Below are 60,948 nucleotides of genomic sequence, written 5' to 3'. Positions count from 1 at the left end.
GTCCTGGTGGCTGGTCTCAGATGAACCCACAGTTTCATCAGCTGTCCAGGTGGCTGGTCTCAGATGATCCCACAGTTTCATCAGCTGTCCGGCTGGCTGGTCTCAGATGATCCCACAGTTTCATTAGCTGTCCTGGTGGCTGGTCTCAGGCGATCCCGCAGGTGAAGAAGCAGGATGTGGAGGTTATGGACTGGTGTGGTTACACGTGGTCTGTGGTTGTGAGGCCGGTTGAACATACTGCCAAATTCTCAAAAATTACGGTGGAGGCGACTTGTGGTAGAGAAATGAACATTCAATTATATTGCAACAGCTGTGGTGGACCTTTCTGCGTTCAGCATGCCAATTACACGTTCAAAACATGAGGGCATTGTGTTGTGTGACAAAACTGCACATTTTACAGTGGCCTTTTATTGTCCCAAGCACAAGGTGCACCTGTGTAATAATCATGCTGTTTAATCAGCTTCTTGATATGCCACACTTGTCAGGTGGATGGATAATCTTGGCAAAGGAGAAATGCTCACTAACAGGGACGTAAACACATTTGTGCCCAACATTTGAGAGAAATAAGCTTTTTGCAGCAGCTGCTCACCGACACAGTTCCTCCACCGCCAAAACATCCGCTATGCGGGTGTCTGCTATCGGCGTTAATGCTTGATCTGATTGAATCTAGGCCTGTGTTTTTAATGCCTGATTTGATTGAGTCTAGGCCCGTGTTTTTAACACTTGATTTGATTGAATCTAGGCCCGTGTTTTTAACACTTGATTTGATTGAATCTAGGCCCGTGTTTTTAACACTTGATTTGATTGAATCTAGGCCCGTGTTTTTAACACTTGATTTGATTGAATCTAGGCCCGTGTTTTTAACACTTGATTTGATTGAATCTAGGCCCGTGTTTTTAACACTTGATTTGATTGAATCTAGGCCTGTGTTTTTAACGCTTGATTTGATTGAATCTAGGCCTGTGTTTTCAACGCTTGATTTGATTGAATCTAGGCCCGTGTTTTTAACGCTTGATTTGATTGACTCTGGGCCTGTGTTTTTAACGCTTGATTTGATTGAATCTAGGCCTGACATTTTTAACGCTTGATTTGATTGAATCTAGGCCTGTGTTTTTAACGCTTGATTTGATTGAATCTAGGCCTGTGTTTTTAACGCTTGAATTGATTGAATCTAGGCCTGTGTTTTTAACGCTTGAATTGATTGAATCTAGGCCTGTGTTTTTAACGCTTGATCTGATTGAATCTAGGCCCGTGTTTTTAACACTTGATTTGATTGAATCTAGGCCCGTGTTTTTAACGCTTGATTTGATTGAATCTAGGCCCGTGTTTTTAACGCTTGGATCTTATTGAATCTAGGCCTGTGTTTTTAACGCTTGATTTGATTGAATCTAGGCCTGTGTTTTTGACAACTCCATTGTTGCCATTGTCAAGCCAAACATTTGGCGTGCCAGGGAGTTAGCATGATAACACAAACAGACTGGCACTCAGGCTACCCACCCCCTCCTCCCTGTCTAGCATATCCTCAGTAAGTATTGTCCTGTACAATATTAATTAGCCTGTACTAATATAACAGTGTTCTTCTGTATGATGGCTAAAACCATCGGTCCAGATGTTGCCAAGAACATTCCTTTCTGTCTGTAAGATGTGTTTTGGAAACGAATGTAATAAAGGAACGGAGTTCCGATACTCTAAATGTGTATCAACATGATATCGTGCTGCTTCATTTTCTCCTTTTTGACAGGTTGATATCGTCTTCTTGGTGGATGGTTTAGCTTTGCGGCAGGCTGGTGTGTTTAGGGTTATCTGTTGTTTTACTGGAGTCTGAACTCTAGCTGAATCTCAATCTGCTAAAGTTCAGCTTTACAGCGTGAATTAAATTTTCCCGATTTAGCGGAAGACTGCATTCACGGTAAACGCTGCACATGTCCGAGCAGTAAAAAATGACCTTTAATCTGACTCCGACAACTGTCCTGTCAGAAACAACAAACTCACTCAAAAACATAATAAATATTCTCCAAAAATGTTTTATTGGTGTGGATCCTCATCCTCCTCTTGTTCTGGTAAACTTACAGTCGGTTATCTACAGTATATGGACTGGACTCTGTGGGTTAACTAACCAGTTCTACAGTATATGTGGCCAATTTTCCAAGCTATTTAAAGTCACAGTCACCTTAGTGTATGTAAAATTCTGACCCACTGGAATTGTGATACAGTGAATTATAAGTGAAAAATCTGTCTGTAAACAATTGTTGGAAAGATTACTTGTCTCATGCACAAAGTAGATGTCCTAACCCACTTGCCAAAACTAGTTTGTTAACAAGAAATTTGTGGAGTGGTTGAAAAACTAGTTTTAATGACTCCAACCTAAGTGTATGTAAACTTCCGACTTCAATTGTATGTAATTGATAAATGTGACCCATTTCAGGAAACTAGTCGTATGTCTCAGGTCACGACTTCAACTGTATCCAATTGATAAATGTGACCTGTTTCAGGAGACTAGTCGTATGTCTCAAGTCACGACTTCACAGGAGAGCCATTTGAAAGTGTATTTATTTTGATCAAAATGTATTTTTTCTGGCAGAAATGCCTTCTGGGACATGTCAACTTTCATGTGCCTTAATAACAAACTTGGATGCCGTATGTAAATACAAATACAATTGTTAAATTATGAGCCTTGTTGGTAAAGTCACAGAAAAAGTCAGCAACCTTCCCACTAGCCAAGATTGGTTGAGATAATGAGTGGGCTGGACATGCCGAGAGAGGAGTTCAGATTGGTCTGCCATATAGAAGGCTTCTGTCTATTTGAGCTTGTCAGTCTGTGTTGGTAATCCTGTAGAACGCTGCTTTTTTATGTATTGTGTAGTGGAGCTGGATAAGTGTTGCTCTCCACTTTCTGGAGGATCAAGTTTTGAAATCAGTGGAATTAGAGTATGGTAGCTAAAGAGATGGCGAAAACACCTGTCTCTGGATTACATCTTCAAACTCAGGGCAACGACATAGGGTGAGACCCAGATGCAGACGCAGGAGGCAGATGGTTAGAGTCTCTGATATTTATTAAAATACATGGGGCAGGCAATAGACAGGTCGAGGACAGGCAGAAGTTCATTAACCAGGTCAGAGTCTGAAAGATACAGGGGGGCAGGCAGGCTTGAGGTCAGTGCAGGCAGAACAGGTCAGAAATGGGAGGGCTAGAAATCAGAGACTAGGAAAACAGGACCATGGAAAAACAAGCTTAACAAGACCAAGACGAACTGGCAACAAACAAACAGAGAACACAGGTATAAATACACTTGAGATAATGGGTAAGATGGGCGACACCTGGAGGGGGGTTCAAATTGCACTCTCTTGACATTCTCTCAACCAGCTTCATGAGGTAGTCACCTGGAATGCATTTCAATTAACAGGTGTGCCTTGTTAATTTGTGGAATTTATTTATTTATTAATGCGTTTGAGCAAATCAGTGACAAGGTAGGGTTGGTATACAGATGATAGCCCTATTTGGTAAAATACCAAGTCGATATTATGGCAAGAACCGCTCAAATAAGCAAAGAGAAACGACAGTCCATCATTACTTTAATGCATGGTCAGGCAATCTGGAAAATTTCAAGAACTTTGAAGGTTACTTCAAGTGCAGTCGCAAAATTCATCAAGCGCTATGATGAAACTGTCTCTCATGAGGACCGCCACAGGAAAGGAAGATCCCGAGTTACCTCTGCTGCAGAGGATAAGTTCATTAGAGTTACCAACCTCAGAAATTTCAGCCCAAATAATTGCTTCACAGAGTTCAAGTAACAAACACATCTCAATATCAACTGTTCAGAGGAGACTGCATGAATAAGGCCTTCATGGTGGAATTGCTGCAAAGAAACCACTACTAAAGGACACCAATAAGAAGAAGAGACTTGCTTGGGCCAAGAAACACGAGCAATGGACATTAGACCGGTGGAAATCTGTCCTTTGGTCTGATGAGTTCAAATTTGAGATTTTTGGTTCCAACTGCCGTGTCTTTGTGAGACGCAGAGTAGGTGAACGGATGATCTCCGCAAGTGTGGTTCCCACCGTGAAGCATGGAGGAGGAGGTTTGATGGTGTGGGGGTGCTTTGCTGGTGACACTGTCAGTGATTTATTTAGAATTCAAGGCACACTTAACCAGCATAACTACCACAGCATTCTGCAGCGATAAGCCATCCCATCTGGCTTGCGCTTAGTGGGACTATAATTTGTTTTTCAACAGGACAATGACCCAAACCTCCAGGTTGTGTAAAGGCTATTTGATGACCTGTCCTCCACAATCACCCGACCCCAATTGAGGTGGTTTGGGATGAGTTGGACCGCAGACTGAAGGAAAAGCAGTTAACAAGTGCTCAGCATATGTTGGAACTCCTTCAAGACTGTTGGAAAAACATTCCAGGTGAAGCTGGTTGAGAGAATACCAAGAGTGTGCAAAGCTGTCATCAAGGCAAAGGGTGGCTACTTTGAAGAATCTAAAATATATTTTGATTTCTTTAACACTTTTTTGGTTACTACATGATTCCATATGTGTTATTTCATAGTTTTGATGTCTTCACTATTATTCTACAATGTAGAAAATAGTAAAAATAAAGAAAAACCCTTGAATGAGTAGGTGTGTCCAAACTTTTGATTGGTAATGTACATGGTGAGATATTTTAATAATAAACTAAACAGACACTTCAACTAACATGTTTCATAATAATCTTACAAGCAAAGTGACACGTGATGTGTCTTACACTACGTCTACACGACGTGTACGTGTCATGTAAGATTTGACGCCTTAGAAAAAAAACGTGTCTCCATTGACAGTCCTTGTTAATTCATGGAGGTATTTTATGGAAGACGTTAGGTGACTTGGTGAGAGGTGTCAGTAGCTTCACGAGGCTTAATTCTGGCACTTATCACCACCCATATGCTCTGTCTTCAATTCCTCCTATAACACCATGTGTAACACACACGTCAGGTCATGTTGGAAACTTATGCCGTGTTCAAAACAACTGGGAACTCTGAAAAATACGAGTTCAAATCATGACGTCAGTGATTTTCAGGTCAGAAAGTCGGAGCTCTGGAAAGAGGCCTGAGTTCCTGAGTTAGAATTCCCAGTCGGAGCTCGTTTTTTTCAGAGTACCCAGTTGTTTAGAAAGCACTGAAGTCTGAGATTTACGAGTTCCGAAATCCCAGTTTTGTAAGCGGCAATAGTGGTTTGAAAGTAAGCAGCTAGGCCAGGGTGAGAGTAGAGGCCTGGGGAGGAAGTTACAGAGCAACATTATTCTCATGTTTCCCCACGGGCAGAGGGATCGGGGAGCGACGTTGGAGAAGGAAGGCGGAGAGAACGCTTGTTTGAAATTGAAAAGTGCCGCTGTAGATTTTGATAAAGAATAACATCAAGACGAAGCAGCTGCATTATAATTGGGATGTACTGTTGAGAGTCCTGAGGGGTAGGTGCTGATTGTATGGAGATTGTGACAGAGGGTTAAATGGCGTCCCTTGAGAAGGCAAGAACAAGATGGATGTCAGGAGAAGTGCAGTATTATCACAAGGAGACGTATACTTGGAATACGGAGGAGGAATGGAGGGAAAAAGAGAGGCAGAGGAGGTGTAAGAGAGAGAGGGAGGAAGACGATGAGCTTGAGGCGGTTAAAAATGGTGGAAAAAAGGGAGATGGTTTGTTAAAGAAGAATGGTAGAAAGTGTAAGCAGAGTGAGCTGAAGACAGGAGAAGAAATGGAAGTGAAGGAGGGCAAAGTATCTGAGGTGGTAGGTGTGGTGAAGTTCTCTTGAGCCCGAGGCTTGCACCGAGGGTCAGGATAAAGATGAGTCTGTGACAGAAAAAGTGGACCCTTTTGGCTGATCCATTTGTGGTTTCAGGGTAGGTGAAAACAGAGTTGGGTGCTGTGGAATCGGTGAGGGTAACCAGAAGTGGTCTTGTGATAATTGTTTGTGTTTCTGCTGGTCAGAGGGAGAAGGCGCTCAGCGTTAAATCAAATTAAAGTTTAAACGAATGGGGACAAGAGATGTGAATTGTTTCTCTCTCTAGAAAAGGGCTCCATTGAAAGGAGTGATTACTGGGGGTAGAGGTAAATGTGAAAGGAGTGATTACTGGGGGTAGAGGTAAATGTTAAAGTTGACCAACTGAAGGGGAAGATTCCTGGTGTTTGTGATGCTCGTCGTTTGGTACGACGCAGACAGGGTGACCAGAGACAGACGGTGGAGAGAGACAGACAGGGTGGAGAGAGACAGACAGGGTGGAGAGAGACAGACAGGGTGGGGAGACTCAGACAGGGTGGCGAGACTCAGACAGGGTGGCGAGACTCAGACAGGGTGGTGAGACTCAGACAGGGTGGCGAGACTCAGACAGGGTGGCGAGAGTGGTGAAACTGAAGAGTCATTGTCTGTTCTTTTGAGTTTTGATGTTGAGTTTTTGCCCGACAAAGTGATATTAGGATATATAAGTTATCCTGTACAAGCTTTTGTACCGAATACATTACGTTGTTACAGGTGTCAAGCATATGGGCATGTGGCAGCAGTGTGTAGGAGGGAGGTTCCTAGGTGTGAGAAGTGTGCAGAAGGGTATAAGACAAAGGAATGTTTAGCATTGCGGAAAGTAGTGGTATGTGTTAATTGTAGGGGCTAGGGATCAGAAATGTGCCATGCGAGAGAGGCATGTTGAGGTTTTGGGTATGCGAGACTTGACATCAGAAGAGTTACAGGGTGTGTTAAGTGATGTCCCATCCTTTCAGTTTGTTGGTCATGTCGTAGGACTAAATACTGTAGATTTAAATAGTGCAGTACAGTGGTGTTATTCTTTTTTTTGTATTTCTTTTTCAAGCAAAGTATACGGGAGTTGTACTCCAGTCTAGTAGGTGGCAGTAATGCAACATATTGGATGCCAACCGCCATTAAACCACATCGAAGAAGAAGAAGAAGAAGAGTGAGAGTAGAGGTAATGGGTAGGGTGTAGGGAAAGACTGTCACCAAAGGTTTTTATAACTCATTGTTCTATCTGTGATGTCACCTTCCTGTCCAGGAAATTGGAGTGCATCTGCATGTCCTCATAACATACCAGACACTCAAACACTGGCTTAGCATCCCTCACCACTGACACATGCCCCCAAACATATAAATAGGGGAACACTCCTAATAGTGTGTGTTTCGATGTCGTCTTACCTGTCAGGTAGGAAGTAGCAGTGCCAACACAGGGATGTCTAGTGGGTACATCGATTTGTATGCTGACTCGGTGAGTGAGTTTATAAGGAAGTGCATTGGAGAGGTTGTACCCACTGTGACTATTAAAACATACCCTAACCAGAAACCATGGATGGATGGCGACATTCGCGCAAAACTGAAAGCGTAAACCACCGCATTTAAAGCCGACACATGGAAAGATGACTGGGAATATGGCCGAATATAAACAGTGTAGTTATTCCCTCTGCAAGGCAATCAAACAAGCGGTATACGGACAAAGTGGAGTTTGCAATTCAAAGGTTCAGACACGAGACGTATGTGGCAGCGTCTACAGGCAATTACGGACTACAAAAAGAAAACCAGCCATGTCACGGACACTGACGTCTTGCTTCCAGACAAACTGAACATCTTCTTTGCACGCTTTGAGGATAATACAGTGCCACCGACGCAGCCGCTACCAAAAACTCTCCTTCTCTGTGGCCGACGTGAGTAAGACATTTAAACGTGTTAACCCTCGCAAGGCTGCTGGCCCAGACGGCATCCCTAGCCGCGTCCTCAGAGCATGTGCAGACCAGCTGGCTGGTGTGTTTACGGACATATTCAATCTCTCCCTATCCCAGTCTGCTGTCACCACATGCTTCAAGACGGACACCATTGTTCCTGTATCCAATAAGGCAAAGATAACTGAACTAAATTACTTTTGTCATCATGAAGTGCTTTGAGAGACTAGTCAAGGATCATATCACCTCTACCTTACCTGACACCCTAGACCCACTTCAGTTTGCATACCACCCCAACAGGTCCACAGATGACGCAATCGCCATCACACTGCACACTGCCCTAACCCATCTGGACAAGATGAATACCTATGTAAGAATGCTGTTCATTGACTACAGCTCAGCATTCAACACCATTGTACCCTCCAAGCTCACCATTAAACATGAGTCCCTGGGTCTCAACCCCGCCATGTGCAATTGGGTCCTGGACTTTCTGACGGGCCGCCCCAAGGTGGTAAGGGTAGGCAACAACACGTCTGCCACTCTGATCCTTAACACTGGGGTCCCTCAAGGGTGTACTTAGTCCCCTCCTGTACTCCCTGTTCACCCACGACTGCGTGGCCAAACACGACTCCAACACCATCATTAAGTTTGCTGACAACACAGCAGTGGTAGGCCTGATCACCAACAACTATGAGACAGCCTATAAGGAGAAGGTCAGAGACCTGGCAGTGTGGTGCCAGGACAACAACCACCCTCAATGTGAGCAAAACAAAGGAGATGATTGTGGACTACAGGAAAAGGCGGGCCGAACAGACCCCCATTCTCATCGACGGGGCTGTAGTGAAGCGGGTCGAGCGTTTCAAGTTCCTTGGTGTCCACATCACCAACGATCTATCATGGTCCAAACATACCAAGACAGTCGTGAAGAGGGCACGACAAAACCTTTTCCCCCTCAGGAAACTAAAAAGCTTTGGCATGGGTCCCCAGATCCTCAAAAAGTTCTACAGCTGCACCATTGAGAGCAACCTGACCGGTTCCACCCTACCTACATGTACAAATTACCTCTAACCTGTTCCCCTGCACACTTTCTCTGTACCAGTACCCCCTTTATATAACCTCGTTATTGTTATGTTATTGTGTTACTTTTTATTATTTTTTCCTTTAGTTTATTTGGTAAATATTTTCTTCTTATCTCTTTTTGAACTGCACTGTTGTTAAGGGCTTGTAAGTAAGCATTTCACGGTAAGGTGTACACTTGTTGTATTCGGTGCATGTGACAAATAAAGTTTGATTTGATTTGAAACTACCTGCCCTCCAGGACACCTACTGGTAGTCGGAAAGTCTGAGTCTACCGATGTCACAGGAAGGCCAAAAAGATCATCAAGGACAACAACCACCCGAGCCACTGCCTGTTGACCCCGCTATCATCCAGAAGGCGAGGTCAGTACAGGTGCACCAAAGCTGGGACCGAGAGACTGAAAAACAGCTTCTATCTCAAGGCCATCAGACTCTTAAACAGCCATCAGTAACTCAGAGAGGCTGCTGCCAACATTGAAACCCAATCACTGGCCACTCTAACAAATGGATCACTAGTCTCTTTAATAATGCCACTATAATAATGTTTACGTATCTTACATTACTCATCTAATATTTATATACTGTACTCTATACCATCTACTGCATCTTGCCAATGCCGATCGGCCATCGTTCATCCATATATTTATATGTACATATTCTTATTCATTCCTTTAGATTTGTGTGTATAAGGTAGTTATTGTGGTATTGTTAGATTACTTGTTAGATATTACTGCACTGTCGGAGCTAGAAGCACAAGCATTTCTCTACACTCGCATTAACATCTTCTAACCATGTGTATGTGACCAATAAAATGTGATTTGATTTAACCTGAGCCACGGTACACCGGGCTATAACCGGTCACCCCATACAAAAGCAATCAGTTGATTTAATCGACAACTATTATGGCTGTTCTGTGTTTTTTTTGTGTGTGTGTGTGTCTTTTTCATGTTACTTTTTTCACTGTCTGATTCATATCGCGTGATTTCTGACGATAGTTCTCGATTATATCGACTGATTGGTTGTGTATTGGGTGTTCCGGTGACCGGGCAGTAGTAGTGAGTGAGGAGCGCCCTTCTCAAATCGACCAGGGAGATGAGGACCCAGAATCTCTGGGTCTTTCTGGGCTCGGCGCCAGTTAAACTGCAGTACCGCCAGTCCCCTCTATGTACACGGGATGGCGTGCTTTCCAACCGGAACCCTGGCCCCTTGGGTTTTCACTCATGCTACACAGAAATGGCGGAGAATACTGTGACGGTCACTGTCGCTTACGGTAAAGTCAAACACTTTGCTTTGAATGTTGTCGCTTGTTTAATGTATATTACCCCGTAAAACGAAGACAAATAGATGGTACTGGTAGTCGGAAAGTCTGAGTCTACGGGCTAGCTAGCTAGCTAGCTACACACAGCAGGAGATGCTAGCTAGCTAGCCAGGTAGTTGTCAGATACGTAGCTAGGTGCTTTTGAAATGCTGGTGTATTTATGTACACAGGTATTGCTTTAAATTGTATTGGATTGCACCAAAACAGTGTTTGGGGAGCCAGATGTTAATGCCTCATTCACACGCTAGACGGAACTAGGAAACTCCGAATACACATTCCCGTAGTTCCGACTAGCATCTGAACGCGACATCAATACGATTTCATTTTAATGTACTGAGTCGCTGGGTAGACAGGACTGTTGGTCATTAATAACTGGCGAATTTGAGACAAAATATCTAAAATATCGTGTTATGAAATACGTTCCAAACGTGGGTCTGTTGTAGACCCACTTCCTCTCTGCGTGCGTAACGTTACCCACTAACCCTCTTCCTCTCTGCGTAACGTTACCCACTTCCTCTCTGCGTAACGTTACCCACTTCCTCTCTGCGTAAAGTTACCCACTTGCTCTCTGCGTAACGTTACCCACTTGCTCTCTGCGTAACGTTACCCACTTGCTCTCTGCGTAAAGTTACCCACTTGCTCTCTGCGTAACGTTACCCACTTCTTCTCTGCGTAAAGTTACCCACTTCCTCTCTGCGTAACGTTACCCACTTCCTCTCTGCGTAACGTTACCCACTTCCTCGTAACGTTACCCACTTCCTCTCTGCGTAACGTTACCCATGTCAAAGTCCCCCCACAGGTTATTATTCCCTGTTGGTCCACATATGCCACACGTGCACGACTTTTAATTTGAACGTAAACAGAGAGGAAGTGGGTCTACAACAGACCCACGTTTGGAAATTCAGTTTAGTAATATGATCCTTTAGATATTTTGTCTCAACTGCCCCCGGTCATAATGACAAAACCGTCCTGCCCACTGGCACACTAAATTGAAATGGAATTGTATTTAACATCTGGCTTCCCATGGACTGTTTTTGTGCAAACCAATACAATCGAAAGCAACGCTAGTGTATGTTGCTAAAAGCACCTATCAGTTACTGAGATGGCTAGCTAGCTAATGTCTCTGATGTAGCAACTATATAAAAGTACTCTGCGTCTACTCCATCCCCCCTCATGCAGGTTCTACGAAGCACAGCATCACGGTAACGGGGCTGGACGGGAACGAACCGATACTGAAGGACCTTTCTGATGCTCTCGTTCAGGTCACCGGGGTCCCGATGCCTGCACAGAAACTCATCTTTAAAGGTACAGAAACAAATCAAAATGTTATGTCACATGCTTGGTAAACAATAGGTGTAGACTAACAGTGAAATGCTTACTAACGGGTCCTTCCCAACAATGCAGAGAGAAACAAGAGAAATGATGAGATGAGGAATAAATGCACAATGAGTAACAATAACATGGCTATATACACGGAGTACTAGTACTGAGTCAATGTGCAGGGGTACGAGGTAATAACATGGCTATATACACCGAATACTAGTACTGAGTCAATGTGCAGGGGTACGAGGAAATAACATGGCTATATACACAGAGTACTAGTACTGAGTCAATGTGCAGGGGTACGAGGTAATAACATGGCTAAATACACAGAGTACTAGTACTGAGTCAATGTGCAGGGGTACGAGGTAATAACATGGCTAAATACACAGAGTACTGAGTCAATGTGCAGGGGTACGAGGTAATAACGTGGCTATATACACCGAATACTAGTACTGAGTCAATGTGCAGGGGTACGAAGTAATAACGTGGCTATATACACAGATTACTAGTACTGAGTCAATGTGCAGGGGTACGAGGTAATAACGTGGCTATATACACAGATTACTAGTACTGAGTCAGATTACTAGTACTGAGTCAATGTGCAGGGGTACGAGGTAATAACGTGGCTATATACACAGATTACTAGTACTGAGTCAATGTGCAGGGGTACGAGGTAATCACGTGGCTATATAGACGGAGTACTTGTACTGGGTCAATGTGCAGGGGTATGAGGTAATAACATGGCTATATACACGGGGTACCAGTACAGAGTCAATGTGCAGGGGTACGAGGTAATAACATGGCGCTATACATGGGCTACCAGTACAGAGTCAATGTGCAGGGGTACGAGGTAATAACATGGCGCTATACATGGGCTACCAGTACAGAGTCGATGTGCAAGGTACGAGGTAATTGAGGTAGATATGTACATATAACTAGGGGTAAAGTGACTTAGACAACAGGATATATAATAAACAGTAGCAGCAGCTAACGTTGCAACATCAGGTGAGCTAACGTTAGTAACCTAACCAATTCACTGTAGTATTAACTGGTATACGACTCCTTGTCGTTCGTCAAGTTATAACACGTTAGTTGCTTACTGGACCCTGGCAATATGTGTGAAATGTTAACTAGCTAACGAACTAACTACTATCTGTTGACTAATGTTTTCCCTCTACAGTATGTGGTTAATTTTCAGAATGAGAGAATGAGGTGAAAATGAGGTGTTGCTTGTTAAACAAGTGGATTCAGGGATCAGGTGTAGCTGGAGCTGGGCCTGGCTTAAACTGGATGCCTCTATAGAGGTGAAAGGAACAACACACACTTTCCCTCTGTCTCACTTCTTCAATACAGTGGATCAAAAGGGGTATGCCAGGTCTACTCTCTGCCTGAAAGAGATCAATTATGTCAACAATGGGTATCATGCTCTGCTGGAACATTATAGAACAGATGTCCACAGGCAGAAAGTGTACAATGTAATAATGTGCACTATGTAATAATGTGCAGTGTCGCCCAAAGAGATTGCTTTTGTTGTGTTGACCTTGACAGTAACACAGGGGGATTATGATTTTTTTTTTTTACTCAGTGGACGTTATTTTTGCATACATGTCGCCTTGTGCACTTGATCGATGTCTACTATAGTCGGCAAATATTTTGTCCAAAAATTTGATTAACTCTTCAGCAGTCTTATGGCTTGGGGATGGAAGCTTTTCAGAAGCCTTTTGGTCCCAGACTTGGTACCGCTTGCCATGCGATATAAGAGAGAGCAGTCTATGACTTGGGTGACTGATGTCTTAGACAATTGTTAGGGGCTTCCTCTGACACCGCCTGGTACAGAGTACCTGGATGGCAGTGAGCTCGGCCCCAGTGATGTACTGGCCGTACACACTATCCTCTGTAACGGCTTACGGTTGGATGCCAAGCAGTTGCCGTACCAAGCGATGATGCAGCCAGTCAAGATGTCCTCAATGGTGCAGCTGTAGAACTTCTTGAGGATCTGATGGCCCATGCCACATCTTTTCAGCCTCCTGAGGAGGAAGAGGAGATGTCGTGCCCTCTTCACGGCTGTATTGGTGTGTTTGTACCAGGATGGGTCCTTACTGATGTGGACAATGAGGAACTTGAAGTTCTTGACCCGCTCCACTACAGCCCTGTCTATGTGAATGGGGCCGTGCCGCCCGTCCATTTCCTGTAGTCCACGATCAGCTCCTTTGTCTTGCTGACATTGAGGGAGAGATTGTTGTTCTGGCACCACACTGCCAGGTCTCTGACCTCTTCCCCATAGGCTGTTTTGTCGTCGGTGATCAGACCTACCACTGTCGAGACGTTGGCTAACTTAATGATGGGGTTGGTAGTCACGTGCGCGGCCATGCAGTCATGAGTGAACAGGGAGTACATGATGGCACTAAGCACACACCCATGAGGGGCCCCTGTGTTGAGGGTCAGCGTGGTGGATGTGTTGTTGCCTACCCTCACCACCTGGGTGCGGCCCGTCAGGAAGTCCAGGATCCTGTGGCAGAAGGCAGTGTTTAGTCGCAGGGTCCTGAGCTTAGTGATGAGCTTGGAGGGCACTATGGTGTTGAACGCTGAGCTGTAGTCAACGAACAGCATTCTCACGTAGTTGTTCTTTTTGTCCAGGTGGGTAAGGGCAGTGTGGAGTGCAATCTGTGAATCTGTTGGGGTGGTATGTGAATTCGAATGGGTCCAGAGTGTCTGGCGTGATGTGAGCCATGACCAGGTTACATATGAGTGCCACAGGGCAATAGTCATTTAGACAAGTTACCTTGGCGTTCTTGGGCACAGGGACTATGATGGTCTGCTTGAAACATGTAGGTATTACAGACCAGGTCAGGGAGAGGTTGAAAATTTCAGTGAAGACACTTGCCAGCTGGTCAGCGTATGCTCTGAGTATGTAATCCACCTGGCCTTGTGAATATTAACCTGTTTAACCTCTTACATCTAGATGTTCCGCTAGCGGAACAACCGCTCCAATATCCAATGATAGGGCGTGGCGCGAATTACAAACTCCTCAAAAATCCCAAAACGTCCATTTTTCAAACATATGACTATTTTACACCATTTTAAAGACAAGACTCTCCTTTATCTAACCACACTGTCCGATTTCAAAAAGGCTTTACAACGAAAGCAAAACATTAGATTATGTCAGGAGAGTACCCAGCCAGAAATAATCACACACCCATTTTTCAAGCTAGCATATAATGTCACAAAAACCAAAACCACAGCTAAATGCAGCACTAACCTTTGATGATCTTCATCAGATGACACTCCTAGGACATTATGTTATACAATACATGCATGTTTTGTTCAATCAAGTTCATATTTATATAAAAAAACTGCTTTTTACATTAGCATGTGACGTTCAGAACTAGCATACCCACCAAACACTTCCGGTGAATTTACTAAATTACTCACGATAAACGTTCACAAAAAACATAACAATTATTTTAAGAATTATAGATACAGAACTCCTTTATGCAATCGCTGTGTCAGATTTTAAAATAGCTTTTCGGTGAAAGCACATTTTGCAATATTCTGAGTAGATAGCCCGGCCATCATGGCTAGCTATTTTGACACCCACCAAGTTTGGCACTCACCAAACTCAGATTTACCATAAGAAAAATTGGATTACCTTTGCTGTTCTTCATCAGAATGCACTCCCAGGACTTCTACTTTACACCCAAAGTTGTTTTGTTTCAAAATAATCCATAATTATATCCAAATAGCGGCGTTTTGTTCTTGCGTTCAAGACACTATCCGAAGGGTGACGCGCCGGCGCATATCGTGACAAAAAATGTCAAAATATTCCATTACCGTACTTCGAAGCATGTCAAACGCTGTTTAACATAAATTTTTATGCGATTTTTCTCGTAAAATAGCGATAATATTCCGACCAGGAGACGTTGTTTTCATTCAAAGACTGAAAATGTAAAATGGACTCTTCACGCGCGCGCCCGTTTCATTGTTCTCAGATCGACCACTATCCAAATGCGCTACTGTTTTTCGCCCAGGGACTGCAGAGTCATCATTCCCCGTTCTGGCGCCTTCTGAGAGCCCATGGGAGTCTTAGAAAATGTCACGTTACAGCAGAGATCCTCTATTTTCCACAAAGAGGCTATAGAAGGCCAAGAAATGGTCAGAGAGGGCACTTCCTGTTTAGAATCTTCTCAGGTTTTGGCCTGCCATATGAGTTCTGTTATACTCACAGACACCATTCAAACAGTTTTAGGAACTTTAGGGTGTTTTCTATCCAAATCAAACAATTATATGCATATTCTAGTTTCTGGGCAGGAGTAATAACCAGATTAAATCGGGTACATTTTTTATCCGGCCGTAAAAATACTGCCCCCTATCCTAAACAGGTTTAAGGTCTTTCTCACATCGGCTATGAAGAGCTTGATCACACAGTCACCCGGAACAGCTGGTGTTCTCATGCATGGTTCAGTGTTGCTTACCTCAAAGCTAGCATAGAGGCATTTGGTCTGTCTGGTAGGCTTGAGTCACTTGACAGCTTGCAGCTGGGTTTCCTGTAATCCGTGATAGTTAGCAAGCCCTGTCAATCCAACGAGCGCCAGAGCCGGCGTTGTAGGATTCAATCTTAGTCCTGTATTGACGTTTTGTCTGTTCGATGGCTCGTCGTAGCGGGATTTCTTATAAGCTTCCAGATTTGTGCCCCGCTGCTTGAAAGCGGAAGCTCTAGCATTTAGCTCAGTGCGGATGTTGCCTGTAATCTATGGCTTCTGGTTGGGATATGTACGTACAGTCACTGTGGGGCCGGTGACTGATGTGGTTATCGGATGAATCCTGGAACATTTTCCAGTCTGCGCTAGCGAAACAGTCCTGTATCTTAGCATCTGTTTCATTGTCACTGGTGCTTTCTGTTTGAGTTTTTGTTTGTAAGCAAGAATCAGGAGGGTGGAGTTTTGGTCAGATTTGCCAAATGGAGGGCGAGGGAGAGCTTTTTACACGTCTCTCTGTGTGGAGGAAAGGTGATCTAGAGTTTTTTTCACCTCTAGTCACACAGGTGACATCAAATCAAATTGTGTTGGTCACATACACTTGGTTAGCAGATGTTATTGCGAGTGTAGCGAAGTGCTTGTGCTTCTAGATCCGACAGTGAAGCAGTATCTAACAGGTAATATCTAACAATTCCACAACAAAACCTAATACACACAATCTAGTAAAGGAATGGGATGAGAATATATCAGTATAAAATATATGGATGAGCAGTGACAGAGCGGCTAAGATGCAATAGATAGTAAAGAATAGAGAGTGAAGGATACAGTTGAAGTCAGAAGTTTTACATTCACCTGAGGTATCTGATGTTAAGGTTAGTGTGATGAGGTATCTGATGTTAAGGTTAGTGTGATGAGGTATCTGATAAGTTTAGTGTGATAAGGGATCTGATGTTAGTGTGATAAGGGATCTGATGTTTGGGTTAGTAGTTAGTGGGATAAAGTACAGTTGAAGTCGGAATTTTACATACACCTTAGCCAAATACATTTAAACTCAGTTTTTCATAATTCCTGAAATCTAGTCATAGTAAAAAATCCCTGTCTTAGGTCAGTTAGGATCACCACTTTATTTTAATAATGTGTAATGTCAGAATAATATTAGAGAGAATGATTTATTTCAGATTTTATTTCTTTCATCACATTCCCAGTGGGTCAGAAGTTTACATACACTCAATTAGTATTTGGTAGCATTGCCTTTAACCTCTATGGGCTAGGCGGGACGAATTCGTCCCACCTACGTAACAGCCAGTCTAATCCAGTGGCGCGATTTTTGAATCGTTTGAAATACTATTACTTCAATTTCTCAAACATATGACTATTTTACAGCTATTTAAAGACAAGACTCTCCTTTATCTAACCACACTGTCCGATTTCAAAAAGGCTTTACAACGAAAGCAAAACATTAGATGATGTCAGGAGAGTGCCCAGCCAGAAATAATCAGACACCCATTTTTCAAGCTAGCATATAATGTCACCAAAACCCAAACCACAGCTAAATGCAGCACTAACCTTTTATGATCTTCATCAGATGACACACCTAGGACATTATGTTATACAATACATGCATGTCTGTTCAATCAAGTTCATATTTATATCAAAAAACAGCTTTTTACATTAGCATGTGACGTTCAGCAAACTTCCGGGGAATTTACTAACAGTTTGCGGGGGGTATGCTAGTTCTGAACGTCACATGCTAATGTAAAAAGCTGGTTTTTGATATAAATATGAACTTGATTGAACAACACATGCATGTATTGTATAACATAATGTCCTAGGGTTGTCATCTGATGAAGATCATCAAAGGTGAGTGCTGCATTTAGCTGTCTTCTGGGTTTTGGTGACATTATATGCTGGCTTGAAAAATGGGTGTCTGATTATTTCTGGCTTGGTACTCTGCTGACATAATCTAATGTTTTGCTTTCGTTGTAAAGCCTTTTTGAAATCGGACAGTGTGGTTAGATTAACAAGAGTCTTATCTTTAAATGGCTGTAAAATAGTCATATGTTTGAGAAATTGAAGTAATAGGATTTTTAAGGTTTTGAAAATCGCGCCACAGGATAGCCGTGGCTGTTACGTAGGTGGGACGAATTCGTCCCGCCTAGCCTAGAGAGGTTAACTTGGGTCAAACGTTTCAGGTAGCCTTCCACAAGCTTCCCACAATAAATTGGGTGAATTTTGGCCCATTCCTCCTGACTGAGCTGGTGTAACTGAGTCAGGTTTGTAGGCCTCCTTGCTTGCACACGATTTTTCAGTTCTGCCCACAAATTCTCAATGGGATTGAGGTCAGAGCTTTGTGATGGCCACTCCAATACCTTGACTTTATTGTCCTTAAGCCATTTTGCCACAACTTTGGAAGTATGCTTGGGGTCATTGTCCATTTGGAAGATCCATTTGCGACCAAGCTTTAACTTCCTGACTGATGTCTTGAGATGTTGCTTCAATATATCCACAATTTTCCTACCTCATGATGCCATCTATTTTGTGAAGTGCACCAGTCCCTCCTGCAGCAAAGCACCCCCACAACATGATGCTGCCACCCCCGTGCTTCACGGTTTGGATGGTGTTCTTCGGCTTGCAAGCCTCCCCCTTTTTCCTCCAAACATAACGATGGTCATTATGGCCAAACAGTTCTATTTTTGTTTCATCAGCCCAGAGGACATTTCTCCAAAAAGTATGATCTTTGTCCCCATGTGCAGTTGCAAACCGTAGTCTGGCTTTTTTATGGCGGTTTTGGAGCAGTGGTTTCTTCCTTGCTGAGCGGCCTTTCAGGTTATGTTGATATAGGACTCATTTTACTGTGGATATAGATACTTTTGTACCTGTTTCCTCCAGCATCTTTCACAAGGTCCTTTGCTGCTGTTCTGGGATTGATTTGCACTTTTCGCACCAAAGTACGTTCATCTCTAGGAGACAGAACGCGTCTCCTTCCTGAGCGGTATGACGGCTGCGTGGTCCTAGCAAACTGTGCACTGAGTTTATACTTGTATAATATTGTTTATACAGATGAACGTGGTACCTTCAGGCGTTTGGAAATTGCTCCCAAGGATGAGCCAGACTTGTGGAGGTCTACAATTTTTGGCTGATTTCTTTTGATTTTCCCATGATGTCAAGCAAAGAGGCACTGAGTTTGAAGGTAGGCCTTGAAATAAATCCACAGGTACACCTCCAAATGACTCAAATGATGTCAATTAGCCTATCAGAAGCTTCTAAAGCCATGACATAATTTTTTTGAATTTTCCAAGCTGTTTAAAGGCAGTCAACTTAGTGTATGTAAACTTCTGACCCACTGGAATTGTGATACAGTGAATTATAAGTGAAATAATCTGTCTATAAACAGTTGTTGGAAAAATTACTTGTTATGCACAAAGTAGATGGCCTAACCGACTTGCCAAAACTATAGTTTGTTAACAAGAAATTTGTGGAGTGGTTGAAAAACGAGTTTTAATGACTCCAACCTAAGTGTATGTAAACTTCTGACTTCAACTGTACATATGAGATGAGTAATGCGTGATATGTAAACATTATATAAAGTTGCATTATTAAAGTGACTAGTGTTCCATTTATTAAATTGGAAAATGATATCAAGTCTGTAGGCAGGCAGCCGCCTCTCTGTGCTGTTTAACAATCTAATGGCCTTGAGATAGAATCTGTTTTTCAATCTCTGTCCCAGCTCTGATGCACCTGTACTGACCTCGCCTTCTGGATGGAAGCGGGGTGAACTGGTAGTGGCTCAGGTGGTTATTGTCCTTGATGATCTTTTTTGCCTTCCTGTGACATCGGGTGTTGTAGGTGTATTGGAGGGCAGGTAGTTTTCCCCCAGTGATGTGTTGTGCAGACCTCACTACCCTCTGTGGTTGTGGGCGGTGCAGTTGCCGTACCAGGCGGTGATACAGCCCGACAGGATGCTCTCAATTGTGCATCTGTAAAAGTTAGTCAGGGTTTTCGGTGACAGGCCACATTTCTTCAGCCTGCTGAGGTTGTAGAGGCGTTGTTGCGCCTTCTTCACCTCAGTGTCTGTGTGGGTGGACCATTTCAGTTTGTCCATGATGTGTACGCCGAGGAACTTAACTTTCCACCTTCTCCACTACTGTCCCGTTGATGTTGATAGGGGGGTGCTCCCTTTGCTGTTTCTTGAAGTCCAGTATCATTTGTTTTATTTTGCTGACATTGAGTGAGGGGTTATTTTCCTGACACCACACTCCAAGGGCCCTCACCTCCTCCCTGTCGGCCGTCTCATCGTTGTTAGTATTGTTTGTCATCTGCAAACTTGATGATTGAGTTGGAGGCGTGCATGGCCACGCAGTCATGGGTGAACAGGGAGTACAGGAGAGGGCTGAGAACGCACCCTTGTGGGGCCCCAGTGTTGAGGATCAGCGAAGTAGAGGTGTTGTTTCCTACCTTCACTACCTGGGGGCGGCCTGTCAGGAAGTCCAGGACCCAGTTGCACAGGGTGGGGTGGAGACCCAGGGTCTGGAGCTTAATGATGAGTTTGGAGGGTACTATGGTGTTGAATGCTGAGCTGTAATCAATGAACCGCGTTCTTACATAGGTATTCTTCTTGTCCAGATGGGATTGTTCAGTGTGATGGTGATTGCATCGTCTGTGGACCTATTGGGGCGGAATGCAAATTGGAGTGGGTCTAGTGTAACAGGTAGGGTGGAGGTGATCTGATCCTTGACTAGTCTCTCAAAGCACTTCATGATAACAGAAGTGAGTGCTACCGGGCGATAGTCATTTAGTTCAATTACATTTGCCTTCTTGGGTACAGGAACAATGGTGGCCATCTTGAGGCATGTGGGGACTGAACTAACTAAAGCAGACTGTGATAGGAATTGATTGAATATGTCCGTAAACACACCAGCCAGCTGGTCTGCGCATGCTCTGAGGACTCGGCCGGGGATGCCGTCTGGGCCGCCAGCCTTGCGAGGGTTAACACGTTTAAATGTTTTTCTCACATCGGCCACGGAGAAGGAGAGCCCACAGTCTTTGGTAGCGGGCCGTGTCGGTGGCACTGTATTGTCCAAAAGCGCGCAAAGAAGTTGTTTAATTTGTCTGGCAGCAAGACGTCGATGTCCGCTACGGGGCTGGTTTTCTTTTGATAAGCTGTGATTGACTGTAGACCCTGCCACATATGTCTGAGCCGTTGAATTGCAACTCCACTTTGTCTCTATACTGACGCTTTGCTTGTTTGATTGCCTTATGGAGGGAATACTAAATGCGGTGGTACGTGCTTTCAGTTTTGAGCAAATGCTGCCATCAATCCACGGTTTCTGGTTGGGGAAGGTTTTAATAGTCACAGTGGGTTTAACATCTCCTATACACTTCCTTATAAACTCGCTCACCGAGTCAGCTTATACATCAATGTTATTGTCTGAGGCTACCTGGACAATATCCCAGTCCACGTGATCGAAGCAATCTTGAAGCGTGGAATCCGATTGGTCAGATCAGCGTTGGTACGGGCACTTCCTGGTTTAGTTTCTGCCTATCGGAGTGGAGCAACAAGATGGAGTCATGGTCAGATTTGCCAAAAGGAGGGCGGTGAAGGGCCTTGAATGCGTTGCGGAAGAAGTTAGAGTAGTAGTGGTCAAGTGTGTTACTCACTCGTGTACTGCAATCGATATGCTGATAGAATTTAGGTAGCCTTGTTCTCAGATTTAGCTTTGTTAAAATCCCCATTTACAATAAATGCAGCCTCAGGATATATGGTTTCCAGTTTGCATGAAGTTTCCAGTGAAGTTCCTTGATGGCCGTCTTGGTATCTGCTTGCGGGGGGATATACACGGCTGTGACGATAACCGAGGAGAGTTCTCTTGGGAGATAATACCGTCGGCATTTGATTGTGAGGAATTCTAGGTCAGGTGAACAAAAGGACTTGAGTTATTGTATGTTGTTACAATTACACCATGAGTCGTTAATCATGAAATCTACACCCTCGCCCTTCTTCTTACCAAAGAGATGTTTGTATCTGTCGGCGCGATGCAGTGAAAATCACGTTGGCTGTACGGACTCTGGCAGCATCTCCCCGGCTAGCCACGTCCCCGGCTAGCCACGTCCCCGGCTAGCCACGTCCCCGGCTAGCCATGTCTCCGTGAAACAGAGTATGTTACAATCCCGGATATCTCTTTGGAAAGTAACTCTTGCCCTAAATTCGGCGACTTTGTTAACTAGGGACTGGACATTAGTGAGTAATATACTGGGAAGCGGTGGGTGGTGTGCTGTAGTGATCGCTGTTCTGATGCCCAGAAGCTGTTTTCAGTCATAAGAAACGATGATGGAAATATTATGTACAAAAAAAAAAAGTTAAGATCAGCATAAAAACAACCACAGAAAATAGCGGAATCCACTGCAGCGACTTCTTCACCTGTTCTCATTAAAGGTGTAATAAGTCAAGTCCATTGTTCGGCTTGACAGTTTTCTAAGGAGTTAGCAACAGACAGACTGGCAGCCAGACTATTACTACAGCCTCTGCCAAAAGGACTGGACTGTATGGCACAGGGTTTCATAAGGAGTTGGCCGCACCGATTATTACTACAGCTTCTGCCAAGAGGACTGGACTGTATGGCACAGGTTGTACTATATTGCACTCACCTCTAACCACAGGGTAGCTGGTTCAAGCCCCAGCATGATGCCTCTGCTGTCCTGTTGTTTCAGGGAAGTCACTGAAGGAGATGGAGGAGAGTCTGTCTAGCTTTGGAATCAAACAGGGATGTAAACTCATGATGATTGGGAAGAGGGTAAGACCTTCCTAGTTCTGCTGACTGGCACTCACTCATTTGTTTTTTTTATCATTCGGTCAATCATTGGTTCCTGAAAATGGTTTGAATACAGACCTCTGTGTGTCGTCTCCTCTCAGAACAGCCCAGAGGAGGAGTCCGAGCTGAAGAAGTTGAAGGACATTGAGAAGTCAGTAGAACAGACGGCTAAGAAACTGGAGAAGGTGGACGGAGAGCTGACAGGGCTAAAGAATGTATGATACTTTATGTCTACATATTATATACATTTCCTTCACCGTTTCCACGTTTTTGTTGTTACAGACTGAAGTTAAAATTAATTTACTTAAGATTTAGTGTCACTGATCTACATGTAATACCCCATGGCAAAGTGACATTTAGTTTGTGGAATATTTTTCTAATTGATAAAACATTTTAAAGCTGAAATGTCTTGAGTCAATAAGTATTCAAACCCTTTTGTTATGGCTAGCCTAAATAAGTTCAGGAGTTTTGAATGACTACCCCATCTCTGTACCCCACACATCTGTAGACCGTCATTGTAAATAAGAATTTGTTCTTAACTGACTTGCCTAGTTAAATAATGAAAATAAATAAAAGTTCCCTCAATCGAGTAGTGAATTTCAAGCACAAATTCAACCACAATGACCAGGTAGGTTTTTCAGTGCCTTGCAAAGAAGGACACCTATTGGTAGACAGGTAAACATGTTTAAAAAAAGCAGATATTGAATATCCCTTAGAACATGGTGAAGTTATTAACTACACTTTGGATGGTGTATCAATACACCCAGTCACTACTCTTAGGTTCTAATTCACAGAGTAAATAACTCAAACGACACTGTGAAAGCTTAACCAAGTTGATTTCTTCCCTGAGGATCAATACAGCTGCATTAGACATGTTTCCACCACCACAAGTATATATACTCCAATTTAGGCACTCCTCCTCTCCAATCTGTACATCTATTATGGTTTGACAGGAAGAGGAAGTGATGGGGTAATAAACCATTGTTTCTCCCTTAAGGGGATCTGACCTGACCTACATTTACATTTAAGTCATTTAGCAGACGCTCTTATCCAGAGCGACCTCAACCCCCTTGATGCCTAATCCAAAGATCTCCACCTGTATCCCCTCTAGCAATCCTAATCCAAAGACCTCCACCCGTATCCCCTCTAGCACTCCTAATCCAGACCTCCACCCGTATCCCCTCTAGCACTCCTAATCCAGACCTCCACCCGTATCCCCTCTAGCACTCCTAATCCAAAGATCTCCACCCGTATCCCCTCTAGCACTCCTAATCCAGACCTCCACCCGTATCCCCTCTAGCACTCCTAATCCAGACCTCCACCCGTATCCCCTCTAGCACTCCTAATCCAAAGATCTCCACCCGTATCCCCTCTAGCACTCCTAATCAGAAGATCTCCACCCATATCCCCTCTAGCACTCCTAATCCAAAGACCTCCACCCGTATCCCCTCTAGCACTCCTAATCCACAGACCTCCACCCGTATCCCCTCTAGCACTCCTAATCCACAGACCTCCACCCGTATCCCCTCTAGCACTCCTAATCCACAGACCTCCACCCGTATCCCCTCTAGCACTCCTAATCCACAGATCTCCACCCGTATCCCCTCTAGCACTCCTAATCCACAGATCTCCACCCGTATCCCCTCTAGCACTCCTAATCCACAGATCTCCACCCGTATCCCCTCTAGCAATCCTAATCCAAAGACCTCCACCCGTATCCCCTCTAGCACTCCTAATCCAGACCTCCACCCGTATCCCCTCTAGCACTCCTAATCCAAAGATCTCCACCCGTATCCCCTCTAGCACTCCTAATCCAAAAACCTCCACCCGTATCCCCTCTAGCACTCCTAATCCAAAGACCTCCACCCGTATCCCCTCTAGCACTCCTAATCCAAAGATCTCCACCCGTATCCCCTCTAGCACTCCTAATCCAAAGATCTCCACCCGTATCCCCTCTAGCACTCCTAATCCAAAGATCTCCACCCGTATCCCCTTTAGCACTCCTAATCCACAGATCTCCACCCGTATCCCCTCTAGCACTCCTAATCCACAGACCTCCACCCGTATCCCCTCTAGCACTCCTAATCCACAGATCTCCACCCGTATCCCCTCTAGCACTCCTAATCCAATGACCTCCACCCGTATCCCCTCTAGCAGTCCTAATCCAAAGATCTCCACCCGTATCCCCTCTAGCACTCCTAATCCACAGATCTCCACCCGTATCCTCTCTAGCACTCCTAATCCAAAGACCTCCACCCGTATCCCCTCTAGCACTCCTAATCCAAAGACCTCCACCCGTATCCCCTCTAGCACTCCTAATCCAAAGACCTCCACCCGTATCCCCTCTAGCACTCCTAATCCAAAGATCTCCACCCGTATCCCCTCTAGCACTCCTAATCCAAAGATCTCCACCCGTATCCCCTCTAGCACTCCTAATCCACAGACCTCCACCCGTATCCCCTCTAGCACTCCTAATCCACAGACCTCCACCCGTATCCCCTCTAGCACTCCTAATCCACAGACCTCCACCCGGAGCCCCTCTAGCACTCCTATAGCTTAGAAAATAAATATGATGTTTGTTTCCTAAACAAGTTAAATCCGCTTCGTGTTTTGTGTCCTTGCCACAATACTAAGGAGTATTGCGTTGCTGGTATGGTCCTGGTTCTACCTTGGCATCCTTCCCAAACTAGGACCCAGCAGTAGTGTTAGATAATGCCCAGAGAGAGTGAAGCAAGAGGCTGCACTTGTCAGCACCCACACAGTATCTACACATTGCATGTACACAGGAGTTAGCTTTTCTTTGCTCTTTCCTGTTCCTGTTGTTCTATAGGGGTTCCTAGCTAAGGACCTGCAGGCTGAGGCGCTGGGGAGACTGGACCAAAGAGTGAAGGTGGCTTCTGAACAGTTCATGAAGATTCTAGAGCAGGTGGACTCTATGGTAACACAACCCTAACCCTCCTACACTTAGTACTGGTCCCCCTAACCCTCCTACACTTAGTACTGGTCCCCCTAACCCTCCTACACTTAGTACTGGTCCCCCTAACCCCCCTACACTTAGTACCGATCCCCCTAACCCTCCTACACTTAGTACTGGTCCCACTAACTCTCCTACACTTAGTACTGGTCCCACTAAGCCTTCTACACTTAGTACTGGTCCCCCTAACCCTCCTACACTTAGTACTGGTCCCCCTAACCCTCCTACACTTAGTACTGGTCCCCCTAACCCTCCTACACTTAGTACTGGTCCCCCTAACCCTTCTACACTTAGTACTGGTCCCCCTAACCCTCCTACACTTAGTACTGGTCCCCCTAACCCTCCTACACTTAGTACTGGTCCCCCTAACCCTCCTACACTTAGTACTGGTCCCCCTAACCCTCCTACACTTAATACTGGTCCCCCTAACCCTCCTACACTTAGTACTGGTCCCCCTAACCCCCCTACACTTAGTACTGGCCCCCTAACCCCCCTACACTTAGTACTGGTCCCCCTAACCCTCCTACACTTAGTACTGGCCCCCCTAACCCCCCTACACTTAGTACTGGTCCACTAACCTTCTTACACTTAGTACTGGCCCCCCTAACCCCCCTACACTTAGTACTGGTCCCCCTAACCCCCCTACACTTAGTACTGGTCCCCTAACCCCCTTACACTTTGAAATGGTCCCCATAACCCTTCTACACTTAGTACTGGTCCCCTTAACCCCCCTACACTTAGTACTGGTCACTTAACCCCCCTACACTTAACCCTCCTACACTTAGCAATGGTCCCCCTAACCCCCCCTACACTTAGTACTGGTCCCCTAACCTCCCTACACTTAGTACTGGTCCTTTTAACCACCCTACACTTAGTACCGGTCCCCCTAACCCTCCTACACTTAGTACTGGTCCCCCTAACCCCCCTACACTTAGTACTGGTCCCCCTAACCCCCCTACACTTAGTACCGGTCCCCCTAACCCTCCTACACTTAGTACTGGTCCCCCTAACCCCCCTACACTTAGTACTGGTCCCCCTAACCCCCCTACACTTAGTACTGGTCCCCCTAACCCCCCTACACTTAGTACTGGTCCCCCTAACCCCCCTACACTTAGTACTGGTCCCCCTAACCCCCCTACACTTAATACTGGTCCCCCTAACCCCCCTACACTTAGTACTGGTCCCCCTAACCCCCCTACGCTTAGTACTGGTCCCCCTAACCCCCTACACTTAGTACTGGTCCCCATAACCCTCCTACACTTAGTACTGGTCCCCCTAACCCACCTACACTTAGTACTGGTCCCCCTAACCCCCCTACACTTAGTACTGGTCCCCCTAACCCCCCTACACTTAGTACTGGTCCCCATAACCCTGCTACACTTAGTACTGGTCCCCATAACCCTCCTACACTTAGTACTGGTTCCTTTTAACCCCCCTACACTTAACCCCCCTTCACATAGTACTGGTCTCCCTAACCCTCCTACACTTAGTACTGGTCCCCCTAACCCCCCTACACTTAGTACTGGTCCCCCTAACCCTCCTACACTTAGTACTGGTCCCCATAACCCTTCTACACTTAGTAATGGTCCCCTTAACCCCCCTACACTTAGTACCGGTCCCCCTAACCCTCCTCCATTTAGTACTGGTTCCCCATAACCCCCCTACACTTGGTACTGGTCCCCTTAACCCTCCTACACTTAGTACTGGTCCCCCTAACCACCCTACACTTAGTACTGGTCCCCTTAACCCTCCTACACTTAGTACTGGTCCCCTTAACCCTCCTACACTTAGTACTGGTCCCACTAAGCCTTCTACACTTAGTACTGGTCCCCCTAACCCTCCTACACTTAGTACTGGTCCCCCTAACCCTCCTACACTTAGTACTGGTCCCCCTAACCCTCCTACACTTAGTACTGGTCCCCCTAACCCTTCTACACTTAGTACTGGTCCCCCTAACCCTCCTACACTTAGTACTGGTCCCCCTAACCCTCCTACACTTAGTACTGGTCCCCCTAACCCTCCTACACTTAGTACTGGTCCCCCTAACCCTCCTACACTTAATACTGGTCCCCCTAACCCTCCTACACTTAGTACTGGTCCCCCTAACCCCCCTACACTTAGTACTGGCCCCCTAACCCCCCTACACTTAGTACTGGTCCCCCTAACCCTCCTACACTTAGTACTGGCCCCCCTAACCCCCCTACACTTAGTACTGGTCCACTAACCTTCTTACACTTAGTACTGGCCCCCCTAACCCCCCTACACTTAGTACTGGTCCCCCTAACCCCCCTACACTTAGTACTGGTCCCCTAACCCCCTTACACTTTGAAATGGTCCCCATAACCCTTCTACACTTAGTACTGGTCCCCTTAACCCCCCTACACTTAGTACTGGTCACTTAACCCCCCTACACTTAACCCTCCTACACTTAGCAATGGTCCCCCTAACCCCCCCTACACTTAGTACTGGTCCCCTAACCTCCCTACACTTAGTACTGGTCCTTTTAACCACCCTACACTTAGTACCGGTCCCCCTAACCCTCCTACACTTAGTACTGGTCCCCCTAACCCCCCTACACTTAGTACTGGTCCCCCTAACCCCCCTACACTTAGTACCGGTCCCCCTAACCCTCCTACACTTAGTACTGGTCCCCCTAACCCCCCTACACTTAGTACTGGTCCCCCTAACCCCCCTACACTTAGTACTGGTCCCCCTAACCCCCCTACACTTAGTACTGGTCCCCCTAACCCCCCTACACTTAGTACTGGTCCCCCTAACCCCCCTACACTTAATACTGGTCCCCCTAACCCCCCTACACTTAGTACTGGTCCCCCTAACCCCCCTACGCTTAGTACTGGTCCCCCTAACCCCCTACACTTAGTACTGGTCCCCATAACCCTCCTACACTTAGTACTGGTCCCCCTAACCCACCTACACTTAGTACTGGTCCCCCTAACCCCCCTACACTTAGTACTGGTCCCCCTAACCCCCCTACACTTAGTACTGGTCCCCATAACCCTGCTACACTTAGTACTGGTCCCCATAACCCTCCTACACTTAGTACTGGTTCCTTTTAACCCCCCTACACTTAACCCCCCTTCACATAGTACTGGTCTCCCTAACCCTCCTACACTTAGTACTGGTCCCCCTAACCCCCCTACACTTAGTACTGGTCCCCCTAACCCTCCTACACTTAGTACTGGTCCCCATAACCCTTCTACACTTAGTAATGGTCCCCTTAACCCCCCTACACTTAGTACCGGTCCCCCTAACCCTCCTCCATTTAGTACTGGTTCCCCATAACCCCCCTACACTTGGTACTGGTCCCCTTAACCCTCCTACACTTAGTACTGGTCCCCCTAACCACCCTACACTTAGTACTGGTCCCCTTAACCCTCCTACACTTAGTACTGGTCCCCTTAACCCTCCTACACTTAGTACTGGTCCCCTTAACCCTCCTACACTTAGTACTGTTCAACCCTAACCCTCCTACACTTAGTACTGGTCCCCTTAACCCTCCTTCACTTAGTACTGGTCCCCCCTAACCCCCTACACTTAACCCTCCTACACTTAGTACTGGTCCCCCTAACCCCCCTACACTTTGTACTGGTCCCCCTAACCCTTCTACACTTAGTACTGTTCCCCTAACCCTCCTACACTTAGTTCTTGTACCCCTAACCCCCCTACACTTAGTACTGGTCTCCTAACCCCCCTACACTTAGTACTGGTCCCCCTAACCCCCCTACTCTTAGTACTGGTCCCCATAACCCTCCTACACTTAGTACTGGTCCCCCTAACCTCCCTACACTTAGTACTGGTCCCCCTAACCCTCCTACACTTAGTACTGGTCCCCCTAACCCCCCTACACTTAGTACTGGTCCCCATAACCCTCCTACACTTAGTACTGGTCCCCTTAACCCCCCTACACTTAGTACTGGTCCCCCTAACCCCCTTACACTTTGAACTGGTCCCCATAACCCTTCTACACTTAGTACTGGTCCCCTTAACCCCCCTACACTTAGTACCGGTCCCCCTAACCCCCCGACACTTAGTACTGGTCCACTTAACCCTCCTACACTTAGTACTGGTCCCCCTAACCTCCCTACACTTAGTACTGGTCCCCCTAACCCTCCTACACTTAGTAGTGGTCCCCCTAACCCCCCTACACTTAGTACTGGTCCCCTTAACCCCCCTACACGTAGTCCCGGTCCCCCTAACCTCCCTACACTTAGTACTGGTCCCCCTAACCCCCTTACACTTTGAACTGGTCCCCATAACCCTTCTACACTTAGTACTGGTCCCCTTAACCCCCCTACACTTAGTACCGGTCCCCCTAACCCCCCGACACTTAGTACTGGTCCCCTTAACCCTCCTACACTTAGTACTGGTCCCCCTAACCCTCCTACACTTAGTACTGGTCCCCTTAACCCCCCTACACTTAGTGCTGGTCCCCCTAACCTCCCTACACTTAGTACTGGTCCCCCTAACCCTCCTACACTTAGTACTGGCCCCCCTAACCCCCCTACACTTAGTACTGGTCCACTAACCCTCCTACACTTAGTACTGGCCCCCCTAACCCCCCTACACTTAGAACTGGTCCCCCTAACCCCCCTACCCTTAGTACTGGTCCCCTAACCCCCTTACACTTTGAAATGGTCCCCATAACCCTTCTACACTTAGTACTGGTCCCCTTAACCCCCCTACACTTAGTACTGGTCACTTAACCCCCCTACACTTAACCCTCCTACACTTAGCAATGGTCCCCCTAACCCCCCCCCTACACTTAGTACTGGTCCCCTAACCCCCCTACACTTAGTACTGGTCCCCCTAACCCCCCTACACTTAGTACCGGTCCCCCTAACCCTCCTACACTTAGTACTGGTCCCCCTAACCCCCCTACACTTAGTACTGGTCCCCCTAACCCCCCTACACTTAGTACTGGTCCCCCTAACCCCCCTACACTTAGTACTGGTCCCCCTAACCCCCCTACACTTAGTACTGGTCCCCCTAACCCCCCTACACTTAGTACTGGTCCCCCTAACCCCCCTACACTTAGTACTGGTCCCCCTAACCCCCCTACGCTTAGTACTGGTCCCCCTAACCCCCTACACTTAGTACTGGTCCCCATAACCCTCCTACACTTAGTACTGGTCCCCCTAACCCACCTACACTTAGTACTGGTCCCCCTAACCCCCCTACACTTAGTACTGGTCCCCCTAACCCCCCTACACTTAGTACTGGTCCCCATAACCCTGCTACACTTAGTACTGGTCCCCATAACCCTCCTACACTTAGTACTGGTTCCTTTTAACCCCCCTACACTTAACCCCCCTTCACATAGTACTGGTCTCCCTAACCCTCCTACACTTAGTACTGGTCCCCCTAACCCCCCTACACTTAGTACTGGTCCCCCTAACCCTCCTACACTTAGTACTGGTCCCCATAACCCTTCTACACTTAGTAATGGTCCCCTTAACCCCCCTACACTTAGTACCGGTCCCCCTAACCCTCCTCCATTTATTACTGGTTCCCCATAACCCCCCTACACTTGGTACTGGTCCCCTTAACCCTCCTACACTTAGTACTGGTCCCCCTAACCACCCTACACTTAGTACTGGTCCCCTTAACCCTCCTACACTTAGTACTGGTCCCCTTAACCCTCCTACACTTAGTACTGGTCCCCTTAACCCTCCTACACTTAGTACTGTTCAACCCTAACCCTCCTACACTTAGTACTGGTCCCCTTAACCCTCCTTCACTTAGTACTGGTCCCCCCTAACCCCCTACACTTAACCCTCCTACACTTAGTACTGGTCCCCCTAGCCCCCCTACACTTAGTACTGGTCCCCTTAACCCTCCTACACTTAGTACTGGTCCCCCTAACCCTCCTACACTTAGTACTGGTCCCCTTAACCCCCCTACACTTAGTGCTGGTCCCCCTAACCTCCCTACACTTAGTACTGGTCCCCCTAACCCTCCTACACTTAGTACTTGCCCCCCTAACCCCCCTACACTTAGTACTGGTCCACTAACCCTCCTACACTTAGTACTGGCCCCCCTAACCCCCCTACACTTAGAACTGGTCCCCCTAACCCCCCTACCCTTAGTACTGGTCCCCTAACCCCCTTACACTTTGAAATGGTCCCCATAACCCTTCTACACTTAGTACTGGTCCCCTTAACCCCCCTACACTTAGTACTGGTCACTTAACCCCTCTACACTTAACCCTCCTACACTTAGCAATGGTCCCCCTAACCCCCCCTACACTTAGTACCGGTCCCCTAACCCTCCTACACTTAGTACTGGTCCCCCTAACCCCCCTACACTTAGTACTGGTCCCCCTAACCCCCCTACACTTAGTACCGGTCCCCCTAACCCTCCTACACTTAGTACTGGTCCCCCTAACCCCCCTACACTTAGTACTGGTCCCCCTAACCCCCCTACACTTAGTACTGGTCCCCCTAACCCCCCTACACTTAGTACTGGTCCCCCTAACCCCCCTACACTTAGTACTGGTCCCCCTAACCCCCCTACACTTAGTACTGGTCCCCCTAACCCCCCTACACTTAGTACTGGTCCCCCTAACCCCCCTACGCTTAGTACTGGTCCCCCTAACCCCCTACACTTAGTACTGGTCCCCATAACCCTCCTACACTTAGTACTGGTCCCCCTAACCCACCTACACTTAGTACTGGTCCCCCTAACCCCCCTACACTTAGTACTGGTCCCCCTAACCCCCCTACACTTAGTACTGGTCCCCATAACCCTGCTACACTTAGTACTGGTCCCCATAACCCTCCTACACTTAGTACTGGTTCCTTTTAACCCCCCTACACTTAACCCCCCTTCACATAGTACTGGTCTCCCTAACCCTCCTACACTTAGTACTGGTCCCCCTAACCCCCCTACACTTAGTACTGGTCCCCCTAACCCTCCTACACTTAGTACTGGTCCCCATAACCCTTCTACACTTAGTAATGGTCCCCTTAACCCCCCTACACTTAGTACCGGTCCCCCTAACCCTCCTCCATTTAGTACTGGTTCCCCATAACCCCCCTACACTTGGTACTGGTCCCCTTAACCCTCCTACACTTAGTACTGGTCCCCCTAACCACCCTACACTTAGTACTGGTCCCCTTAACCCTCCTACACTTAGTACTGGTCCCCTTAACCCTCCTACACTTAGTACTGGTCCCCTTAACCCTCCTACACTTAGTACTGTTCAACCCTAACCCTCCTACACTTAGTACTGGTCCCCTTAACCCTCCTTCACTTAGTACTGGTCCCCCCTAACCCCCTACACTTAACCCTCCTACACTTAGTACTGGTCCCCCTAACCCCCCTACACTTTGTACTGGTCCCCCTAACCCTTCTACACTTAGTACTGTTCCCCTAACCCTCCTACACTTAGTTCTTGTACCCCTAACCCCCCTACACTTAGTACTGGTCTCCTAACCCCCCTACACTTAGTACTGGTCCCCATAACCCCCCTACTCTTAGTACTGGTCCCCATAACCCTCCTACACTTAGTACTGGTCCCCCTAACCTCCCTACACTTAGTACTGGTCCCCCTAACCCTCCTACACTTAGTAGTGGTCCCCCTAACCCCCCTACACTTAGTACTGGTCCCCATAACCCTCCTACACTTAGTACTGGTCCCCTTAACCCCCCTACACTTAGTACTGGTCCCCCTAACCCCCTTACACTTTGAACTGGTCCCCATAACCCTTCTACACTTAGTACTGGTCCCCTTAACCCCCCTACACTTAGTACCGGTCCCCCTAACCCCCCGACACTTAGTACTGGTCCACTTAACCCTCCTACACTTAGTACTGGTCCCCCTAACCTCCCTACACTTAGTACTGGTCCCCCTAACCCTCCTACACTTAGTAGTGGTCCCCCTAACCCCCCTTCACTTAGTACTGGTCCCCTTAACCCCCCTACACGTAGTCCCGGTCCCCCTAACCTCCCTACACTTAGTACTGGTCCCCCTAACCCCCTTACACTTTGAACTGGTCCCCATAACCCTTCTACACTTAGTACTGGTCCCCTTAACCCCCCTACACTTAGTACCGGTCCCCCTAACCCCCCGACACTTAGTACTGGTCCCCCTAACCTCCCTACACTTAGTACTGGTCCCCCTAACCCCCTTACACTTTGAACTGGTCCCCATAACCCTTCTACACTTAGTACTGGTCCCCTTAACCCCCCTACACTTAGTACCGGTCCCCCTAACCCCCCGACACTTAGTACTGGTCCCCTTAACCCTCCTACACTTAGTACTGGTCCCCCTAACCCTCCAACACTTAGTACTGGTCCCCTTAACCCTCCTACACTTAGTACTGGTCCCCATAACCTCCCTACACTTAGTACTGGTCCCCCTAACCCTCCTACACTTAGTACTGGCCCCCCTAACCCCCCTACACTTAGTACTGGTCCACTAACCCTCCTACACTTAGTACTGGCCCCCCTAACCCCCCTACACTTAGAACTGGTCCCCCTAACCCCCCTACCCTTAGTACTGGTCCCCTAACCCCCTTACACTTTGAAATGGTCCCCATAACCCTTCTACACTTAGTACTGGTCCCCTTAACCCCCCTACACTTAGTACTGGTCACTTAACCCCCCTACACTTAACCCTCCTACACTTAGCAATGGTCCCCCTAACCCCCCCTACACTTAGTACTGGTCCCCTAACCCCCCTACACTTAGTACTTGTCCTTTTAACCACCCTACACTTAGTACCGGTCCCCCTAACCCTCCTACACTTAGTACTGGTCCCCCAACCCCCCTACACTTAGTACTGGTCCCCCTAACCCCCCTACACTTAGTACCGGTCCCCCTAACCCTCCTACACTTAGTACTGGTCCCCCTAACCCCCCTACACTTAGTACTGGTCCCCCTAACCCCCCTACACTTAGTACTGGTCCCCCTAACCCCCCTACACTTAGTACTGGTCCCCCTAACCCCCCTACACTTAGTACTGGTCCCCCTAACCCCCCTACACTTAGTACTGGTCCCCCTAACCCCCCTACACTTAGTACTGGTCCCCCTAACCCCCCTACGCTTAGTACTGGTCCCCCTAACCCCCTACACTTAGTACTGGTCCCCATAACCCTCCTACACTTAGTACTGGTCCCCCTAACCCACCTACACTTAGTACTGGTCCCCCTAACCCCCCTACACTTAGTACTGGTCCCCCTAACCCCCCTACACTTAGTACTGGTCCCCATAACCCTGCTACACTTAGTACTGGTCCCCATAACCCTCCTACACTTAGTACTGGTTCCTTTTAACCCCCCTACACTTAACCCCCCTTCACATAGTACTGGTCTCCCTAACCCTCCTACACTTAGTACTGGTCCCCCTAACCCCCCTACACTTAGTACTGGTCTCCCTAACCCTCCTACACTTAGTACTGGTCCCCCTAACCCTCCTACACTTAGTACTGGTCCCCATAACCCTTCTACACTTAGTAATGGTCCCCTTAACCCCCCTACACTTAGTACCGGTCCCCCTAACCCTCCTCCATTTAGTACTGGTTCCCCGTAACCCCCCTACACTTGGTACTGGTCCCCTTAACCCTCCTACACTTAGTACTGGTCCCCCTAACCACCCTACACTTAGTACTGGTCCCCTTAACCCTCCTACACTTAGTACTGGTCCCCTTAACCCTCCTACACTTAGTACTGGTCCCTTTAACCCTCCTACACTTAGTACTGTTCAACCCTAACCCTCCTACACTTAGTACTGGTCCCTTTAACCCTCCTACACTTAGTACTGTTCAACCCTAACCCTCCTACACTTAGTACTGGTCCCCTTAACCCTCCTTCACTTAGTACTGGTCCCCCCTAACCCCCTACACTTAACCCTCCTACACTTAGTACTGGTCCCCCTAACCCCCCTACACTTTGTACTGGTCCCCCTAACCCTTCTACACTTAGTACTGTTCCCCTAACCCTCCTACACTTAGTTCTTGTACCCCTAACCCCCCTACACTTAGTACTGGTCTCCTAACCCCCCTACACTTAGTACTGGTCCCCCTAACCCCCCTACTCTTAGTACTGGTCCCCATAACCCTCCTACACTTAGTACTGGTCCCCCTAACCCCCCTACACTTAGTACTGGTCCCCATAACCCTGCTACACTTAGTGCTGGTCCCCCTAACCCTCCTACACTTAGTACTGGTTCCTTTTAACCCCCCTACACTTAACCCCCCTTCACATAGTACTGGTCTCCCTAACCCTCCTACACTTAGTACTGGTCCCCCTAACCCCCCTACACTTAGTACTGGTCCCCCTAACCCTCCTACACTTAGTACTGGTCCCCATAACCCTTCTACACTTAGTAATGGTCCCCTTAACCCCCCTACACTTAGTACCGGTCCCCCTAACCCTCCTCCATTTAGTACTGGTTCCCCATAACCCCCCTACACTTGGTACTGGTCCCCTTAACCCTCCTACACTTAGTACTGGTCCCCCTAACCACCCTACACTTAGTACTGGTCCCCTTAACCCTCCTACACTTAGTACTGGTCCCCTTAACCCTCCTACACTTAGTACTGGTCCCCTTAACCCTCCTACACTTAGTACTGTTCAACCCTAACCCTCCTACACTTAGTACTGGTCCCCTTAACCCTCCTTCACTTAGTACTGGTCCCCCCTAACCCCCTACACTTAACCCTCCTACACTTAGTACTGGTCCCCCTAACCCCCCTACACTTTGTACTGGTCCCCCTAACCCTTCTACACTTAGTACTGTTCCCCTAACCCTCCTACACTTTGTTCTTGTACCCCTAACCCCCCTACACTTAGTACTGGTCTCCTAACCCCCCTACACTTAGTACTGGTCCCCCTAACCCCCCTACTCTTAGTACTGGTCCCCATAACCCTCCTACACTTAGTACTGGTCCCCCTAACCTCCCTACACTTAGTACTGGTCCCCCTAACCCTCCTACACTTAGTAGTGGTCCCCCTAACCCCCCTACACTTAGTACTGGTCCCCATAACCCTCCTACACTTAGTACTGGTCCCCTTAACCCCCCTACACTTAGTACTGGTCCCCCTAACCCCCTTACACTTTGAACTGGTCCCCATAACCCTTTTACACTTAGTACTGGTCCCCTTAACCCCCCTACACTTAGTACCGGTCCCCCTAACCCCCCGACACTTAGTACTGGTCCACTTAACCCTCCTACACTTAGTACTGGTCCCCCTAACCTCCCTACACTTAGTACTGGTCCCCCTAACCTTCCTACACTTAGTAGTGGTCCCCCTAACCCCCCTTCACTTAGTACTGGTCCCCTTAACCCCCCTACACGTAGTCCCGGTCCCCCTAACCTCCCTACACTTAGTACTGGTCCCCCTAACCCCCTTACACTTTGAACTGGTCCCCATAACCCTTCTACACTTAGTACTGGTCCCCTTAACCCCCCTACACTTAGTACCGGTCCCCCTAACCCCCCGACACTTAGTACTGGTCCCCCTAACCTCCCTACACTTAGTACTGGTCCCCCTAACCCCCTTACACTTTGAACTGGTCCCCATAACCCTTCTACACTTAGTACTGGTCCCCTTAACCCCCCTACACTTAGTACCGGTCCCCCTAACCCCCCGACACTTAGTACTGGTCCCCTTAACCCTCCTACACTTAGTACTGGTCCCCCTAACCCTCCAACACTTAGTACTGGTCCCCTTAACCCTCCTACACTTAGTACTGGTCCCCATAACCTCCCTACACTTAGTACTGGTCCCCCTAACCCTCCTACACTTAGTACTGGTCCCCCTAACCCCCTACACTTAGTACTGGTCCACTAACCCTCCTACACTTAGTACTGGCCCCCCTAACCCCCCTACACTTAGAACTGGTCCCCCTAACCCCCCTACCCTTAGTACTGGTCCCCTTAACCCTCCTACACTTAGTACTGGTCCCCTTAACCCTCCTACACTTAGTACTGGTCCCCTTAACCCTCCTACACTTAGTACTGGTCCCCTTAACCCTCCTACACTTAGTACTGTTCAACCCTAACCCTCCTACACTTAGTACTGGTCCCCTTAACCCTCCTTCACTTAGTACTGGTCCCCCCTAACCCCCTACACTTAACCCTCCTACACTTAGTACTGGTCCCCCTAACCCCCCTACACTTTGTACTGGTCCCCCTAACCCTTCTACACTTAGTACTGTTCCCCTAACCCTCCTACACTTAGTTCTTGTACCCCTAACCCCCCTACACTTAGTACAAGTCTCCTAACCCCCCTACACTTAGTACTGGTCCCCCTAACCCCCCTACTCTTAGTACTGGTCCCCATAACCCTCCTACACTTAGTACTGGTCCCCCTAACCTCCCTACACTTAGTACTGGTCCCCCTAACCCTCCTACACTTAGTAGTGGTCCCCATAACCCTCCTACACTTAGTACTGGTCCCCTTAACCCCCCTACACTTAGTACTGGTCCCCCTAACCCCCTTACACTTTGAACTGGTCCCCATAACCCTTCTACACTTAGTACTGGTCCCCTTAACCCCCCTACACGTAGTCCCGGTCCCCCTAACCCCCCGACACTTAGTACTGGTCCACTTAACCCCCCTACACTTAGTACTGGTCCCCTTAACCCTCCTACACTTAGTACTGGTCCCCCTAACCCTCCTACACTTAGTACTGGTCCCCTTAACCCTCCTACACTTCGTACTGGTCCCCCTAACCTCCCTACACTTAGTACTGGTCCCCCTAACCCCCCTACACTTAGTACTCTTCCCCCTAACCCCCCTACACTTAGTACTGGTCCACTTAACCCCCCTACACTTAGTACCGGTCCCCCTAACCCTCCTACACTTAGTACTGGTCCCCCTAACCCCCCTACACTTAGTACTGGTCCCCCTAACCCCCCTACACTTAGTACCGGTCCCCCTAACCCTCCTACACTTAGTACTGGTCCCCCTAACCCCCCTACACTTAGTACTGGTCCCCCTAACCCCCCTACACTTAGTACTGGTCCCCCTAACCCCCCTACACTTAGTACTGGTCCCCCTAACCCCCCTACACTTAGTACTGGTCCCCCTAACCCCCCTACACTTAGTACTGGTCCCCCTAACCCCCCTACACTTAGTACTGGTCCCCCTAACCCCCCTACGCTTAGTACTGGTCCCCCTAACCCTCCTACACTTAGTACCGGTCCCCATAACCCTCCTACACTTAGTACTGGTCCCCCTAACCCACCTACACTTAGTACTGGTCCCCCTAACCCCCCTACACTTAGTACTGGTCCCCCTACCCCCCCTACACTTAGTACTGGTCCCCATAACCCTGCTACACTTAGTACTGGTCCCCATAACCCTCCTACACTTAGTACTGGTTCCTTTTAACCCCCCTACACTTAACCCCCCTTCACATAGTACTGGTCTCCCTAACCCTCCTACACTTAGTACTGGTCCCCCTAACCCCCCTACACTTAGTACTGGTCTCCCTAACCCTCCTACACTTAGTAGTGGTCCCCATAACCCTCCTACACTTAGTACTGGTCCCCTTAACCCCCCTACACTTAGTACTGGTCCCCCTAACCCCCTTACACTTTGAACTGGTCCCCATAACCCTTCTACACTTAGTACTGGTCCCCTTAACCCCCCTACACGTAGTCCCGGTCCCCCTAACCCCCCGACACTTAGTACTGGTCCACTTAACCCCCCTACACTTAGTACTGGTCCCCTTAACCCTCCTACACTTAGTACTGGTCCCCCTAACCCTCCTACACTTAGTACTGGTCCCCTTAACCCTCCTACACTTCGTACTGGTCCCCCTAACCTCCCTACACTTAGTACTGGTCCCCCTAACCCTCCTACACTTAGTACTGGTCCCCCTAACCCCCCTACACTTAGTACTCTTCCCCCTAACCCCCCTACACTTAGTACTGGTCCACTTAACCCCCCTACACTTAGTACCGGTCCCCCTAACCCTCCTACACTTAGTACTGGTCCCCCTAACCCCCCTACACTTAGTACTGGTCCCCCTAACCCCCCTACACTTAGTACCGGTCCCCCTAACCCTCCTACACTTAGTACTGGTCCCCCTAACCCCCCTACACTTAGTACTGGTCCCCCTAACCCCCCTACACTTAGTACTGGTCCCCCTAACCCCCCTACACTTAGTACTGGTCCCCCTAACCCCCCTACACTTAGTACTGGTCCCCCTAACCCCCCTACACTTAGTACTGGTCCCCTTAACCCCCCTACGCTTAGTACTGGTCCCCCTAACCCTCCTACACTTAGTACCGGTCCCCATAACCCTCCTACACTTAGTACTGGTCCCCCTAACCCACCTACACTTAGTACTGGTCCCCCTAACCCCCCTACACTTAGTACTGGTCCCCCTACCCCCCCTACACTTAGTACTGGTCCCCATAACCCTGCTACACTTAGTACTGGTCCCCATAACCCTCCTACACTTAGTACTGGTTCCTTTTAACCCCCCTACACTTAACCCCCCTTCACATAGTACTGGTCTCCCTAACCCTCCTACACTTAGTACTGGTCCCCCTAACCCCCCTACACTTAGTACTGGTCTCCCTAACCCTCCTACACTTAGTACTGGTCCCCCTAACCCTCCTACACTTAGTACTGGTCCCCATAACCCTTCTACACTTAGTAATGGTCCCCTTAACCCCCCTACACTTAGTACCGGTCCCCCTAACCCTTCTACACTTAGTACTGGTTCCCCGTAACCCCCCTACACTTGGTACTGGTCCCCTTAACCCTCCTACACTTAGTACTGGTCCCCCTAACCACCCTACACTTAGTACTGGTCCCCTTAACCCTCCTACACTTAGTACTGGTCCCCCTAACCCTCCTACACTTAGTACTGGTCCCCTTAACCCTCCTACACTTAGTACTGGTCCCCTTAACCCTCCTACACTTAGTACTGGTCCCCTTAACCCTCCTACACTTAGTACTGTTCAACCCTAACCCTCCTACACTTAGTACTGGTCCCCTTAACCCTCCTTCACTTAGTACTGGTCCCCCCTAACCCCCTACACTTAACCCTCCTACACTTAGTACTGGTCCCCCTAACCCCCCTACACTTTGTACTGGTCCCCCTAACCCTTCTACACTTAGTACTGTTCCCCTAACCCTCCTACACTTAGTTATTGTACCCCTAACCCCCCTACACTTAGTACTGGTCTCCTAACCCCCCTACACTTAGTACTGGTCCCCCTAACCCCCCTACTCTTAGTACTGGTCCCCATAACCCTCCTACACTTAGTACTGGTCCCCCTAACCTCCCTACACTTAGTACTGGTCCCCCTAACCCTCCTACACTTAGTAGTGGTCCCCCTAACCCCCCTACACTTAGTACTGGTCCCCATAACCCTCCTACACTTAGTACTGGTCCCCTTAACCCCCCTACACTTAGTACTGGTCCCCCTAACCCCCTTACACTTTGAACTGGTCCCCATAACCCTTCTACACTTAGTACTGGTCCCCTTAACCCCCCTACACGTAGTCCCGGTCCCCCTAACCCCCCGACACTTAGTACTGGTCCACTTAACCCCCCTACACTTAGTACTGGTCCCCTTAACCCTCCTACACTTAGTACTGGTCCCCCTAACCCTCCTACACTTAGTACTGGTCCCCTTAACCCTCCTACACTTCGTACTGGTCCCCCTAACCTCCCTACACTTAGTACTGGTCCCCCTAACCCTCCTACACTTAGTACTGGTCCCCCTAACCACCCTACACTTAGTACTGGTCCCCTTAACTCTCCTACACTTAGTAGTGGTCCCCCTAACCCCCCTACACTTAGTACTCTTCCCCCTAACCGCCCTACACTTAGTACTGGTCCACTTAACCCCCCTACACTTAGTACTGGTCCCCTTAACCCTCCTACACTTAGTACTGGTCCCCCTAACCCCCTACACTTAGTACTGGTCCCCTTAACCCTCCTACACTTAATACTGGTCCACTTAACCCCCCTACACTTAGTACTGGTCCCCCTAACCCCCTTACACTTTGAACTGGTCCCCATAACCCTTCTACACTTAGTACTGGTCCCCTTAACCCCCCTACACTTAGTACCGGTCCCCCTAACCCCCCGACACTTAGTACTGGTCCACTTAACCCCCCTACACTTAGTACTGGTCCCCTTAACCCTCCTACACTTAGTACTGGTCCCCATAACCCTCCTACACTTAGTACTGGTCCCCCTAACCCACCTACACTTAGTACTGGTCCCCCTAACCCCCCTACACTTAGTACTGGTCCCCCTAACCCCCCTACATTTAGTACTGGTCCCCATAACCCTGCTACACTTAGTACTGGTCCCCATAACCCTCCTACACTTAGTACTGGTTCCTTTTAACCCCCCTACACTTAACCCCCCTTCACATAGTACTGGTCTCCCTAACCCTCCTACACTTAGTACTGGTCCCCCTAACCCCCCTACACTTAGTACTGGTCTCCCTAACCCTCCTACACTTAGTACTGGTCCCCCTAACCCTCCTACACTTAGTACTGGTCCCCCTAACCCTCCTACCCTTAGTACTGGTCCCCTTAACCCTCCTACACTTAGTACTGGTCCCCTTAACCCTCCTACACTTAGTACTGGTCCCCTTAACCCTCCTACACTTAGTACTGTTCAACCCTAACCCTCCTACACTTTGTACTGGTCCCCTTAACCCTCCTTCACTTAGTACTGGTCCCCCCTAACCCCCTACACTTAACCCTCCTACACTTAGTACTGGTCCCCCTAACCCCCCTACACTTTGTACTGGTCCCCCTAACCCTTCTACACTTAGTACTGTTCCCCTAACCCTCCTACACTTAGTTCTTGTACCCCTAACCCCCCTACACTTAGTACTGGTCTCCTAACCCCCCTACACTTAGTACTGGTCCCCCTAACCCCCCTACTCTTAGTACTGGTCCCCATAACCCTCGTACACTTAGTACTGGTCCCCCTAACCTCCCTACACTTAGTACTGGTCCCCCTAACCCTCCTACACTTAGTAGTGGTCCCCCTAACCCCCCTACACTTAGTACTGGTCCCCATAACCCTCCTACACTTAGTACTAGTCCCCTTAACCCCCCTACACTTAGTACTGGTCCCCCTAACCCCCTTACACTTTGAACTGGTCCCCATAACCCTTCTACACTTAGTACTGGTCCCCTTAACCCCCCTACACTTAGTACCGGTCCCCCTAACCCCCCGACACTTAGTACTGGTCCACTTAACCCCCCTACACTTAGTACTGGTCCCCTTAACCCTCCTACACTTAGTACTGGTCCCCCTAACCCTCCTACACTTAGTACTGGTCCCCTTAACCCTCCTACACTTAGTACTGGTCCCCCTAACCTCCCTACACTTAGTACTGGTCCCCTTAACCCTCCTACACTTAGTACTGGTCCCCCTAACCACCCTACACTTAGTACTGGTCCCCTTAACTCTCCTACACTTAGTACTGGTCCCCCTAACCCCCCTACACTTAGTACTCTTCCCCCTAACCCCCCTACACTTAGTACTGGTCCACTTAACCCCCCTACACTTAGTACTGGTCCCCTTAACCCTCCTACACTTAGTACTGGTCCCCCTAACCTCCCTACACTTAGTACTGGTCCCCCTAACCCTCCTACACTTAGTACTGGTCCCCTTAACCCTCCTACACTTAGTACTGGTCCCCCTAACCCCCTACACTTAGTACTGGTCCCCTTAACCCTCCTACACTTAGTACTGGTCCACTTAACCCCCCTACACTTAGTACTGGTCCCCGTAACCCCCTTACACTTTGAACTGGTCCCCATAACCCTTCTACACTTAGTACTGGTCCCCTTAACCCCCCTACACTTAGTACCGGTCCCCCTAACCCCCCGACACTTAGTACTGGTCCACTTAACCCCCCTACACTTAGTACTGGTCCCCTTAACCCTCCTACACTTAGTACTGGTCCCCCTAACCCTCCTACACTTAGTACTGGTCCCCTTAACCCTCCTACACTTAGTACTGGTCCCCCTAACCTCCCTACACCTAGTACTGGTCCCCCTAACCCTCCTACACTTAGTACTGGTCCCCCTAACCACCCTACACTTAGTACTGGTCCACTTAACCCCCCTACACTTAGTACTGGTCCCCTTAACCCTCCTACACTTAGTACCCCTTAACCCCCCTACACTTGGTACTGGTCCCCGTAACCGTCCTACACTTAGTACTGGTCCCCCTAACCACCCTACACTTAGTACTGGTCCCCTTAACCCTCCTACACTTAGTACTGGTCCCCCTAACCCCCCTACACTTAGTACTGGTCCCCCTAACTCCCCTACACTTAGTACTGGTCCCCTTAACCCCCCAACACTTAGTACTGGTCCCCTTAACCCCCCTACACTTAGTACTAATTCCCCTAACCCCCCTGCACTTAGTACTGGTCCCCTAACCCCCCTACACTTAGTACTGGCCCCCTTAACCCCCCTACACTTAGTACTGGTCCCCTTAACCCCCTTACACTTAGTACTTGTCCCCCTAACCCCCATACACTTAGTACTGGTCAACCCTAACCCTCCTACACTTTGTACTGGTCCCCCTAACCCCCCTACACTTAGTACTGGTCCCCTTAACCCTCCTACACTTAGTACTGGTTCCCCTAACCCCCCTACACTTAGTACTGGTCCACTTAACCCCCCTACACTTAGTACTGGTCCCCTTAACCCTCCTACACTTAGTACTGGTCCCCCTAACCTCCCTACACTTAGTACTTGTCCCCCTAACCCTCCTACACTTAGTACTGGTCCCCTTAACCCTCCTACACTTAGTACTGGTCCCCCTAACCCCCCTACACTTAGTACTGGTCCCCCCTAACCCTCCTACACTTAGTACTGGTCCTTTTAACCTCCCTACACTTAGTACTGGTCCCCTAACCCTCCTGCACTTAGTACTTGTCCCCCTAACCCTCCTACACTTAGTACTGGTCCCCTTAACCCTCCTACACTTAGTACTGGTCCCCCTAGCCCCCCTACACTTAGTACTGGTCCCCCCTAACCCTCCTACAGTTAGTACTGGTCAACCCTAAGCCTCCTACACTTAGTACTGGTCAACCCTAAGCCTCCTACACTTAGTACTGGTCCCCTTAACCCCCCTACACTTAGTACTGGTTCCCCTAACCCCCCTGCACTTAGTACTGGTCCCCTAACCCCCCCTACACTTAGTACTGGCCCCCTTAACCCCCCTATACTTAGTACTGGTTCCCCTAACCCCCCTACACTTTGTACTGGTCCCCCTAACCCTCTTACACTTAGTACTGGTCCCGTTAACCCTAATACACTTAGTACTGGTCCCCTTAACCCTCCTACACTTAGTACTGGTCCCCTTAACCCCCCTACACTTAGTACTGGTCCCCCTAACCCCCTTACACTTTGAACTGGTCCCCATAACCCTTCTACACTTAGTACTGGTCCCCTTAACCCCCCTACACTTAGTACCGGTCCGCCTAACCCCCCGACACTTAGTACCGGTCCGCCTAACCCCCCGACACTTAGTACTGGTCCACTTAACCCCCCTACACTTAGTACTGGTCCCCTTAACCCTCCTACACTTAGTACTGGTCCCCCTAACCCTCCTACACTTTGAACTGGTCCCCATAACCCTTCTACACTTAGTACTGGTCCCCTTAACCCCCCTACACTTAGTACCGGTCCGCCTAACCCCCCGACACTTAGTACTGGTCCACTTAACCCCCCTACACTTAGTACTGGTCCCCTTAACCCTCCTACACTTAGTACTGGTCCCCCTAACCTCCCTACACTTAGTACTGGTCCCCCTAACCCTCCTACACTTAGTACTGGTCCCCCTAACCACCCTACACTTAGTACTGGTCCCCTTAACTCTCCTACACTTAGTACTGGTCCCCCTAACCCCCTTACACTTTGAACTGGTCCCCATAACCCTTCTACACTTAGTACTGGTCCCCTTAACCCTCCTACACTTAGTACTGGTCCCCCTAGCCCCCCTACACTTAGTACTGGTCCCCCCTAACCCTCCTACAGTTAGTACTGGTCAACCCTAAGCCTCCTACACTTAGTACTGGTCAACCCTAAGCCTCCTACACTTAGTACTGGTCCCCTTAACCCCCCTACACTTAGTACTGGTTCCCCTAACCCCCCTGCACTTAGTACTGGTCCCCTAACCCCCCCTGCACTTAGTACTGGTCCCCTAACCCCCCCTACACTTAGAACTGGTCCCCATAACCCTTCTACACTTAGTACTGGTCCCCTTAACCCCCCTACACTTAGTACCGGTCCGCCTAACCCCCCCGACACTTAGTACTGGTCCACTTAACCCCCCTACACTTAGTACTGGTCCCCTTAACCCTCCTACACTTAGTACTGGTCCCCCTAACCCTCCTACACTTTGAACTGGTCCCCATAACCCTTCTACACTTAGTACTGGTCCCCTTAACCCCCCTACACTTAGTACCGGTCCGCCTAACCCCCCGACACTTAGTACTGGTCCACTTAACCCCCCTACACTTAGTACTGGTCCCCTTAACCCTCCTACACTTAGTACTGGTCCCCCTAACCTCCCTACACTTAGTACTGGTCCCCCTAACCCTCCTACACTTAGTACTGGTCCCCCTAACCACCCTACACTTAGTACTGGTCCCCTTAACTCTCCTACACTTAGTACTGGTCCCCCTAACCCCCTTACACTTTGAACTGGTCCCCATAACCCTTCTACACTTAGTACTGGTCCCCTTAACCCTCCTACACTTAGTACTGGTCCCCCTAGCCCCCCTACACTTAGTACTGGTCCCCCCTAACCCTCCTACAGTTAGTACTGGTCAACCCTAAGCCTCCTACACTTAGTACTGGTCAACCCTAAGCCTCCTACACTTAGTACTGGTCCCCTTAACCCCCCTACACTTAGTACTGGTTCCCCTAACCCCCCTGCACTTAGTACTGGTCCCCTAACCCCCCCTACACTTAGTACTGGCCCCCTTAACCCCCCTATACTTAGTACTGGTTCCCCTAACCCCCCTACACTTTGTACTGGTCCCCCTAACCCTCTTACACTTAGTACTGGTCCCGTTAACCCTAATACACTTAGTACTGGTCCCCTTAACCCTCCTACACTTAGTACTGGTCCCCTTAACCCCCCTACACTTAGTACTGGTCCCCCTAACCCCCTTACACTTTGAACTGGTCCCCATAACCCTTCTACACTTAGTACTGGTCCCCTTAACCCCCCTACACTTAGTACCGGTCCGCCTAACCCCCCGACACTTAGTACTGGTCCACTTAACCCCCCTACACTTAGTACTGGTCCCCTTAACCCTCCTACACTTAGTACTGGTCCCCCTAACCCTCCTACACTTAGTACTGGTCCCCTTAACCCTCCTACACTTAGTACTGGTCCCCCTAACCTCCCTACACTTAGTACTGGTCCCCCTAACCCTCCTACACTTAGTACTGGTCCCCCTAACCACCCTACACTTAGTACTGGTCCCCTTAACTCTCCTACACTTAGTACTGGTCCCCCTAACCCCCTTACACTTTGAACTGGTCCCCATAACCCTTCTACACTTAGTACTGGTCCCCTTAACCCCCCTACACTTAGTACCGGTCCCCCTAACCCCCCGACACTTAGTACTGGTCCACTTAACCCCCCTACACTTAGTACTGGTCCCCTTAACCCTCCTACACTTAGTACTGGTCCCCCTAACCCTCCTACACTTAGTACTGGTCCCCTTAACCCTCCTACACTTAGTACTGGTCCCCCTAACCTCCCTACACTTAGTACTGGTCCCCCTAACCCTCCTACACTTAGTACTGGTCCCCCTAACCACCCTACACTTAGTACTGGTCCCCTTAACTCTCCTACACTTAGTACTGGTCCCCCTAACCCCCCTACACTTAGTACTCTTCCCCCTAACCCCCCTACACTTAGTACTGGTCCACTTAACCCCCCTACACTTAGTACTGGTCCCCTTAACCCTCCTACACTTAGTACTGGTCCCCCTAACCTCCCTACACTTAGTACTGGTCCCCCTAACCCTCCTACACTTAGTACTGGTCCCCTTAACCCTCCTACACTTAGTACTGGTCCCCCTAACCCCCTACACTTAGTACTGGTCCCCTTAACCCTCCTACACTTAGTACTGGTCCACTTAACCCCCCTACACTTAGTACTGGTCCCCCTAACCCCCTTACACTTTGAACTGGTCCCCATAACCCTTCTACACTTAGTACTGGTCCCCTTAACCCCCCTACACTTAGTACCGGTCCCCCTAACCCCCCGACGCTTAGTACTGGTCCACTTAACCCCCCTACACTTAGTACTGGTCCCCTTAACCCTCCTACACTTAGTACTGGTCCCCCTAACCCTACTACACTTAGTACTGGTCCCCTTAACCCTCCTACACTTAGTACTGGTCCCCCTAACCTCCCTACACTTAGTACTTGTCCCCCTAACCCTCCTACACTTAGTACTGGTCCCCCTAACCAGTACTAAGTGGTCCCCCTAACTGGTCCAGTACTGGTCCCCCTAACCCCCCTAACCCTTCTACACTTAGTACTGTTCCCCTAAGCCCCCTAACCCTTCTACACTTAGTACTGTTCCCCTAACCCTCCTACACTTAGTTCTTGTACTCCTAACCCCCCTACACTTAGTACTGGTCTCCTAACCCCCCTACACTTAGTACTGGTCCTTTTAACCTCCCTACACTTAGTACTGGTCCTTTTAACCTCCCTACACTTAGTACTGGTCCCCCTAACCCTCCTACACTCAGTACTGGTCCCCCTAACCCTCCTACACTTAGTACTGGTCCCCCTAACCCTCCTGCACTTACTACTGGTCCCCCTAACCTCCCTACACTTAGTACTGGTCCCCTTAACCCTCCTACACTTAGTACTGGTCCTCCTTACCCCCCCTATGCTTAGTACTGTTTCCCCTAACCCCCCTACACTTAGTACTGGTCCCCTTAACCCCCCAACACTTAGTACTGGTCCCCCTAACCCTCCTACACTTAGTACTGGTCCCCCTAACCCCTCTACACTTAACCCTCCTACACTTAGTACTGGTCCCCCTAAACCCCCTACACTTAGTACTGGTCCCCCTAACCACCCTACACTTAGTACTGGTCCCCATAACCCTGCTACACTTAGTACTGGTCCCCATAACCCTCCTACACTTAGTACTGGTTCCTTTTAACCCCCCTACACTTAACCCCCCTTCACTTAGTACTGGTCTCCCTAACCCTCCTACACTTAGTACTTGTCCCCCTTAACCCCCCTACACTTAGTACCAGTCCCCCTAACCCCCCGACACTTAGTACTGGTCCACTTAACCCCCCTACACTTAGTACTGGTCCCCTTAACCCTCCTACACTTAGTACTGGTCCCCCTAACCCTCCTACACTTAGTACTGGTCCCCTTAACCCTCCTACACTTAGTACTGGTCCCCCTAACCTCCCTACACTTAGTACTGGTCCCCCTAACCAGTACTAAGTGGTCCCCCTAACTGGTCCAGTACTGGTCCCCCTACCCCCCCTAACCCTCCTAACCCTTCTACACTTAGTACTCTTCCCCTAACCCCCCTAACCCTTCTACACTTAGTACTGTTCCCCTAACCCTCCTACACTTAGTTCTTGTACCCCTAACCCCCCTACACTTAGTACTGGTCCCCCTAACCCCCCTACACTTAGTACTGGTCCTCCTTAACCCCCCTATGCTTAGTACTGTTTCCCCTAACCCCCCTACACTTAGTACTGGTCCCCTTAACCCCCCAACACTTAGTACTGGTCCCCTTAACCCTCCTACACTTAGTACTGGTCCCCCTAACCCCTCTACACTTAACCCTCCTACACTTAGTACTGGTCCCCCTAAACCCCCTACACTTAGTACTGGTCCCCATAACCCTCCTACACTTAGTACTGGTTCCTTTTAACCCCCCTACACTTACCCCCCCTTCACTTAGTACTGGTCTCCCTAACCCTCCTACACTTAGTACTGGTCCCCCTAACCCCCCTACACTTAGTACTGGTCTCCCTAACCCTCCTACACTTAGTACTGGTCCCCCTAACCCTCCTACACTTAGTACTGGTCCCCATAACCCTTCTACACTTAGTAATGGTCCCCTTAACCCCCCTACACTTAGTACCGGTCCCCCTAACCCTCCTCCATTTAGTACTGGTTCCCCATAACCCCCCTACACTTGGTACTGGTCCCCTTAACCCTCCTACACTTAGTACTGGTCCCCCTAACCACCCTACACTTAGTACTGGTCCCCTTAACCCTCCTACACTTAGTACTGGTCCCCCTAACCCTCCTACACTTAGTACTGGTCCCCCTAACCCTCCTACACTTAGTACTGGTCCCCTAACCCTCCTACACTTAGTACTGGTCCCCTAACCCCCCTACACTTAGTACTGGTCCTTTTAACCTCCCTACACTTAGTACTGGTCCTTTTAACCTCCCTACACTTAGTACTGGTCCTTTTAACCTCCCTACACTTAGTACTGGTCCCCCTAACCCTCCTACACTCAGTACTGGTCCCCCTAACCCTCCTACACTTAGTACATTTTACATTTTTTACATTTTAGTCATTTCGCAGACGCTCTTATCCAGAGCGACTTACAGTAGTGAATACATACATTTCATAAAAACATTTTTTTGTACTGGCCCCCGTGTGAATCGAACCCACAACCCTGGCATTGCAAACATCATGCTCTACCAACTGAGCCACAGGGAAGGCTGTGGTGCAGGTTATGGTGCATTACCACCAACTACTACTGGAGTGGGGGCCAGAGACAGGGAGAAACTAAATCCTACTTGCCAGCCCTGTTGCTCTTAAAAAATATAAAATATTTGAGACTATATCTAATGACGTTCTACTCAATATACTCTAAACTAACTTCCTGTCCCCCTCCTCCCTCATATTAGTACTGGTCCCGCTAACCCTCCTGCACTTACTACTGGTCCCCCTAACCTCCCTACACTTAGTACTGGTCCCCTTAACCCTCCTACACTTAGTACTGGTCCCCTCCTACACTTAGTACTGGTCCCCCTAACCCCCCTACACTTAGTACTGGTCCTCCTTAACCCCCCTATGCTTAGTACTGGTCCCTCTAACCTCCCTACACTTAGTACTGGTCCCCTAACCCTCCTACACTTTGTACTGGTCCCCCTAACCCACCTACACTTAGTACTTTTCCACTTAACCCTCCTACACTTAGTACTGGTCCCTCTAACCTCCCTACACTTAGTACTGGTCCCCTAACCCTCCTACACTTTGTACTGGTCTCCCTAACCCCCCTACACTTAGTATTGGTCCTCCTTAGCCCCCTTATGCTTAGTACTGGTTCCCCTAACCCCCCTACACTTAGTTCTGGTCCCCTTAACCCCCCTACACTTAGTACTGGTCCCCTAACCCCCCTACACTTAGAACTGGTCCCCCTAACCCTCCTACACTTAGCACTGGTCCCCCTAACCCTCCTACAATTAGTACTGGTCCTTTTAACCTCCCTACACTTAGTACTGGTCCCCCTAACCCCCCTACACTCAGTACTGGTCCCCCTAACCCTCCTACACTTAGTACTGGTCCCCCTAACCATCCTGCACTTAGTACTGGTCCCCCTAACCTCCCTACACTTAGTACTGGTCCCCCTAACCCTCCTACACTTAGTACTGGTCCCCCTAACCCCCCTACACTTAGTACTGGTCCTCCTTAACCCCCCTATGCTTAGTACTGTTTCCCCTAACCCCCCTACACTTAGTACTGGTCCCCCTAACCCCCCTACACTTAGTACTGGTCCCCCTAACCCTCCTACACTTAGTACTTTTCCCCTTAACCCTCCTACACTTGGTACTGGTCCCCCTATACCTCCTACACTTAGTACTGGTCCCCCTAACCCACCTACACTTACTACTTTTCCCCTTAACCCTCCTACACTTAGTACTGGTCCCTCTAACCTCCCTACACTTAGTACTGGTCCCCTAACCCTCCTACACTTTGTACTGGTCCCCTTAACCCCCCTACACTTAGTACTGGTCCCCCTAACCTCCCTACACTTGGTACTGGCCCCCTATACCTCTAACACTTAGTACTGGTCCCCCTAACCCACCTACACTTACTACTTTTCCCCTTAACCCCCCTATGCTTAGTACTGTTTCCCCTAACCCCCCTATGCTTAGTACTGTTTCCCTTAACCCCCCTACACTTAGTACTGGTCCCCATAACCCTCCTACACTTAGTACTGGTCCCCATAACCCCCCTACACTTAGTACTGGTCCCCCTAACCCCCCTACACTTAGTACTGGTCCCCCTAACCCTCCTACACTTAGTACTGGTCCCCCTAACCCTCCTGCACTTAGCACTGGTCCCCTAACCCTCCTACACTTAGTACTGGTCCCCTAACCCCCCTACACTTAGTACTGGTCCTTTTAACCTCCCTACACTTAGTACTGGTCCTTTTAACCTCCCTACACTTAGTACTGGTCCTTTTAACCTCCCTACACTTAGTACTGGTCCCCTAACCCTCCTACACTTTGTACTGGTCCCCCTAACCCACCTACACTTAGTACTTTTCCACTTAACCCTCCTACACTTAGTACTGGTCCCTCTAACCTCCCTACACTTAGTACTGGTCCCCTAACCCTCCTACACTTTGTACTGGTCTCCCTAACCCCCCTACACTTAGTATTGGTCCTCCTTAGCCCCCTTATGCTTAGTACTGGTTCCCCTAACCCCCCTACACTTAGTTCTGGTCCCCTTAACCCCCCTACACTTAGTACTGGTCCCCTAACCCCCCTACACTTAGAACTGGTCCCCCTAACCCTCCTACACTTAGCACTGGTCCCCCTAACCCTCCTACAATTAGTACTGGTCCTTTTAACCTCCCTACACTTAGTACTGGTCCCCCTAACCCCCCTACACTCAGTACTGGTCCCCCTAACCCTCCTACACTTAGTACTGGTCCCCCTAACCATCCTGCACTTAGTACTGGTCCCCCTAACCTCCCTACACTTAGTACTGGTCCCCCTAACCCTCCTACACTTAGTACTGGTCCCCCTAACCCCCCTACACTTAGTACTGGTCCTCCTTAACCCCCCTATGCTTAGTACTGTTTCCCCTAACCCCCCTACACTTAGTACTGGTCCCCCTAACCCCCCTACACTTAGTACTGGTCCCCCTAACCCTCCTACACTTAGTACTTTTCCCCTTAACCCTCCTACACTTGGTACTGGTCCCCCTATACCTCCTACACTTAGTACTGGTCCCCCTAACCCACCTACACTTACTACTTTTCCCCTTAACCCTCCTACACTTAGTACTGGTCCCTCTAACCTCCCTACACTTAGTACTGGTCCCCTAACCCTCCTACACTTTGTACTGGTCCCCTTAACCCCCCTACACTTAGTACTGGTCCCCCTAACCTCCCTACACTTGGTACTGGCCCCCTATACCTCTAACACTTAGTACTGGTCCCCCTAACCCACCTACACTTACTACTTTTCCCCTTAACCCCCCTATGCTTAGTACTGTTTCCCCTAACCCCCCTATGCTTAGTACTGTTTCCCTTAACCCCCCTACACTTAGTACTGGTCCCCATAACCCTCCTACACTTAGTACTGGTCCCCATAACCCCCCTACACTTAGTACTGGTCCCCCTAACCCCCCTACACTTAGTACTGGTCCCCCTAACCCTCCTACACTTAGTACTGGTCCCCCTAACCCTCCTGCACTTAGCACTGGTCCCCTAACCCTCCTACACTTAGTACTGGTCCCCTAACCCCCCTACACTTAGTACTGGTCCTTTTAACCTCCCTACACTTAGTACTGGTCCTTTTAACCTCCCTACACTTAGTACTGGTCCTTTTAACCTCCCTACACTTAGTACTGGTCCCCCTAACCCTCCTACACTCAGTACTGGTCCCCCTAACCCTCCTACACTTAGTACTGGTCCCCCTAACCCTCCTGCACTTACTACTGGTCCCCCTAACCTCCCTACACTTAGTACTGGTCCCCTTAACCCTCCTACACTTAGTACTGGTCCCCCTAACCCCCCTACACTTAGTACTGGTCCTCCTTAACCCCCCTATGCTTAGTACTGGTCCCTCTAACCTCCCTACACTTAGTACTGGTCCCCTAACCCTCCTACACTTTGTACTGGTCCCCCTAACCCACCTACACTTAGTACTTTTCCCCTTAACCCTCCTACACTTAGTACTGGTCCCTCTAACCTCCCTACACTTAGTACTGGTCCCCTAACCCTCCTACACTTTGTACTGGTCTCCCTAACCCCCCTACACTTAGTATTGGTCCTCCTTAGCCCCCTTATGCTTAGTACTGGTTCCCCTAACCCCCCTACACTTAGTTCTGGTCCCCTTAACCCCCCTACACTTAGTACTGGTCCCCTAACCCCCCTACACTTAGAACTGGTCCCCCTAACCCTCCTACACTTAGCACTGGTCCCCCTAACCCTCCTACACTTAGTACTGGTCCTTTTAACCTCCCTACACTTAGTACTGGTCCCCCTAACCCCCCTACACTCAGTACTGGTCCCCCTAACCCTCCTACACTTAGTACTGGTCCCCCTAACCATCCTGCACTTAGTACTGGTCCCCCTAACCTCCCTACATTTAGTACTGGTCCCCCTAACCCTCCTACACTTAGTACTGGTCCCCCTAACCCCCCTACACTTAGTACTGGTCCTCCTTAACCCCCTATGCTTAGTACTGTTTCCCCTAACCCCCCTACACTTAGTACTGGTCCCCCTAACCCCCCTACACTTAGTACTGGTCCCCCTAACCCTCCTACACTTAGTACTTTTCCCCTTAACCCTGCTACACTTGGTACTGGTCCCCCTATACCTCCTACACTTAGTACTGGTCCCCCTAACCCACCTACACTTACTACTTTTCCCCTTAACCCTCCTACACTTAGTACTGGTCCCTCTAACCTCCCTACACTTAGTACTGGTCCCCTAACCCTCCTACACTTTGTACTGGTCCCCTTAACCCCCCTACACTTAGTACTGGTCCCCCTAACCTCCCTACACTTGGTACTGGCCCCCTATACCTCTAACACTTAGTACTGGTCCCCCTAACCAACCTACACTTACTACTTTTCCCCTTAACCCTCCTACACTTAGTACTGGTCCCTCTAACCTCCCTACACTTAGTACTGGTCCCCTAACCCTCCTACACTTTGTACTGGTCCCCTTAACCCCCCTACACTTAGTACTGGTCCCCCTAACCATCCTACACTTAGTACTGGTCCCCCTAACCCCCCTACACTTAGTACTGGTCCCCCTAACCCTCCTACACTTAGTACTTTTCCCCTTAACCCTCCTACTCTTAGTACTGGTCCCCCTATCCCTCCTACACTTAGTACTGGTCCCCCTAACCCCCCTACACTTAGTACTTTTCCCCTTAATCCTTCTACTCTTAGTACTGGTCCCCCTAACCCTCCTACACTTAGTACTGGTCCCCCTAACCCCCCTACACTTAGTACTGGTCCCCCTCACCCCCTTACACTTAGTACTGGTCCCCTTAACCCCCCTACACTTAGTACTGGTCAACCTTAACCCCCCTAAACTTAGTACTGGTCCCCCTAACACTCCTACACGTAGTACTGGTCCCCTTAACCCCCTTACACTTAGTACTGGTCCCCTTAACCCCCTTACACTTAGTATTAGTCCCCCTAACCCCCCTACACTTAGTACTGGTCCCCCCTAACCCTCCTACACTTAGTACTGGTCCCCCTAACCCTCATACACTTAGTACTGGTCCCCTAACCCCCCTACACTTAATACTGGTCCCCTTAACCCTCATACACTTAGTACTGGTCCCCCTAACCCTCCTACACTTAGTACTGGTCCCCTTAACCTCCTTACACTTAGTATTGGTCCCCCTAACCCCCCTACACTTAGTACTGGTCCCCCCTAACCCTCCTACACTTGGTACTGGTCCCCCTAACCCCCCTTCAGTAATTTAGGCCTGCTCCTAAAGCAGGTTAACTCTATGGTAACACAACCTTATTAACAAACACACGTAGTGGACTGGTGTAACAGATTTGTTGAGTAGAGATTCCCTAGCTGCTAGTCTTATCACAGCTTACTCTGTAAACACTAAAACAACTATGTTATTTTAACAGACTTTACCAGAGAACTTTGGTGACTGTCGGATGAAGAAAAAAGGCCTAGTAAAAACAGTTCAGGTGAGTCTGTTTAATTTCTGATGAACTCTCAGTGAGTGATCAATTATGTCCTTTTTCCACTTGAGTAATAAATATAAAACCATGCTGTTAATAAGTTGTTACTAGTTATTACAGGGTTACTACGATGGTCTAAGACTATCCACTGTCACTTCTTCATGTTCCTCCTCCTCCAGGGATTTATCTGCCTCCTCCTCCTCCTCCAAGGAGTTATCTGTATCTTCTTGTTCCTCCTCCTCCAGGGATTTATCTGTCTGTTCTTGTTCCTCCTCCTCCAGGGATTTAACTGTCTCTTCCTGTTCCTCCTCCTCCAGGGATTTAACTGTCTCTTCCTGTTCCTCCTCCTCCAGTGATTTAACTGTCTCTTCTTGTTCCTCCTCCTCCAGGGATTTAACTGTCTCTTCTTGTTCCTCCTCCTCCAGGGATTTAACTGTCTCTTCTTGTTCCTCCTCCTCCAGGGATTTAACTGTCTCTTCTTGTTCCTCCTTCTCCAGGGATTTAACTGTCTCTTCTTGTTCCTCCTCCTCCAGGGATTTAACTGTCTCTTCTTGTTCCTCCTCCAGGGATTTAACTGTCTCTTCCTGTTCCTCCTCCAGGGATTTAACTGTCTCTTCTTGTTCCTCCTCCAGGGATTTAACTGTCTCTTCCTGTTCCTCCTCCAGGGATTTAACTGTCTCTCCTTGTTCCTCTGCCAGGGATTCCTGGCTCAGTGTGACAAGATAGAAGCAGGGATTTTAGACCACTTGGCTAAGATCCAGTCTAAGAACCTGGCCCTGGCAGATTCTTAGATCTACCAGTTCACAGAGATCCACTGGGTCACCGTCTGGGATCTGCCATCATGTCCATCCCTCTGCTGATCCACATCTCTCCATCTGCCCTGGTCTCCACTGGGTCACCATCTGGGATCTGCCATCATGTCCATCCCTCTGCTGTTCCACATCTCTCCATCTGCCCTGGTCTCCACTGGGTCACCGTCTGGGATCTGGGGAAATCCATTTGATTTCAGTGACCTTTTGACAGCATCCCTTTCGATTTGAACAAAACCTTCCATACGTAGTCGCTCATTGTAGAAGTGGTGTGAAAATGACTTTCGGGACCTTAATGTCAAAACATCGAAGACATAAAGGTGTTCAACGTTGACCTATTGGAATGTGTGACACCCATTCTGTATTCAAGAGCATGTTGTGTCTCAACCGATGACGGGCACAACACAACCACCTCAGATGGTGTGAAATAGGTTCTAAGCTACAACATGCAGATATGAAAAACAGTTTACACGTTGTTAGATAATTTATGTTAAAGCTTAAATAATGTCCACATTTTTATTAAAACATATTTTTTTCAATAAATTATTAAATCGTATGACAACCCTGTTTGTAAGCTTTTAAATGATATCAATCTCAACCATAAATCTTTTCCATTGAAATGGATGTCTCGTGGTATGGTGGGATATGCAAAATGGGTAAACTTTGAGGACCTTTGAGGACTCTTCTTCCATGGACAAACATGGATGGAAAGTTGTGTTTAAATCAAAAGGGATGCTGTCAAAAAGTGATTGAATTCAAGTAGATTTCTTAATCTACTAAATCTCTCAACATATCCCTTCCCTCTCTCTCTCTCTCTGCTGTGACTCTGCCCTGGTCCTATGTTGCTCTTTGAGCAACACTTCTGTCTTCAGTCATCATCTCTCTCCAGGCCTGGAGCAGCTCTAGGACACCTCTAGTGGAGTCATCTCTCTCCAGGCCTGGAGCCGCTCTAGGACACCTCTAGTGGAGTCATCATCTCTCTCCAGGCCTGGAGCAGCTCTAGGACACCTCTAGTGGAGTCATCTCTCTCCAGGCCTGGAGCCGCTCTAGGACACCTCTAGTGGAGTCATCATCTCTCTCCAGGCCTGGAGCAGCTCTAGGACACCTCTAGTGGAGTCATCATCTCTCTCCAGGCCTGGAGCAGCTCTAGGACACCTCTAGTGGAGTCATCTCTCTCCAGGCCTGGAGCAGCTCTAGGACACCTCTAGTGGAGTCATCATCTCTCTCCAGGCCTGGAGCAGCTCTAGGACACCTCTAGTGGAGTCATCATCCTCTCTCCAGGCCTGGAGCAGCTCTAGGACACCTCTAGTGGAGTCATCATCCTCTCTCCAGGCCTGGAGCAGCTCTAGGACACCTCTAGTGGAGTCATCATCTCTCTCCAGGCCTGGAGCAGCTCTAGGACACCTCTAGTGGAGTCATCATCTCTCTCCAGGCCTGGAGCAGCTCTAGGACACCTCTAGTGGAGTCATCATCTCTCTCCAGGCCTGGAGCAGCTCTAGGACACCTCTAGTGGAGTCATCATCTCTCTCCAGGCCTGGAGCAGCTCTAGGACACCTCTAGTGGAGTCATCATCTCTCTCCAGGCCTGGAGCAGCTCTCGGACACCTCTAGTGGAGTCATCATCTCTCTCCAGGCCTGGAGCCGCTCTAGGACACCTCTAGTGGAGTCATCATCTCTCTCCAGGCCTGGTGCAGCTCTAGGACACCTAGTGGAAGCCTATTCCAACGTAGTGCTCTAGTTTTGGACAGAGACCTATGTGGTAGCCCTGTCAGGCCAAAGCTAGGACTCTAAATAAGGAAAAGTGACATTTATGAGCTGTTCTAATGTATTTATTTAGCATGGCAACATGCAGCAGAGTACCTTTATAGTGACTGAGCCCTCCGTGTGTGTGCTGGGGTAGAGAAGACAACACTGACTGTTGCAGCCTCTTAACAATGTCCCCTGCCTTTGGTGCTGTGTATGTAGGATATTTTAACAAACAAAGTAAAATAACCAAAATGAAATAATCCTTCAGACTTTGAAAATGTGTGGTGTTTGCTGATATGTGTTGTAATTACGAAGAGACGGCTGATATTGAGCTGGTGACTGATTCTGTACTGCTTTCTAGTGACAGGATGTGATGTCACTAAGGGTCAGTCTGACCAGTGACAGGATGTGATGTCACTAATGGACAGTCTGACCAGTGACAGGATGTGATGTCACTAATGGACAGTCTGACCAGTGACAGGATGTGATGTCACTAATGGACAGTCTGACCAGTGACAGGATGTGATGTCACTAATGGACAGTCTGACCAGTGACAGGATGTGATGTCACTAATGGACAGTCTGACCAGTGACAGGATGTGATGTCACTAATGGACAGTCTGACCAGTGACAGGATGTGATGCTGGCTGCCTAGTGGAACCATGTTATAGTGTGTCGTTTTAGATAAAAAGCTGTTGTGATTGTGTGGTTTAAACCGTGTAGTCTGTCTGAACTGGCATCCTGTGATAATATAGTGCACTAGACCCCAACACCCTGGTCAAAAGTAGTGCACTAGCCCCCAGCACCCTGGTCAAAAGTAGTGCACTAGCCCCCAGCACCCTGGTCATAAGTAGTGTACTAGCCCCCAGCACCCTGGTCAAAAGTAGTGCACTAGCCCCCAGCACCCTGGTCAAAAGTAGTGCACTAGCCCCCAGCACCCTGGTCAAAAGTAGTGCACTAGACCCCAGCACCCTGGTCAAAAGTAGTGCACTATTTAGCTGAATTTACACAGGCAGCTGAATTCTGATCTTTCCCCCAATTTTTGACAAAAGGGCTAAACTAGTTGATCAAACGACGCAGTTAGTGGGAAGAATATTAGAATTGTGCTGGTTGTGTAAACGCAGCCATATTGAATATGGTGTTTGAGATGCAGTCAAGCGTATTCTATCAGTCAGCAGATTAACAAATCCAACATCTGTCTTCACTTTCATACCTTTATACAGAGCATTCGGAAAGTATTCAGACCCCTTCCCCCTTTTCCACATTTTGTTACGTTACAGACTTATTCTAAAATTGATTAAATAAAGTATTTATTATTAAATTATTAAATAAAGTATTCAGACCCTTTGCTATGAGACATGAAATTGAGCTCAGGTGCATCCTGTTTCCATTGATCATCTTTGAGATGTTTCTACAACTTGATTAGAGTCCACCTGTGGTAAATTCAATTGATCAGACATGATTTGGAAAGACACACACCTGTCTATATAAGGGCCCACAGTTGACAGTGCATGTCAGAACAAAAACCAAGCTGTGAGATCGAAGGAATTGTCCGTAGAGCTCCAAGACAGGATAGTATCGAGGCATAGATCAGGGAATAGGTACCAAAATAATTATTCAGCATTGAACACAGTGGCCTACTTCATTCTAAATGGAAGAAGTTTGGAGCCACCAAGACTCTTCCTAGAGCTGTCTGCCCAGCCATCGGGGGAGAATGGCCTTGGTCAAGGAGATGACCAAGAACCCGATGGTCATTCTGTGGAGATGGGAGAACCTTCCAGAAGGACAACCATATCTGCAGTACTCCAAGGATCAGGCCTTTACGGTAGAGTGGCCAGACGGAAGCCACTCCTCAGTAAAAGGCACATGACAGCCCGCTTGGAGTTTGCCAAAAGGCACCTAAAGGACTCTCAGACCATGAGAAGCAAGATTCTCTGGTCTGATGAAACCAAGATTGAACTCTTTGGCCTGAATGCCAAGCGTCACGTCTGGAGGAAACATGGCACCATCCCTATGGTGAAGCATGATGATGGCAGCATCATGCTGTGGGAATATTTTTCAGCTGCAGGGGCTGGGAGACTAGTCATGATCGAGGAGGGAAAGATGAACGGAGCAAAGTACAAAGAGATCCTTAATGACAAATTGCTGCAGAGCGCTCAGGACCTCGGACTGAGGCGAAGGTTCACCTTCCAACAGGACAACGGCCCTAAGCACACAGCCAAGACAACACAGGAGTGGCTTTGGGACAAGTCTGAATGTCCTTGAATGGCCCAGCCAGAGCCCGGACTTGAATCCGATCAAACATCTCTGGAGAGACCATCAAATAGCTTTGCAGCGACGCTCCCCATCCAACCTGACAGAGCTTGAGAGGATCTGCAGAGAAGAATGGGAGAAACTCCCCAAATACAGGTGTGCCAAGCTTGTAGCGTCATACCCAAGAAGACTCGAGGCTGTAATCACTGCCAAAGGTGCTTCAACAAAGTACTGAGTGAAGGGTCTGAATTACTTATGTCTATGTGATATTTCAGTTTTGTATTTTTAAT

The 60,948-nt window shown here is 48.4% G+C and overlaps 1 protein-coding gene across 1 annotated transcript; it reads left to right on the top strand.

The window, feature by feature from the left end:
• Window positions 1–9,799: 9,799 nt before the first annotated feature.
• bag1 (BAG cochaperone 1) lies at window positions 9,800–57,225 on the top strand. Its single transcript, XM_045714195.2, has 7 exons — window positions 9,800–10,043; window positions 11,271–11,396; window positions 22,598–22,680; window positions 22,800–22,913; window positions 25,529–25,636; window positions 55,796–55,858; window positions 56,551–57,225. The coding sequence occupies exons 1-7, from the start codon at window positions 9,866–9,868 to the stop codon at window positions 56,641–56,643; spliced, it is 765 nt and encodes a 254-aa protein (XP_045570151.2). The 5' UTR covers window positions 9,800–9,865; the 3' UTR covers window positions 56,644–57,225.
• Window positions 57,226–60,948: the final 3,723 nt, after the last annotated feature.

Source organism: Salmo salar, chromosome 14, assembly GCF_965601325.2.
Source record: "Salmo salar chromosome 14, fSalSal1, whole genome shotgun sequence".
Classification (NCBI taxonomy): Eukaryota; Metazoa; Chordata; class Actinopteri; order Salmoniformes; family Salmonidae; genus Salmo; species Salmo salar.
The sequence above is the reverse complement of the archived record's forward strand: the minus strand, read 5'-3'. Positions and strand labels throughout refer to the sequence as shown.

Coding starts and splice junctions, on each gene's coding strand:
- bag1 (XM_045714195.2), top strand. CDS start 9,866: ATGAGGACCCAGAATCTCTGGGTCTTTCTGGGCTCGGCGCCAGTTAAA. Junction 22,681..22,799: donor TCATGATGATTGGGAAGAGG/GTAAGACCTTCC, acceptor GTCTCCTCTCAG/AACAGCCCAGAGGAGGAGTC. Junction 22,914..25,528: donor AGCTGACAGGGCTAAAGAAT/GTATGATACTTT, acceptor GTTGTTCTATAG/GGGTTCCTAGCTAAGGACCT.